The sequence below is a fragment of the Salvelinus fontinalis genome, chromosome 4, assembly GCF_029448725.1.
Source record: "Salvelinus fontinalis isolate EN_2023a chromosome 4, ASM2944872v1, whole genome shotgun sequence".
NCBI lineage: Eukaryota > Metazoa > Chordata > Actinopteri > Salmoniformes > Salmonidae > Salvelinus > Salvelinus fontinalis.
Window position 1 is genome coordinate 63690035 of NC_074668.1, and position 60807 is coordinate 63750841.

The following is a 60807-nucleotide window of genomic DNA, read 5'->3' on the forward strand; positions in this document are numbered from 1 at the left end:
GGACTCTAACCCGGAAACCTATAAGAAATCCCGCTATGCTACGTCTGTAGCCATGAAGTGCTTTGAAAGGCTGGTCATGGCTCACATCAACACCATTATCCCAGAAACCCTAGACCCACTCCAATTTGCATACCACCCCAACAGATCCACAGCTGATGCAAACTGTATTACACTCAACACTGCCATTTCCCACCTGGACAAAAGGAACACCTTTGTGAGAATGCTATTCATTGACTACAGCTCAGCGTTCAACACCATAGTGTCCTCAAAGCTCATCACAAAGCTAAGGACCCTGGGACTAAACACCTCACTCTGCAACTGGATCCTGGACTTCCTGATGGGCCGCCCCCAGGTGGTAAGGGTAGGGAACAACACATCCGCTGATCCTCAACACGGGGGCCCCTCAGGGGTGCGTGCTCAGTCCCCTCCTGTACTCCCTGTTCACTCATGACTGCATGGCCAGGCATGACTCCAACACTATCATCAAGTTTGCCGATGACACAACAGTGGTAGGCCTGATCACCGACAACGATGAGACAGCCTATAGGGAGGGTACTATTTAATGAAGCTGCCAGTTTGCGCTGTTCTGTGAAGGGAGTAGTACACAGCGGTGTACGAGATCTTCAGTTTCGTGGCAATTTCTCGCATGGAATAGCGTTCATTTCTCAGAACAAGAATAGAATGATGAGTTTCAGAAGAAAGTTATTTGTTTCTGGCCATTTTGAGCCTGTAATCGAACCCACAAATGCTGATGCTCCAGATACTCAACAAGTCTAAAAGGCCAGTTTTATTGTACAGCAGTTTTCAGCTGTGCTAACATAATTGCAAAGGGGTTTTCTAATGATAAATTAGCCTTTTAAAATTATAAACTTGGATTAGCTAACACAACGTGCCATTGGAACACAGGAGTGAGGGTTGCTGATAATGGGCCTCTGTACGCCTATGTAGATATTCCTTTAAAAAAATGCAGTTTCTAGCTACAATAGTCCTTTACGACATTAGAAATGTCTACACTGTATGTCTGATCAATTTGATGTTATTTTAATTGACAATTTTTTTTATTTTCTTTCAAAAACAAGGACAAAAACTAGTGACCCCAAACGTTTGAACCGTAGTGTATATTTTTCAGAATTTTCAGCTCAGCACCGCTACTTCACGCGGCTATGACCGTAAGCGTTAATATTAATGTTAATGTTAGTGTTAATGTTCAGACCAAGCATTGGGGTTCTTAACAAAACACCCCCATACAGAAGAGGCCTTCCTCCAATGTATAATGTAATGGAACAAATAGTCATGATCAAGGGCTAGGTTTACGGTATGAACGTCTCAAGGATTACATTTAGCAATAACCATAGCCTCTCGCCGGCCTAAGTCAGTGTTTCAGATGTGCGCCTGCGTACGGTAGTCCCATGTGTTGTGAATACATGCATTGACAAGTTGAGGGCTAGCTAGCTATTTTACAACTGGAGCTGTGGCTTCTATAGACATACTTGCATACCAGGTGAAATATGGAGAGTGAGTATCCTAATCTGTCTTTTTTAAACGAACTATTACTCACATGAATCCATTCGTTGTTCATTATTTAAAGATTAGCTAGCTACACGTTTACGAACGTTAGCATATGTGTTGTTCCTAGCTACATCTCACAACATTAGCTAAAATGCTAACTGATAACATAACATTTGTTCTCTTATCTTCTAGGACTCGTGCAGGCTAGCCTACCTCCTGATCAGGGACGCATTCTGGGTATAGTGGTGGGTATCCTACGGTACTGATGTGATACTGTTGTGTTAACTATCATTATGTAGCCAGGAATTAGGTTGGACACAACCTGAGACAGGCATTTATAGAAAGCCTTCCACTGCAACTAGGTAGTCTGGTGTTAGGATCTAATCACAGACACTCTTTAACATATTCACTATTATAAACTGGGTGGTTCGCAACCGAACTAATAGAATGAACGACCAGCCGGCTTGGGTAGCAGCCCTAGATTTGTGTTGGAACTATATCTTGTGGAAGGATGTATGAGTAAATTCATACAATGTCAGTCATTATTTGAATATTTTGGTAACCCGTTGTATAAAAGTGATAATGCTTTCGAAGCCAGTGTTTGGAGGATATATTGGCATGGTTTGCCGGCCCTCTACTAATATATCATTCAAACACCAGCTTCTCAGGCATTATCACTTAAATATGCTGTCACATAGCCTAACTGTTTTCAGTTGTGCAGACAAGCTAGCAACATAGCCTAACTAGCCTGTTAGTTATAGTTGTCTCGTGATGGGATATGTCTGTTCTGGTGCCCATACAGTCTCAGAGTGACAAGCAGGCGGAGATGTTCACAAATGGCTTTCTGAAGAACAGTTTACCGGGTCTGAGCAAGAAGGAAATCGGCGACTTCATGCTTCGCAAGGCTGTGGTTCTAAAGTATGCGAAAAAGAAAAAGGAGAAGAAAAAGAAAACGAGAGCCAAGGGTCTCACTGCTAAACAAAGGAGAGAGATGAAAGTCTTTCAGCTGAAACCAGAGCATCAAAAGTTTGTACATGCTTTTTCCTCGTAGTAGGACTAAATATGTTGTTTACACTGCTCCGACATGTAAGAGGTTTACATTCTAATAAGGCGTATTTCATTTATTTTTTTTACACGCTTATTATTATTTTTTATCTCTGTAGATATGAGCTTTTCTTGCCCTTGCATGAGCTATGGAAACAGTACATCAGAGATCTGTGCAACGGATTGAAACCAGAGAGGTAAGAATTGCATTGTGTTTGATTCATGTAGGACAAAGCTTTTTGTATGGCTAGAATGTTAAATCCTAATAAAATGACATCTATGTTGAAGCAACCCACAGACAATTCAGCAGAGGCTGTTGAAGGCTGATTTTCATGGTGCCATTCTTACAGGTGAGAGCTTGTTTATTTGGTCAAAACACTTTTGCTGTTACTGTCACTAATCGATGCCAGTCTTGAGGATCTTATTTAGCACATCTATGGCACATTGTATATAATCATGTCTATGTAATGATCACCAACGTTTTTGCATGTGTGAAACAGTGGCCAGGTCCAAATGCCCCTCGTATGTAGGCACCACAGGAATCCTAGTGCAGGAGATGAAACATGTCTTCAAAATAATCACAAAGGAGGACAAACTGAAAGGTTTGTGCGCCACATTTCAGTACCTTTGTTTAGGTACTCATTAAGTCTGCTGTTATTGAACTGTTTTTCAACTGCCAAGCTGACATTCTATTTTCTTTCTTCTCTCTCCTTCTTCTGCAGTCATACCCAAGCGAAACAGTGTGTTTGCCGTGGAGATTGATGGCTTTGTCTCCCATATCTATGGTAGCAAATTTGAACTCCGCTCCAGCGAGCGATCGGCAAAGAAATTTAAAGTCAAAGGAACCATAGATTTGTGATCCTGTTGGAGTGTAGTAATGAGACTGAGCTCAGAGGCTCAAAGGACAGAGAAGTAAACAACTCCTGTCAGGATCTATAATAAGGACTATCACCATCTTCAATTCTTATTTTCAAGTTATACGGGAACCTCAGCATCTGTTTTGGATGCAAGTCCTGTTCTATAGCATTTTGTACTGTGGCAAAGACAGAAGACCTGACAAACTCAAAGCAATCAAAACATAGTTGTGATTTAGAGAGCATTTGTGTTGGTATTTTCTTTTTTTGTAAACGTATCCATTGATTGGTCAATGATTCAATTCTTTTACATAATTGTAAATGCATTATGATCTGTTTTCAGTTGTTTTGAGCAACACTACCTATGTCCACAAGGTGGCACTAAATCAATCTGATTCAATGTATGTACAATAAACATCTATCTCTATACATTTTTGTCAAATGACAGATTACATTTTCTTGATCACCTAGTTTGAAGTAACACAATGAGTTTCAATACAATGATACTACTATGTGGAAACTGAAAATGTGCCTGTCTTTGGTATACAAGATGCTTAATTTCCTGATCATTTGGGAATTTCCTAGTTGGTCAACTTTTTAGGAGGGACCTGTTGTATATTGTTGGTTTGGATGTTGGTTTGTCAATTGAAGTGATGTAGGTACTAGAAACATTGCTGACCTGAAATGTTCATTTGGTAGTTAAGTTGCATTGACAAGTAGGTCTCTCATTGTTGGCTTTTGGATAGCTCATATTTGTTTCTTTATTAACTATGAGTATGATTTTTGTCAACTTTTTATGCTATTACAATAATGAAAATGGAGTAATTGAATTTATATATTTTTTAATCAATTTAATTGACAAAGCATTTGCTGTCTGTTTTGTAAAATATTGTAAAATTTTATTTCCCAGTAAAACGCCTATCCCTGTTCTAAGTAGTGTGCCGACAAATGAGATATTTCGTTGTTTTGGGCAGGGGGGTGTGTATGAGACCGGCTGGAAGGGAACAACTTAATGTCATCACTTCCTTCTTCACTGGGACTTCAAATATGCTTTCTATTCTTTCTTTTCACAGGGTGTAAGGTCTTGGTCAAGAGGGCTGGTGTATCAGTCCGTGCAATGCAACACTATGACCTCATTTGATGCAGCAAAAAAGCATACCATTTATTCAACCTTGTATGTGTAATATTCAAGTCCACTGTTTCTTGCATGCATGTGCTATGTTTATTTTTTCTGCCCTGGTGACTTGGCATTCCATGCTAAACAATAGCCACACTTGGACATATTGTTTTCCCTCATAAAAAAAAACCACAGGATGCACATTAACCAGATTTCACAATTTTTTGGTTCTACTTCTGTATTCTTGTAAAGCGTGGAGCTTGTTAGAAATCTGTCATGTTTGTTATGGTATAATGGCTGGTAAGAGTATTCCTTGAAACAATGTCTTCGTCTTTTTCTCCACCTTTACAGTCTTTGCTCTATTCTGCTCAACCAGACAGACAACTTTGTGGTTGTTTTTTAAATGTTGGTTGTTGGCAGTCAGTTGATGATGGTCTGTTTTAAAAATAGAATGATGCCTTTTTGGTACACATCAGGCACAGTTAAACTGTACTTTCATGTGTTTTTTCTACTGAAAAAAGGCCAACCTTGTTAGCTGTAATAACTCTTGCACCTAGTTCAATGATACACACATTTGAGCTAACACGATTACATTTTTTACTCATTCTTTTGGTGAGATGCAGATAGTTGTGTTTAAAGAAGATATGGCCTCTGAAAATGGCAACGTTTGTGCGTTTGCTTTTTTAATCTGCGTGTTCCATCATAAGGTGGCCTGAGAAGATCACTTATGATTGTTTGATTTGTGATGTCATGACATTTTTCAATGCTTCCCTATCAGAAGTTGGTCTTTGTGTAGGCCTATGTCCTAGTTTATACAACATTCCATAAGAGTGATCCATCAAGAGAACACTTTCTCATACTACCGAATATTTGTGGTTTTCCCCAGAGCGAGAATCTGGTCAGCATGCAGCAAAATCATTTGTGATTTTCCATTCAATGCTGCTTTTCAATTATAGCAAGTTCATTGTTTTGTTTTTCAGTTGCAACTAGCTAGTATCACTAACCATCATTATATTCCTATAATTTATAGCCATGCAATTTTTTTCCTATCATTACATTGTTATTAATATTTCTGCTTAAAGCTGGAATCCCTGGTTGCTACGTACATTTTTGGACCTATAAATGAATGATACACTTTGAACGGGGTATGGTAGTAGGTGCCAGGTGCACCGGTTTAAGTGTATCAAGTACTGCACACTGCTGTGTTTTTCACTTAACAGTTTCCTGTGTTTTATCAAGAATGGCCCATCAAAAGAGGGTGTAACTCAATATTAGGAGTGTGTCCTAATTTTTTGTACACCTCAATTCATCAGAGCATGGACTCTACAAGGTGTCAAGTGTTCCACACGGTGCTGGCCCATGTTGACTCCAATGCTTCCCACAGTTGTGTCAAGTTGGCTGGATGTCCTTTGGGTGGCGGACCATTCTTGATACACACGGAAAACTGTTTAGTCTGAAAAACCCAGCAGCATTGCAGTTCTTGACACAAACCGGTGCGCCTGGCACCTACCATACCCCGTTCAAATGGACTTAAATATTTTGTCTTTCCAAAAGGGCTTGTAAGTAAGTGTTAATTAAAAATATATATCTAAAACTAAAAAAACGAATAGTTAAAGAACAGCAGTAAAATAACAGTAGCGAGGCTATATGCAGGGGTACCAGTACAGAGTCAATGTGTGGGGGTACAGGTTAGTCGAGGTAATTGAGGTAATATGTACATGTAGCTAGATTTAAAGTGACTATGGATAGATAATAACCAGAGAGTAGCAGCAGTGTAAAAGGGGGGAGGTGGACAATGCAAATAAGTCTGGGTAGCCATTTGATTAGCTGTTCAGGAGTCTTATGACTTGGGGGTAGAAGCTGTTAATACTTTTGGACCTAGACTGATTGAAGTGGATTGAACAAGTGACTTCAATAAAGGATCATAGCTTTCACCAAGATGTACCTGGCCAGTCTATGTCATGGAAAGAACAGTTCTTAATGTTTTGTACACTCATACCCATTGATTCTTGAAGAATTATAAATGCTACATGAGCTTAGGTCAACTGTTGTTTTTTACTCCAGTGTTTGTAAGCAATGTAAATGTAAACAAACACTGTATAGCCTCAAAACATGGTTAAAACTGTAATGTTGATATCATGGATGATCAGTCCTTGCATCCATAGCTCTGTCTATGAATTTGAGAGTGTTTACACTTCTCCAAGGCCCACCCCTCAGCTTTTTACCAAAACACTGGCGAGATGACAGCTTTGTTATTGTTTCAATTAAGGATGCTAACTCTAATGCTGTCCAACGTGTTGTCCTGTATTCATAGTCACAATACAACACAATACTTGTATTTACTGTCATTTAAACAGGATCCCTATGCCCCGAGTCACATCCCGTCATGTTTGAGAATCTGGTCTTGCCTGTTTTCCCTTGTTCTAATTGCTCTATTTCTCGCTCTCTTTCTCTCCCTCCCCGTCAAGTTGTTTTGGAACTCCCCACGCCGTGCGACTCAACAGGAAATGTGAGTTTCACATATAAAGGACCTCTCGTGGCAACTCACTCGTCATTACAGAAACGACTACTTGACACTGACAAAACCTACTGTATGGTGGTCAAACGGGAACTAAGCGATTTACTACCGAGACATAGACTGCTGCAGCGTAAACAAGATATTTAGCACAAAACGGAGAGTAAAAGGTACAATCGACGATTTCTCACGATACATTTATTCGATCATTAGTGACATAGGCCTACCATTTCAGCACATGTTTAAATCTTAATGTTATTTAAATTGTATTTACATTTTGTGAATGATTTGTTAATTTCCTGTAGTGCTGTAATCCAGCTCATCATGGTGGACCAGCTGGCTTTCACGCAAGAGAACAGAGAGCGGATCCTGGCGGTGGAGAACTCCTTTGGCCCCTTTGGGAAGTTTCTGTTCAGACCTGGCCGGGTCTTGATAGGCGAGGGGCGGCTGATGAAGCTGTGTCGACGCCGCCCACAGCCCAAAGTATTTTACTTGTTTAATGACATTTTGGTCTACGGTAGCATCATCCTTCATGGACACTGGCACAAGAACCAACAGATAATCTCCCTGGAGGATATCCAGCTAGAGGACCTGGAGGACGGGGTCAGCATGGAGAACCAGTGGCTGATCCGCACCCCAAGGAAGTCATTTTACGTGTCAGCTGCCTCTGCTGAGGAGAAGCAGGCCTGGATGGAGCACATCGAGGACTGCAGGTCCAAGCAGCTGCAGCATGCCGGTTGCCAGCCCGGATGCACCTTCGCCACCACCTGGATCCCTGACCGGGCGTCCGCCATCTGCATGCGCTGCGCTAAAACGTTTGGGGTCAACAAACGTCGCCACCACTGTCGTCGCTGCGGCTTCGTCGTCTGCAACGCCTGCTCCAAGAATCGGGCCGTAATCTGCCACATCTCTACTAAGCCTGTGAGGGTATGTCGACTGTGTCACCTCAGTCTCCAGGACCACGGGGCGCTGACCCAGGACGAGGTGCATTCACGGGGGGACAGCGATGGGAGGAACTGCTCTGATGAATACGAACTGGTCATGCCTGAGTACGAGGCGACTATCGACGATGAGGCAGATGAGCGGGTAGATGAGCACGCACCACACAAGTGGGTTGAGTCTCAGATCAACTCTTGGTCCCCGTATAACTATTTAAAACCGCACCATCAAAGTCCCAATCTCACTGGCTTGTCAAACCACTTGACTTGAATTGGATTGACTTTTGGACAATGTGAGAGGACACTGAAAAGTATTTACTGAATTAGTATGTGGTGAAGAAAAGTGTCAAATCAAGACGTTACATGATCACATGTAATGATAAATATTGTGCAAATATGAACACTACTGGATCAATATATTCCTGTTAATATACCTTTGAGTGTATTGGGGATTTTATTTGTGTTATCCGTTTGATAAATGTTAACCTGTATTATGAATTGTTAACTGTCCATTATACACACACGAAGCATCTTTGTTTACATGAAATATTTTGCACTGAATACTTTTATATTCATCCTATACTTATCTTCTTTAAAAAATGCATGTGGACTAAGATAATGTGCCTATATTGTGTACCTGTAATTATAACTCTAAATGACAATACCTATGCTTCTTTATCACATTCATATCAACCATTTACCGATAAAATAAAATATTTTGATAGCAACCTTTTGTCATCCTTGTCCTGAACACCTGGTAAGACTGCTTGTTGACCTCCAAACAGCTGTAATCAAACTATTCAGTGCTTAGTGTTACAAAGTCCAGCAGACACATGAAACAGTCCTGGGGCAACAGGTGCAGTAAATAAGCCTTTAGAGAAAGTTCTTGCATCACTTGATTTTCCTAACTCTAGTGTTGTCATTGGCAATACTCAGGCCAACTGCCAATTACATTTTGGAAAGAACTTATTCATTCATGTCTATCATTAACACTGTATCTAGAAGTGTTTGCTAGGTAAAGCTCTGCCTTAGCTCACTGGTCACCATAATACCCACCCGTAGGAGAAAAGAAAAGTTGCTGAAGTTGGAGACATATCTCCCTGACTAACTTTAAGCATCACCTATCTGAGCAGTTTACCTATCGCTGCAGTTGTACATAGCCCATTCAACTACCTACCTCATCCCCATATTGTTTTTATTTACTTTTTTTTTGCACACCAGTATTTCTACTTGCACATCATCATCATCATTTGCACATCTATCACTCCTGTGTTAATTTGCTAAATTGTAATTACTTCGCTACTATTGGCCTACTTATTGACTCACCTCCTTACTCCATTTGCACACACTGTATATCGATTTTTCTATTGTGTTACTGACTGTACTTTTGTTTATCCCATGTGTAACTCTGTGTTGTTGTTTTTTTTGTCGCACTGCTTTGCTTTATCTTGGCCAGGTCTTAGTTGGAAATGAGAACTTGTTCTCAACTGGCCTATTTGGTTAAATAAAGGTGAAATTAAATAAAAAATAACACTTCATAGCAATTTCAAACAAAATCAGTTTAAATCGTCTACTGTCTAAAAGGTTTTTCAACGAAGATATAAGACTGCTCTCACATCCCAGACTACCAATAAAGTAGTGATGTAATATGATATCGTGAGACTTCAAACCATTGGAATTTGAAAAAGCTGCGATTAAACTGTTTATTCGTAAGCCATTCCTACAAGACTAACAACCATCTCTCAGAAACGAATGACATAACTTCTTATGAAATTTGTATCTATCTTTCTCTGTATGATGTTATGACAACCTGCCTGACCACATTTTCTTGCAAAGAAGGAACAAGGAAACGTCTAGAAAAAAAATGCACAGAGACGTCATAACAAACAACCTTTGCACATACTTCAAAAAGTGCTTTAATACTGTCACGTTCCTGACCTGTTTTCCTTGTTTTTGTATGTGTTTAGTTGGTCAGGGCGTGAGTTGGGGTGGGCATTCTATGTTATGTGTTTCTATGTTGGGTTAAATGTGTTGCTTGATATGGTTCTCAATTAGAGGCAGGTGTTTGACGTTTCCTCTGATTGAGAACCATATTAAAGTAGGCTGTTCTCACTGTTTGTGTGTGGGTGATTGTTCCTGTGTCTGTTTGCACCACACGGGACTGTTTCGTTTGTTCGCTTAGGTAGTCTGTTCCTGTTTCATGCGTTCTTTGTGTTTATGTAAGTTCTTGTTCAGGTCAGTCTACGTCGTTTGTTATTTTGTAATCAATTCAAGTGTTCTTCGTCTTTCATTTATTAAATTCATTATGTCTACGTACAACGCTGCATTTTGGTCCGACCCTTACTCCTCCTCATCCAAGGAGGAGGCAGTAGACAGCCGTTACAAATACCTTAAGATTCTAGTATTATTCAAAAGTCTACATTTGAAACATTGAAAAAGAGGAACTATGTTACATTGCGTACCATTTCAGAAAACCAGAACAAAAATACTAAGTAATTGCGTCAGATGAGATACCATTCTGTTCCGTGCATGCATCTGTCCAGGAGATTACATTGCGTAGCATTGTCTTCCTTTTCTTACAAATAATGTGTAAGTGGTTGAATTTCCCTTATGAAACTGTCAGTTGATTCACTGAAACATGTTTTCTGGCTTAATGATGTCATACTAAAAGCTTGTGATCATACAAGTCACCATTTACCTTTATTTCATTCATCATGATTTTCATATAAACTCTTTAGTACAGAGCATTACAAAAAGTGTCTAAGATTTTCCCAATTAGTTAATTCTAGGACTAGGTGGGACTTATCACCATTAGGCGCCAGAAGTATCAAGGCCGGTTTCTCAGAAGTACTCATCTCTTACCATGTTCACAATGCATGAGTCGCTTGAGATCCCAGGCACACTTACAAGAGGAGTGATTTTGTCATTGTCTTTGTATTTGTTGCAAATAATGTAAATTATAAATGCACAGCAATATTCAACGTGTACATTTCAGTGCAGAATATTGGCAACAAATGATGCCCTACAGTACAAATAAAGTGCACCATATTGATTAATTGCTGGACTGTTCTTGCAAGAGAAGTTTCAATCATACCGCTACATTCAGAGGCAAAACTTTCTCATCTAAAACAAAACAAATGTGTACATTAAAGGGCAATTCCACCACTTTTCAACCTCATATTCATTATCTCCAGCGCCATACCAGTGTCTACATACACTATGTAAAAACAGCGCGTTTTAATGATCTGTGGTTAAAAAGATAAGAAAGGTCATAAAAAAAATGCTTCTCTGTGACATAACAGGCTAGGATTAAAAGTAACAAAACAGTGATTTTCAACAAAGTTTCGAGCCAGAGGGTATTTTCTTGCTCCTCACGTCACTGCGAGTCTCAAAGTGTTTGAAAATCACTGTTTTTAAATATGTTCTAACTTTTGATGATGTCATTGGGTTTTAACTCCATATTTGTTTCTACAAAACGTAGAAATGTGCCATTTTCACATATGTAGACACTGGTATTGTTCTGGAGGTAATGAAAATCACGTGAGAAAGTGGTGAAATTGTCCATTGCTTTATCAAAGGATATGATCAGATATTGGGTAACATGACTGGTCTGACATGAGCCTCAATGTATTAACTAAATAAGGCCTCTTCCACTGAAGGTTATTTCAGTCTCCAAAAATAAGCTGGAGTTGAATTTGAGTACAAAAAGATGTTTCTTTCAAAAGGCAGCAAATGTGTGTTCTAAGTTCCTCCAGATATTCAGTCTGTGTAGATCAGTCCCCATATCTCACCTCTGCTCTCAGTTCCTTTGTGATATAACTGAGTAGGGCGGCAGTGACCTGCTGCTGGAGAGTAGCATTCCCTATGACCAGGGCGGTCAGCTGGGCCAGGTCTGTCCAGTCCAGTGAGCCCAAAACGGCCATGATATCAGCATAGAGCCTCTGCTGCTGGTGGGGAGGCAGCTCCATGATGATCTGAGGGAGAGGTCTGAACTGTTCACTGGTCATCCACCATCCCAACAGGCCACCTACTGCACCACCTAAAGAGCCACACAAACGAGATCTGTGTAAGAAGATCAAGAGGGGAGAAGAGCTGCAGCCCACAGATGGTTAAACACTCATGGTTTTAAGATCTACAGAGAAGACAGAAATACCAATGGTGGAGGTGTGGCTGTTAATATTCAGAACCACATTCCTGTAAGGTATAGAGAGGATCTCGTGTGAAATACTGCTTAAGTAATATGGCTACAGGTTCATCTGCCTCACCTAAAGCCCATTCTGGTGGGAAGCTGCTACAGACCACCAAGTGCAGTCAGTATCTGGATAACGTGTGAAATGCTTGATTATGTATGTGATATCAACAGAGAGGTATATTTTCTGGGTGATTTAAATATTGACTGGCTTTCATCAGGCTGCCCACTCAAGAGAAAGCTTCAAACTGTAACTAGTGCCTGCAACCTGGTTCAGGTTATAAGTCAACCTAGCTACAAACAGTACAGGAATGAAATCATCAACATGTATTGATTACATCTTTTCTAATGCTGCAGAAATTAGCTTGAAAGCAGTATCCAAATCCATTGGATGTAGCGATCACAATATAGCAGGCATATCTCGGAAAACCAAAGTTCCAAAGGCTGGGCTTAATATAGTGTGTAAGAGGTCATACAGTACGTTTTGTAGTGATTCCTATGTTGTTGATGTGAAGAATATTTGTTGGTACGTGGTGTGTAATGACAAACAACCAGACGCTGCACTTGACACATTTATGAAATTGCTTATCCCAGTTACTAATAAGCATGCACCCATTAGGAAAATGACTGTAAAAATGTTAAATCCCCATGGATTGACGAGGAATTGAAAAAAAATTATATTTGAGAGGGATGAGGCCAAAAAGATGGCAAACATGTCTGCCTGTACAACCAATTGGCAAATGTACTGCAAATTGAGAAATCATGTGACTAAACTGAATAGAAAAGAAGAAGAAACTACACTATAAAACAAAGATAAATGACAAAAAAATTATAGTAAAAATCTTTGGAGCACCTTAAATGATATTTCGGACAAAAAGGAAAACCCCGCTCCATCATTCATTGAATCAGATGGCTCATTCATCATGTAATGATTCATCAACTGATATTGCCAACTGCTTTAATGATTTTTGCATTGGCAAGATTAGCAAACTTAGGTATGACATGCCAGCAACAAATGCTGACACTACACATCTCCAAGTATATCTGACCAAATTATGAAACACAAGTATTGTATTTTTTAATTCCGTAAAGTCAGTGTGGAAGTGGTGGAAAATGTATTGTTGTCTATCAAAAATGACAAGCCACCGGGGTCTGACAACTTGGATGGAAAATTACTGAGGATAACTGGCTCAAATAGCTGACCAATCACCCTGTTACCAAGCCTTAGTAAACTTTTGAAAAAAATGCTATTTGACCAGATACAATGCTATTTTACAGTAAACAAATTGACAATAGAAGGACATTCAACAAGCACAGAACTTACACAAATGACTGATGATTGGCTGAGAGAAATTGATGATAAAAAGTTTGTTGGGGCTGTTTTGTTAAGACTCCAGTGCAGCTTTTGACATTATTGATCATAGTCTGTTGCTGGAAAAACATGTGTTATGGCTTTACACCCCCTGCTATATTGTGGATAAAGAGTTACCTGTCTAACAGAACATAGAGGGTGTTCTTCAATGGAAGCCTCTCCAACAAAATCCAGGTAGAATCAGGAATTCCCCAGGGCATTGAGTAAAGCCAGTGTGTCTATGTATGCGGATGACTCAACACTATACACGTCAGCTACCACAGCGACTGAAATGACAGCAATACTTAACAAAGAACTGCAGTTAGTTTCAGAATGGGTGGCAAGGAATAGGTTAGTCCTAAATATTTCAAAAACTAAAAGTATTGTATTTGGGACAAATCATTCACTCAACCCTAAACCTACACTAAATCTTGTAATGAATAACGTGGAAATTGAGCTAGTTGAGGTGACTAAACTGCTTGGAATAACCCTGGATTGTGAACTGTCACGGTCAAAACATATTGATATTACAGTAGCTAGGATGGGGAGAAGTCTGTCTATAATAAAGCATTCTTAACAGCACTATCAACAAGGCAGGTCCTACAGGCCCAAGTTGTCGCACCTGGACTACTGTTCAGTCATGCGGTCAGGTGCCACAAAGAGGTACTTAGGAAAATGTTGATTGGCTCAGAACAGGGCAGCACGGCTGTCCCTTGGATGCACATAATATTTCTACCCTAATGCTATACTTTATAAGCAGACTGCATAAACCCTGAAAATCTCATAGCTGCACACACACAGAGAGCTAACATAGTCAATCTCTCCTGGCTCAAAGTGGAGGAGAGATTGACTTCATCACTACTTGTATTTGTGAGAGGTATTGACATGATTGTGGACTACAGGAAAAAGAGGACCGAGCACGCCCCAATTCTCATCGACGGGGCTGCAGTGAAGCAGGTTGAGAGCTTTCAAGTTCCTTGGTGTCCACATCACCAACAAACTAACATGGTCCAAGCACACCAAGAGGGCACGTGAAGAGGGCACGACAAAATCTATTCCCCCTTAGGAGACTGAAAAGACTTGGCATGGGTCCTCAGATCCTCAAAAGGTTCTACAGCTGCACCATCGAGAGCATCCTGACTGGTTGCATCACTGCCTGGTATGGCAACTGCTCGCCCTCCGACCGCAAGGCACTACAGAGGGTAGTGTGAACGGCCCAGTACATCACTGGGGCCAAGCTCCCTGTCATCCAGGACTTCTATACCAGGCGGTGCCAGAGGAAGGCCCTAAAAATGGTCAAAGACTCCAGCCACCCTAGTCATAGACTGTTCTCTCTGCTACCGCACGGCAAGCGGTACCGGAGCACCAAGTCTAGGTCCAAGAGACTTCTAAACAGCTTCTACCCCCAAGCCATAAGACTCCTGAACACCTAATCAAATGGCTACCCAGACTATTTGCATTGCCCCCCACCCTCTTTTTACACCGCTGCTACTTGTTGTTATCATCTATGCATAGTCACTTAAATAACTCTACCTACATGTACATACTACCTCAACTGTGCGCACATTGATCCTGTGCCGGTACCCCCCTGTATATAGTCTCGATGTTGTTATTTACTGCTGCTCTTTAATTACTTGTTACTTTTATTTCTTATCTGTATTTTTTAAAACTGCATTGTTGGTTAGGGGCTCGTAAGTAAGCATTTCACTGTAAGGTCGACACCTGTTGTATTCGGCGCATGTGACTAATACAATTTGATGTGATGATTTGATGATGCACCGAGCTGTCTGTTTAAACTACTGGCACACAGCTCGGACTCCCATGCAGTCCAGAACAGACTATTGGAGGCGCACAGTACTACATAGTGCCATGATTACATGGAACTCTATTCCACATCAAGTAACTCATGCCTGCAGTAAAATTAGATTTAAAAAACAGATGAAATACACCTTATGGAACAGCGGGGAAACATAGACACATGCATACAAACACACAATAATATGTACACATGCATTTTGTGTTATAGATATGTGGTAGTAGAGTAGAAGCCTGAGGGCACACACTTAATATGTTGTGAAATCTGTTATGAATGTATTGTAATGTTTTTTAAATGTATAACTGCATTAATTTTGCTGGACCCCAGGAAGAGTAGCTGCTGCCTTAAATAAAAATAAAACACCCGTATTTATCCAAATCTACCTCACCAATCATAAGACAACATTGGCTGAGAATTATTCTACCCTAATGCCATACTTTATAGGCCTACTGCATATACACTGAAAATCTCATAGCTGCACTCAATACAATTGGTTTGAGAAAGGATATGGCTCCACCTTGTGGTTGCAGTAGAGAAATGCAGATTATTATAATTATGGTTACTTAATTGATAGGATCCTTACCAACAGCAATCCCTGGGGGACCACCTAGAAGACCCCCTAAAAATGCAGTCCCTCCTGCCACTGCGGATCCTTTCCCAGAATTCTTCACTGCTGCTTTTATCTGCTGATTTGCAGACAGGTCACAGCATAGTTGCATGACATCATCCATACGTGGAGCCATTGTAGCTGCTCTCCCTGGTGTTATGGCAAGAGGGACACTGAAGATCAACATGCAACCAAGCCAACTCATATGTCTCTAGTATACATTGCGAGTAAAAATAGCCACTACCAATTTAACACTGGAAGAGATGTATGACTTGACTTCTGTGAAATGTCCTTATGACTAGGAGTATGCCATCTTCTGGTAATGAACTGCATAACACTGCTGAGAGTAGCCTATACCAAAAGTAAAATAAACTATTGTTCAAATGAATGGTATAGGCCTTTTTCACTCCAAATGTTGACAAAACCAGACAACTATATTATTGCAATCAATTCAGTTATCACATAGCACAAAGAGACTGGGAAAATAACTGAAACTTAATGCAGACCATTGCCATGAGTCAAAAACTTCTCACACAAGAGATTCGACATGCTTCCCTCGGATTTATGTTATAACCACAATAATAACGACCGCAGATAACAATAATTCTACTTCACTTCTGATATGTATGCCTTTAATAATGGCGTTAAGACGACATATTGTTAGTGTGTGTCATCATGTGGCCATCAGCTTTCTCTCTCCGTTAAAAGTGTGGCAATAACCTTTACATAACGACATAGTTGTCCCCATCACACAGGACGGACTCTGACGTTGGCCTATATGAAAATAGCCTAGAGTACACATTGGTGGTGAATCCCTACCGTCAGATCTCGCACTTCGATGATGTTTAACTGTTTGTGTATAATGAGCGTTGGTAAAAAAAAAATAGTACCGCGGTGAATGACGGGACATTCGTTTAGGACAAGCCCACATCCTGTTAAAACGATTCGCTGTGGTTTGTTAGAAGCACAATACAACACACAGTCAAATAAATAGTTCTCAGTAGGGCAACCTGTCATAATTGTCGTTTACGCGGCAAATATTTGCAACAATGTTGCACGAAAAGTCATTGAAACAATTCCCCCCTTTTCGTCATATTGGTGGGGTTCGTTTTGCGTGTCCCAGTGCTCAAGGATGGTGGAGACTCCTCTTAAGAATCAATGAAATTATCTAAAATTACCAACTCCGTGCTAACAACGGGGCACCGGGCCATGCAAAACGAAGTCGACCACTGTTGCGGACTGTAAACAGCTGTACAAAAAAAAGAAATCTTCCACTCTTATGTATTTTGACTTGTTATTATAGACCACACGCCTAGACTATTTGAAAGATTGGACGTCGGTTGAAACCAATTATCTTGGTATGTTTCAAGGAAGGACACTTTTGTTCACTTGACAGCTAGTTGCCAAAATATGATGACAAAGGTTAGTTAGTGCGCAACCAGCTGAAGCTCCGCCTTCGAGTTGGGATTTTTGTTTACGTTCACCACCCACCAAAGCAAAGGGAAGCAGTTGGTGTTCATAAACAAGTCTGTATCAAAACAATTACAGATCAGTTATAGTTTCGAGCCAGCCGTCGGCCACCGCCCGTTAAATATACATTTGTCAGGTAAGAACAATTACATCGTAGCCTTCAACATTGTGCAAGAGGTTGTATCCGTGTAACAGCCTTTGTTCATGTGTTGTCTAGACACTTTTCTTTAGCCTACTAACTTATCTATCCACTGCATTGTTTGTATTGATTTCTACATCCCCATAGTGTCCTATTAAGCCAGCTTTTTAGTTTGGTAGACTACCATGTAATTGTAACCATGTCATGTGTAATTTTGTATGTAGGTTAGTTTATTTGTTTGAATGTCAGTGAGTGAATTACATATAGTAAATGCAGTTCTTAATTATTTACTTATTTATTGAAAAAGTTTAAAAGCGAATTAATGCCATATGAAGTTCACCCAAACTACTCAATTTTTTTTTTTTTAAATGATTTAATAGTTTCTATCACACATGTATATATCTTGAATAGGGGCTAATGTAAGGATTGTCTTACATGTCTTTAAACTTCCGATGTATGGACTTTTTGATGGCACACCAGAAAAGATATGCAATACATGTTAGCACCTTATGAGTTAATTCTGTCTGGGCACAATTGGATCTTCCCTTGCTGGCAGGCTGGGGTGTAGCTGTTTATTGACAATATAGGTTGACAAGTACAGCAAGGCATTCAAAGACCGTGGCTGTCTGGACAGCCCGACGACTAAAAGTGGATGTTGTGGTATTCTGTCTAGTCTATGACACATCAAGCCTGAAAGACATACACATACTGTTTATACCCGATTATGTTTTTAATAGGCCTATTTTACTATAAATGTAGGCCCTTTTAATCAAATGATATACACTAAAAACACTATACACTAGTTTGGCCAATTGGCTTCATATTCACCACATTAGTTTATTCAGAACATATCTTAAGATTCAGATTCTGGCTTGACATGAGATTGCTGGTCAGAAAGGATGCCATGTCCTCCAGTCTGCAGATAGCTTCCAAGGGGAATGCTGTTCCTCATTCTGCTGTGCTGGCAGGGTCATTAACCCAGGACCCAATGTTAAATACTAAAGGTCATAATGTAAGATGTTGTTCAGCGTCTGCTTCCCGGGAATAGTTTCCAATCTATTTTCTGTCAATGTGGATATTAAACTACACATGCCTTTTCAGGTTGTGCTGTTTTCTTGCATTTGATGCAATGTTTTACCATGATCAGTTTTGCAATTTTACCAGTTTAGCAATAATTGCGTCCGTTATGCAACTGTTTACCTTATGGGGGCGACATACTGTAACACTATGTTAACTCATTTTCTTTGCAGACTGCAATCAGAGGGCCAAGGGAGCAAACATATACACAATGATTGGAAAGATATTTGCACATTTCCTTGGTAGCACAGACAATGATTTTTCCACAGATGACAATGAAACCTATGAGGAGCTCATTGAGTTTGAGGACGGAGGATGGGTCGTTATCAACATTCAAGGTAAGCCGATAATTATGTTCCCTGAAAGTTGAAATCACAAGTTAGTTGTTGAACTGGTATGGGCATTGTTGTCTGCAGTTACTTGTTTTGTAAATGGTAGCATTGTAGTTATTTGGATAGTAGATCTAATGGTCACTATTAGAGGTCTCACTAGTGTTTTTCCTCTGGTCTCGGTTTAGTACATTTGTGGTCTGATGTTTCCAGAGAGCAACTCCCTGACCCCGCCTGAGGAAGACCCTTTGGAGAACCTGCTGATTGAGCATCCCAGTATGTCTGTATACCAGATCAGACACCAGACCAGTGATGAGGAAGACTCAGATGAAGAGGATGCTTCTCCCAGGTCAGTTTTCATCCAGGGGATCCATCTACTTAGTCAGTGTGATAACACAACCATTATCCTAGAGAAGGGAGCGCCACATTTTACAGTTATTCTGTGTGCCCCCCCCCCCCCCCGCCCCCGCAGGCCTGTGCCAGTCAAACAGCATGTGTCCTGGAGGTTAGCTGCCTGGGGCAGCCCGCTTCCATGCAACGTCCAACTGCTTGCCATACAGCAAGCCAGGACTCACGTGGAGTGCAAGAAGCTGACCAGGAGTGCTTTCCAGAGACAGAACCTTGCCAAGATGCGATTCTCCCCCTCGGACAGACGCTTTGGTCACTTCAAACAACCCTGCCAGCGTCTGTACAACTACTGAGTGTCTACTGAGGAACCACGTCACTGTCTGAAGCCACTTAACATACAGACCGTAGACATATTACCTTGTCAATTTCTTTACCCTGATTAAGGGAATCCCCTTTGCTGAGTATGTTATTAACATGCTGAGCCCAGTTTGAGAGTGAAATAGCCTTGAGTAGATGTGTGTGCGCATGTGAAAAGTATTATAACTGGCTTGTTACTGTTAAGTCTTATAGCTCTGATAAACTGTTATTTAGTGTATGAAATGCAAAAGGTTTTAGCACTTGCAAATATGAATTTTATTGAATATGGTATACATTTTGCTATTACTTTGTGTGCCTTAGATTTAGATACGTTGTGGGTATATTGCTTTCAGGAAAAGTTGTTAATTCAGTTTCATAGCTATGAAAAGCTATTTTGTATATGATATGTGACGACAAAAAACATCACTTGAGTAATTGGACCTCTGAACAAATACAATGTATGTAAGGATTACCAAATAATGATGAACACTGTTTTCTAATGTATGTTTTCTAATTGTGTGATTCACTTTGTTTTCATACATTTATTCCCAGTGTGTTCGTATGTTTGCTATACTGCTACAAGACCTGTTTGTAAATATATTCAGATTTTTTTGTTGCTATTTTGGTGTATATTTAAATGTGAAAAATTGTTAAACAAGTCTGTTTTGTTTGGGTATTATTTGTGTTTTATTAAATAGCATGAGACAACTTCAGTAATTACATGTATTATTACCACCAAATGTATTTCATTGTTCTGCATTTAAAATATGTTAGTAGCACATTTAGTGGATTTCATTTTCTTCCCCAAGAACTTCTTAACGCTTTCTGGATCAACAGCATTTCCCCAAACACCTCCCCTCTTGAAATGAGAGCCAATTATCATTGCAATAGCATCAAGGTAGTGTTCCATGTTGTAATGGGTTACTCCTGAGCCAATAAAAACTGGGAGTCTTACAGACTGCAACATCTGCAAATTGAAAATAAAAGATTGTTGAGTAAATATTTTGAGATGTTACATTATGTTTACTGAGCTCATTATATTGGAAAGCTGTGCAAGAGCTTATATGAAACAAATACCTAAATGGTTGGATTTAGGAATGCATTGCAAGTGTCATGCATCATCTCTGATAAATAAATGGTAAAAGTATGTTCAGAGATGATATGAGAAAAACACATGAGGAAAGAGATCAATCCAGACTCTGGCAGCTCCATATACCAATCTGACGACAGTGCCAGCCCAATGAAATCATACTGGGAGACTGTAGGAGCACCTCCAAACTAGGCAGCAGGGTTGTGCGGCAGTCTGGCCAGAGCCTGCCTGTGTTTACAGCCTTCTATCTAAGTCAGCCATCTGTAGGCTGTGCTTAAAAATAGCAGACGATGTTGGTGTCTATATTAGCCAAGCAGGGCTGTGGCAGGCAAGGGCAGGACCTGGCTCTGTGCCCATGGTCAGCATGATCCAGACTGGGGGGGACTGTGAGGCTGCCATCCTCTCCCCAGACGAGGCTGCTCTTTATAAGGCCAGCAGCGAGGCCCAGAGGCTCCATGGGCTTTAGGGAAGCTTAACCTCTGGGCCACATGAAAAACTAACGCCAGGAACTATCTGCCCTTTCAAATGTAGGAAGTATGCCATAGACTCGTATGCAGTGGGAGTGGTATGGAATTGAGTGAGGTGACTGAACATACTTTTGTTAGGGTGTGTGTTATGGTTAGGGAGAATGTATGACATTTAGAAAAAGGGCACTCCCTTATTAACCAAGACTACAGGCATGTTTGAGAGAAAATGAAAAAGGGAAAGTAAACTATGTTTGTACTAAGATGCACGCTGAGCATTCCTAAAATGATACACCTAGCATTATGCCTCAGATATATAATGTATGTGCTGAGTGTCGGCTGCCCTTTGATCCAAGTGGTAAAATAGTGATTACACAGTAATAGCCTATGACTTATTTGTTTTTTTTTGGTATTCATTTAAACGAGTTGGGGGTCTTTTTATATTACTGTATGTGTCAGTATGTTTGTGCGTCATACCATACATGTGTGTGTGTGTCATACCGTACATACATGTCTGTATGTGTCAGAACATTCAGAGACAGGACACACCTCTGAGTTCCACTAGATCTGCCTGAACCCCTGTGGCTGTTCCAGTGATAATGAGCCCGTCAGAGAGGAAAAAACGCAGCTGCTCTGGCCGTCGACTCCACTATGCTCACATCTGAAGTCAGGGCATGGGAGCTAGAAACACAAACCCACAAATCACAAAACATCCAATTACACTTACTACAAAAGTCAGAAATTGTACCTTTCATCTCCTTGCTGTACCGTTTACGGATAATATTAGCCGCAATACTTGCATGTTGAAAACCTTCTGAAATGCCATATCAGGACATCTAGGCTAGCCAGTGGGGTTGTCTGACTGGAATGTTTTTTGAACGATTGCGCACCTGTGCTTCTTTTTTATATCAGTGAAGATCTGTACATGTTCAGCCTTTATTTGCTTGCCGTATCGCAAAAGGACTCCGACACATGCATTCAAAAGGCCTTCATCAGCAACATGTGAGAAGACATATCCCTCTGCCCTGATAAAATCCATACCTTGGAAATAGACAACAACGAAAAATAGGTAGCTAAACATTTGCTTTTCCCAACCTCTTAACACGGATCTTTCTATTAAACTCAAATTCCAGCCTAGCCTGAAGCACTCTTGCATGCATGTATTAATCACTAATAAGCAAAGCCAGCTATATCAACCTGAAGCCAGTGCAACAGCAAGAGCTGTTTGCTGCAGACAGGATCTGAACTCCAAAAGGCAGAGATGGACTGATCCCCCTCTCCGCTGCACACACTGCTGTCATAGAGGCACACACCTCTGGTCCAATTGAGAATGTGTACTGAACGTCATGCATGTCCTCAATGATCAGCCCCTCCTGTTCAAAAGATCAACAGACAATTCATTTCCAGTCATCCTTGAGGATGAATATTGTGGTTTACATAGGCTACAATATTAGTAACATCAAAAAGTAAGGAGTTATTCTGTCTGCTTATACTTACAAGTCCTGCATTGTGATAGATTCGTGGCGTGCTTCCTCAATAATTTGAGGCCATGCTTCCAAAAGGTGTGCCTGAAAAACATCAAATCAAAGTTTTTAAAAAAGAGAGTAAAAAACGACATGCGTCTCAATAATCTTTACCTGGTAAGGCTTGAACATGAATCATTCCAATAACCACAAATTTGGCACGTCCAACGAGTTTCAGAAACTGTTTTAAACCAGTTGCAAAGTGGAGGCACAGTGGCTTTGAAATGAGACTCGTCCCCATGTAGCTGCTAGCTTGATCACGTGCCTGGTCAAAGTGTACGTTAATGCAGGTTTCGAGATCTATGAGTGATTGTCACCCAATTCCAGTGTTTTCTTCGTGTGGCTCATGAAACATATTAAAATAACAGTTATGCCTGAGAAAAGGCACAAAGGGTGCAGATTAGCCTCCTCATCTTCTGATAAGAAAACGCAAATGTATGAATTATATATGAAAGCATAAGATGGTGTCTAAAATGTATTTGACTAAACCTGCACTGTTATTTTCCAACAAATCATTAGTGTAGACAAGAGGAAGCCACTAAACGTAGCTAATGCACTAGTGCAGGGCGCCATCACCATTCTCGTTGAGCAAATTGCGCGGCATTAATTTGATCTTAAAATAATGACATAAGTTACCTCTTGCATTATGGACAGCGAAAGTCTATTCTGTCGGCTTGACAGAAAAACATTTTTAAAAATGTCAGGGGAAATCAGCATAACGTCCGGATTTGCAGGTTTTTGAGAAGGACACAGTCTTTGTTTACATCCGTCTTCCCTAGCCACGCGGTACTTTGTGGTTCCGGATTCTAAGTACCGCCCCTGAGTTGTCGCTGCACCAGGCACACCTCCCTTTTGCTGGATAAATGCAATATTTGGAACACCATTATAATGTACATTTCTCACACAACATAAGATTTCAGGTGATTTCACTCTTCACTTCTGAACAATTAATGACTAATAATAATGTTCGTTAAAATGTAACTGCAAAGGGTTACTGAACAGCGCCAAGTATTTAAATCACCCGCTCGGACCGCCCCTTATAATATGTAGACAGCAAGCAGTTTATAAGCCAAGGCGCAAAACTCACCGCACAAGAACAAGTAGCTAGCAAAGTTCACAGCTACCTTTTGATGACAGAGGTCACGAATCGAACGATAATTGAATAGCTAGCTAAGAACTGTAGCTATATTGTGTCTGATCCTTTCAGCCAAGTGTGGACATCTTCGCAGGGGAATATATTTAGGTAAGCTGGCAAAGAATTGAAATATCTCTTGTTAGCTAGTCGTCTTACAACTTTTCAATCAAACTCCCTCAACGTGATTCGAAATGAGTGTTAATATTGTAAATATCCTGAATTTGAAAGGCGATGGACAACATTGGATGGATAGTGTTTTTGTGAGAGCTTGTTAGAGCGGGTGAATGGAAAATGGCATACTTGATGGCTCGGCCATTTTCTGTCCAGCTTCTCTCTCTCATTTAGAATAAATGAACTCGTTTCCATCGACTGTAAGTCAAACTGTTAGGTTTAGCTGATAGTGTGGAATCTGGTGTCGATGTATTCGTGTTTTTGTGACAATTGTTGCAGTATTTCATATTGTTTGTCCTTTAACATTGTCCCACTTCCATTTGCCCGCGCCAAGAGCTTTTGACGAGTTGGCTTTGTGAGTCTTACGTGGGGGGTTGGGTTGTGGTGTTATTACCTAAAATCTGAACAAATAAAATATTTTATGTTTGCAGGTTCTCTATATTGGAGGGATACACGTGGGCTATAATGCCAAGAAAGGGGTAAGTTTCAGTTTTGCAGTTTGACCTAGTTTTGTCAATGTAACTAGGTGACGAAAAAAGTTCACGCTAGGTAGCTGGCTTGCTAACTAACTAGCCGCGGCGTAGCTAGTTAGTGAGCAATAACTAAAACGTTTCTTAGCATTTCAGCAGGATGCATATTATAATATAATTCAATATTTACTGTGTCATTTCAGGAGAAATGTGGAATCCAAGTCTATTGATAACGAGATGCCCAAGGAAACTACAGTGCGATCCAGGAAAAGAAAAGCTGACGTTGCCATTGTAAGTTATTGCTATCTGGGTATTGCTACTTTAGCGAGATGGTTACCTGGCTATGTCTTTGTAATATGGTTTATCAAAATGAACACTTTCCTTATTCAATCCTCAGTATTTGCAAGACCCAGATGAAGTGGCAGAGATGATAAAAAAGAAACAGTGTGGAACTCAGGTAACTACATGCATTGTACTATTCCAACGCATTCCCTTGCAGACCATGCATTTGTTGGATTTAGCTAGCAACACATACCAGTCAGGTTAACCTACACAGGTTAATCAGGACTGTTCAATAAATGACACAATTGTGTTTGACACCAATAGCAACTGATTAGTCTCAGAAACAAACAGCATGGAGAGGATTCTATCAGTCAGACTTTCTTCTCTTTTCTTATCCCTCCTGTGCAGGTGTGCTGGAATCCTGAGTCAGTTTTCACAAGCCCGTGCAGGCGGATCCCCACGCCTGACAATGAAGTCGATCAACCAGTTGCCTTGAATACCACTGGGTTTTCTGCTCAGTACACCTTCAAAAACATATTTGTCACCCCCACCAGGTCTTCCCCTCTTCCTGTGCTATGGTGAGTCACTTCTGGTATCTGGGACAACATGGGCAAGATGCAGTGACGCAGCTAAAGAGCAGGAGTGGTTACTTGACATGTTTGATAAGTAATGTATGATTTTCATTAGGAGATTGCATGACCTCATACCTTAAACTCTGCACTTACACTGTCCAAGGCCAAGCATTATGATAACCAATGTGTTCACCTGTTTCATTTGAATGTAACAGACCATGTAGTCCTCTCACTACTATTGTCTTTCTAAGAGTGTACAGTCTGCTGTTATAAGAACAGATCCCTCTTTGGCACTCATTATGTGTACCTGTATACTATTTAATATTACAGTTCTGTGTTTGCACTCAGAATCAAGTTGAGGGATTCTTCGTTGATCTCTTAATTTGAAAACTACACATTTGAAATGGACGCTAACCCTCTGGGATGTGTTGCTCTTTGTAGCTGGGCAAGCAGAGATGACGTATGGAACAACCTGTTGAAGAAAGATGAGACGTATTCTCGAGACATCCACATCATGATGAAACACCCACACCTCCAACCCAAGATGAGGGCTATTCTTCTGGACTGGCTAATAGAGGTTTGTAGCTCTTTCTGTATCAAACTCCTACATTTGTCTCCCACAGTGTATCTACTACTTTGATCAATGTTACTTGATCAGTGTCATCAATGTTTATCTTAAGGTGGTGAGTGTATTAGTTTTACCAATAGATGTATGGCCCCAGTTTAACTAAGTCAACTGGGGCTAGACAGAAGAGATGGCTGTCAGGTGATGAGTATTAGCTAAGCTCTAACATATTCTAAGGGGAAGCCTAGTCAGCTGCACAACTGAATGCATTAAACCAAAATGTCTTCCGCCTTTAACCCAATTCTTCTGAATCAGCATTGATCTTTAAAGTTGGGTCGTGTCAGACCTATGGTATAGAGAACCATGATCAATACTATTAGGTGGGGATCTCTTCCTTAGCTGCTCTGTGACTTTGCCTACAACTTGTATTCTCAACCTTGTTTTCTCTCTCAGGTGTGCGAGTTGTACAAGCTGCACAGAGAAACCTTCTACCTGGCTCAGGATTACTTTGATAGGTTCATGGCCACGCAGACCAATGTTTTCAAGTCAACACTACAGCTCATCGGCATCTCTTCTCTGTTTATAGCTGCCAAAATGGAGGTAGGAAGATGCCTCTTCTACAACCTGTGTTAAGTAATTTTCTCCATTTTGTATATCAGAGGGAGATTTTTAATGTGTTCACTACCCTTTTCAGGAAATCTACCCTCCAAAGCTGCATCAATTTGCCTATGTTACTGATGGTGCCTGTACTGAGGATGATATCTTATGTATGGAGCTAATCATTATGAAGGTATGCCTCTCAAACGCTTTACGTCCCAGTGTTTCTCAGTACGGATGGGTCACATCCTTATTGTTGTCTAAAGCTTGCTGAGACATGATCGTTTAGCCATTTACTGTTAAAAATGACTACGTGTGTTCCTAATGATGCTCTGTCACTAATGGTAGTTCCTGTTTAACTTGATGGTAGGAGACTCAGAAGAAACATGTGTACTGAGCTAGGGAACTCTTCTCTGTGGAATGAAATCATCATGTGGCTCTTCCTACTGTGTCCCCCTTTGCTCAGGAGCTGAAGTGGCGTTTGAGTCCCCAGACATCTGTGTCCTGGCTAAACATCTACATGCAGATTGCCTACCTGAAAGAGTCCGAGGAGGTTCTCATCCCACAGTACCCGCAAACTACGTTTGTACAGATTGCCGAGGTAAGGTTACAACTGAGATTTCCCGGCGCCGCACGTGATTCATGGTATCTTACAACAAAATATACCTAAGACGATCAAGGCAAAATATGGTCTCACAGACGACAGTGCTTTTGCTTATACACGATGGCGTTGTAAGACAATGGTTTCACATTTCCTCAGAATGGCTCATTGCCTCAGGTCGGTGTTGTGCACATGCGGTGTTATTGTGCTCGCGTTTTTCCTTTACATTTTGTTTTCTCTCTCTAGCTCCTGGACCTGTGTGTGTTGGATGTGAAATCTCTGGAGTTCTGCTATGGAGTCCTGGCTGCCTCTGCCTTGTTCCATTTCTCCTCGCTGGAGCTGGTGGAGAAAGTCTCAGGTAGGGTTTCATTCTGAGGCTGTTCAGGTCAATCAACATCTTCAATCCAACCACTGAGTTGTAGATGTTTGGTGGACTTGTCAAGGGTGTTTTAGCCCTAACCAGACCCCTTTTGTCTTGATCTGTGCAGCGCTGAAGTGGTTAGACGTTGAGGCTTGTGTGAGGTGGATGGTCCCCTTTGCCATGTCCATCAGAGAAGTGGGCAGCTCAGCCCTGAGGCCCTTCAAAGGAATCCCAGCAGACGACATGCATAACATTCAGACCCATGCTGCCTATCTGGACTGGATGGTGAGGGCATCGTTTGTGATTTGTATGGTTTTCAACCACAATGTCAAACATTGGCATAGGGCATTGTATCAGGCTGTTCAGAGCGAATATTTTTTTCCCTCCGATTGTTTCTTGTGTTCAGTGGTACACAGCTGAGTTGCAGCCTGTATTGAGAGTTCTGTTGGTTTCTTCTTTAGGCGAAGGCATGCTCCTACCCACAAGTGGACGTAGATCGCAGCCAGAGTTCCCCAATACCGTCCGGAGTGCTCACTCCACCCCCCAGCAGCGAGAAACCAGAGGGCATCGTCTCTTGATTTCCGTTGGGTTAGTATGGGCTGAGGAAGTCTCAAGATTGGGACCAAGATATTGTAGGACTGGGAGAAATCCATTGCATTACACCAACATGTGCTCAAATGCTTTTTCTATATGCGTGCAGGTGTTTTGGTGCTAAGGTGAATGGATGTCTGTTTTTGAGTGATTGACAGTTTTTAATTGGAGTGTTGCCAAGCTGGACCACCTGCCAAAAACCCAGAGCTGTCACTGGCTCTGGGTGCTGCTAAAGAAGGTGGACTTGGATTGATGGAACAGTGGATGAATGTGTGTGTGTAGCTCACGCTTGCCATTTTGAGAAAGATAATACTGCCAGGTTTGGGGACCAGTAGCTCTGCTGCCAAAATGGACAAGTGGAACAGCCTGCTTCAGAAGCAGAAATATGGATTGTATTAAGATTTTAACTCTGCAACTTTCTCTCTTGCATTTGAGTTTTTACCAAAATGTATGATATTTGTTTTGAAATGAGATGCTGCTACTTATTTTTTAAATAAAGTCACTGTCGCAGACAGCTTTTATGTTTTACAATATTGTGGGTCTTTGCCTTGTCCAGGGACTAGGATTGTAGCCTGGTTGAACCAGCCTGCTGTGTTCACTATTCTGTTTTACTGTGTGTGAAATGGCTTGGTGAACTCAATGATCAGGCTGCTTCTACCAGGCCGGTACAGAGTCGATGTGCAGGGGCACCAGTTAGTCCAGGTTTAATGTACATGTAGGTACTAGATTTAAAGTGACTATGCATAGATAATAAACAGTAGCAGCAGTGTAAAGGGGGAGGGCAATGCAACTAGTCTGGGTAGCCATTTGATTAGCTGATCAGGAGTCTTATGGCTTGGGGGTAGAAGTTAAGAAGCCTTTTGAACCTAGACTTGGCGCTCCGGTACCGCTTGCCATGCGGTAGCAGAACAGTTTATTACTAGGGTGGCTGGAGTCATTGATTTTTTAGGGCCTTCCTCTGACACCGCCTGGTATATAGGTCAGGCGACGCTGGAGTGATGTACTGGGCAGTACGCACTACCCTCTAGTGCCTTGCGGTCGGAGGACGAGCAGTTGCCTTACCAGTCGGTTCTCGATGGTGCAGCTGTAGAAGTTTTTGAGGATTTCAGGACCCATGTCAAATCTTCAGTCTCGGGGGATGGGGGGGGGTTAGGCTTTGTGCCCTCTTCACGGCTGTCTTTGTGTGTTTGGACTAAGATAGTTTGATGTGGACAAAGGTACTTGATTCTCTCAACCGGCGCCACTACAGCCCCGTCGTTGAGAATGTGAGGGTGCTCGGTCCTCTTCCTGTAGTTGATGATCCTCGGTCTTGATCACGTTGAGGAGGAGGTTGTCCTTGCACCACACGGCCAGGTCTCTGACCACCCTATAGGCTGTCTTGTCGGTGATCAGGCCTACCACTGTTGTCATCGGCAAACTTAATGATGGTGGAGTCGTGCCTGGCCATGCCAGGGATGGGTCTTAAGGACAAGACAGACCGACATGCATGTCGGCTGTGCACAGCTCATTGGCTGGTTGGCTACTGTGTTGGTCTGCCTTGTACTTTAGGGTGTGGCCACATTTGAGATTTGTGTCTGAATATTCTGTATGGAGCCAATGGTTATTCAATGACTCATCATCCTGGAGAGGCCAATGATGACAGCTTTTAAGCCAACAGCATCACCATCTAATTCAGTTTAGGAGCCTGAGCTTGCTGATCTACTGAGGAAGTCCTGCTGTAGCCTACGATGACGCTGTCCTATCATTTTTGATGTGTGTTATGGTGTATGTGTAACCCAAGTATGCCTAGTAGGCGCAATCTACTGTAGCATAGGCCTACGATGTCGTCTAGTTTTATTACCATTTTAATAGGACCACAATGGAAGTCAACTTGTCATCAGTTTTAAATTCCTTATCCACGTGTGATTATATTTAGAAATTGGCAAATCATCTTTGGGTTAATGACAAACGTACAATATGATAGCTTTTGTAGTTATGTCACTCATCAAAAAAATATATAGAGCAGAGTTGAACGTGTCACTGGCAATGATGTACAGTACCAGTCAGAAGTTTGTACTCCTACTAATTCCAGGGTTTTTAATTTTTTTAACTATTTTCCATGTAAAATTAGTCAACATGAACTATGGAATAATGTAACCAAAAAAGTGTTAAACTGATATTTGTGATTCTTCAAAATAGCAACCCTTTGCCTAGACATATTTGTATGCTCTCAGCCAGTTTCATGAGGTAGTCACCTGGAATGCATTTCAATTAAAAGGTGTGCCTTAATTTGTGGAATTTCTTTCCTCAATTTGTTTGAGCTTATCAGTTGTGTTGTTACAATGTCGGGTTGGTATACAGAGGATAGCCCTATTTGGTGAAAGACCAAGTCCATTTTATGGCAAGAACGGCTCAAATAAGCAAAGAGAAATTACAGTCCGTTACTTTAAGACTGGAAGGTCAGTCAAAATTGTAAAAAACTTTGACATTTTCTTCAAGTGCAGTTGCAAAAACCATCAAGCGCTATGATGAAACTGTCTCTTGTGAGGACTGCCACAGGAGAGGAAGACCCAGAGTTATCAGCCTCAGAAGTTGAATTGCCAAATAAATGCTTCACAGAGTTCAAGTAACAGACACATCTCAACATCAACTGTTCAGTGGAGACTGTGAATAAGGCCTTCATGGTCAAATTGCTACAAAAAACACTCCTAAAGGACACCAACAAGAAGAGACTTGCTTGGGCCAAGAAACACAAGCAGTGAACATTAGACAGGTGGAAATCTGTCCTTTGGTCTGATTAATCCAAATATGAGATTTTTTAGTTCCAACCACCGTGTCTTGTGAGACGCAGAGTAGGTGAACAGATGATCTCCGCATGTGTGGGCCACACCATGAAGCATGGAGATGGTATGGGGGTGCTTTTCTGGTGACACTGTCAGTGATTTATTTAGAAGTCAAGGCACACTTAACCAGCATGGCTAACAGAATTCTGCAGCGATATGACATCCCGTCTGGTTTGCGCTTAGTGTGACTCGTTTTTCAACAGGACAATGACCCAAGACAACTCCAGGTTGTGTAAGGCCTATTTGACCAATATTGAGAGTGATGGAGTGCTGCATCAGATGACCTGGCCTCCACAATCACCTGACCTCAACCCAATTGAGATGATTTGGGATGAGTTGGACCGCAGAGTGAAGGAAAATCAGCCAACAAGTGCTCAGCATATGTGGGAACTCATTCAAGACTTTTGGGAAAGTATTCCAGGTGAAGCTGGTTGAGAGAATGCCAAGTGTGCAAAGCTGCCATCAAGGAAAAGGGTGGCTACATTGAAGAATTTAAAATATACTTTGAACACTTTTTTGGTTTCTACATGATTCCATGTGTGTTATTTCATAGTTTTGATCTCTTCACTATTATTCTACAATGTAAAAAGAAAAGAAAAAAGAAAGAAAAACCCCTGAATGAGTAGGTGTGTCCAAACTTTTGACTGGAACTATACGTCTACCATTTTATTAGTGTTCATGCTTCTCAATGTGGCGTACCCTTAGATGCTCCTCTTAAAGCCTTACCATTTTTATGTGTGCCTCTTGCTAAACTAAAGTTTATGCTGAAAGTTATTGAAGTTCATGACATAAGATTTAAACTGTTTAAGAGGAGAGTGAGATAAAAGCACGTTTCTGTAAAATATAAACCACTAGAATCATCTGCGTTTCTTTAAACTCACAGAATATTGTAGAAAGTTAATGGATTGGCCACAAAGATGACATCTGAGGTGGTGCACTGGGCTAGTGTAAAGTACAGAAAGCAGGAGGTATGTGAAAGGTGTAGATGTAAACATCTTCCGTGTCATTTTGTTTGTTTTCTTATTCACTGTAACTTGCCATGATTTGGAATCAAAGGGGACAAAAAGGAAAGTCATCTGAACGAAAACAAAATGGAGCATAAGGATGGCCTCTATAATGGCTGTCTCTTTCATGCGTTCACTGACAGACAGTGCCCTCTGCTTGCAGTCAAGGAGTGTGTGCTTAAAGATACACAGGACTAATCCACTAGATGTCAGTATGACGCTTTCACTGTCAAAGCTGCTCTCTTGTAAGACTTGCCGGGGACTACTCGACAGATGCTGCTGGGAGTAATTCGTGTACTTGTCTAATGCTCTGGTCCTTCACTTTGTCACAAACCAGATTGGATCACCTAAGGGTTTGTTTTTCTTTGGCCAGCTGAATTTATCAGATGCATTTATCAAATGGATTGATAGTATTGTCTTACTAAATCATTTGGATATTCAGTCTACATCAATTCCTCACTCTTTTTTACTAATGGCAGGAATGTGAGTGAACCATGCCATCTGAAGTTATCCCCTAAATAATCTTTCAACCATTTCAAATGATTGTTGGAAAAAAATATGGACTGTTCCTTTTCTGCTCTGGTGCTCTTCACACCCATCGACTGTTCTGCATCAATGTTCAGTGATTAACGCTGCATTAAGGCAGCAGCGGCCCTTGCTGTCTCTTTAAAGATAGGGGGGTGGCTTCACCCATCAGACAGGCTCTTGGGGCATGGGGCCCTCAGGCAGCCAGGCAGGAAACAGCACAACAGCTGTTATGCGCTCAATGGCCCCTTTGTTCTCGCAGCTCAGACGCTTGTGGCAGCAGCAGGTGCCCATTGGCTCAGCCACCAGCCGCACAAGAGTTCACACCTAGATAGGGGGTACAGTAGACACCAATCACTGAAAATGCTAAAGGGAATCCACCGACATATAGTAACAGTCTTTGGCCAGCGTTTGTGTTTTATATCATTCATACATTGCAATTCAAATGGCACCATGTGTCAACATTGGAATGACCAAATTGATGTAATCCTGCTTTGATCGAGAAAAAGGTGCATGTATTCTTAATTAAAACTCGGTCAAAGGTGCAAGGGAAAACATTTGTGGCTACATATTTTTCAATTGGGAGGCTGCCTCTGTGACACTTTAGGGTCAATAGAAATGTCTTTTGTCATGTCAAATAAGCCACTTGGTGACACATTTTATCCCTGAGGCAAGGCAGAGGGAGGGTAGCAGTGAAATAGCACTGATATTCATCGTGTATTCAGGTTTCCCATAGTCCCACATGCAGTATTACATTTTTGAAATGATTAATATCAATCAACATATTCAATATTAGTATTAGTTGAGCTCTATTGGTTTGCAATACATGCCTATACCAATAACCTCTATCTACCTAGGTTGTTTAGTCAGTGTTTGGCCCCTAACTAGACCCTCTTGATCTGTGCAGCTCTGAAGTGGTCCAACGTTGAGGAGTGTGTGAGGTGGATGGTTCCCCTTGCTATGTCCATCAGAGAAGTGGGCAGTTCAGCAATGAAGACCTTCAAAGGACTCACACAGACTCCCACAGACTACAAACATCCATACCAATGTTGCCTATCTGGACTGGATGGGAAGTTTCCGTTCTTCAAGGAGCTTGAGAGAATGGAGGGAATAAACAAAAATATGCAACAAATGATAGTCCCACTAAACAAATGATAGTCCCACTAAACGCAAACCAGATGTGATGGCGTATTGCTGCAGAATGCTGTGGTAGCCATGCTGGTTAAGTGTGCCTTGAATTCTAAATAATCCCTGACAGTGTCACCAGCAAAACACCCTCACACCTCCTCCTCCATGCTTCACGGTGGGAACCACACATGCAGAGATAATCTGTTCACCTACACTGCGTCTCACAAAGACACGGTGGTTGGAACCAAAAATCTAAAATTTGGACTCATCAGACCAAAGGACAGATTTCCACCAGTCTAATGTCCATTGCTTGTTTTTCTTGGCCCAAGCAAGTCTCTTCTTATTATTGATGTCCTATAGTGGTGTTTTTTTGTTGTTGCAGCAATTCAACCATAAAGGCCTGATTCAGTCTCCACTGGACAGTTGATGTTGATGTGTCTGTTACTTGAACTCTGAATCATTTATTTGGTCTGCAATTTCTGAGGCTGGTAACTCTAATGAACTTATCCACTGCAGAAGAGGTAACTCTGAGTCTTACTCTCCTGTGGCGGTCCTCACGAGAGACAGTGTTATCATAGCGCTTGAGGACTTTTGCGACTGCACTTGAAGAAACTTTCAAAGTTCTTGAAGTTTTCCGGATTGACTGACCTTCATGTCTAAGGATGGACTGTCATATCTCTTTGCTTATTTGAGCTGTTCTTGTCATAATATGGACTTGGTCTTTTACCAAATAGGGCTATCTTCTGTATACCAACCCTACTGTGTCACAACACAACTGATTGGCTCAAACGCATTAAGAAGGAAAGAAATTCCACAAATTAACTTTTAACAAGGCACACCTGTTAATTTAAATGCATTCCAGGTGACTATCTCATGATGCTGGTTGAGAGAATGCCAAGAGTGTGCAAAGCTCTCATCAAGGCAAACGGTGGCCACTTTGAAGAATCTCAAATATAAAATATATTTAGATTTCCTTAACACTTTTTTGATTACTACATGATTCCATATGTGTTATTTCATTGTTTTGATGTTTTCACTATTATTCTACAATGTAGAAAATAGTACAAATAAAGAAAAACCCTGGAATGAGTAGGTGTGTCCAAACTTTTGACTGGTACTTTAAGTCAATATAGGTGCACTGTGCGGTTGAGAGAGAGGGAAACATGAAGAGAAAGATATGGAAGTATTCTATCTATGTGCACTCAATTATTTTTGCGGTTGTTTTTAGAAAGTTAACAGCACAGAAGGGTGAGGGGAAGATTGATTTATACAGTAGGTCCACTTCGTTGTACCCTATAGGGTATGCCCTAAGATCAGGCTGTAGTTTGTAGGCCAACCTCACCAAAGCCCCCTTGCTGTCTTTTTAGGAGGGGGCGCTAATGAACCACATTCCACAGGAACTTTCATTCAGTCAGAGCACTGGGGAGTTTCAGGCTCCCTTCCATGACCCTTTAGTGAACACTGAAATAAAGTGCTGTGAGCGGTCTCTGGGGGTGACCTGTCAAGCTGTTCAAATAGGCCTATACACAATGTGTTGTCCTACTCTTATGCAAATGAAACACAAATGATATTGTTATTACGGTAATGTTGTGCAATGTTATACTAATTTGGGACAAAATGTAATAGGCTATAGAAGGGCTTAGATGCAAATGTTTATGATGTATTCAAATCCAGGCGTCGAGGTTTGCAGCACTGCTGATTTTCCTCCTTCCCCTCTAGGACTGATTGGGTCCTGGGACCCCATTGGCCAATCAGTAATATTAGCCAATCAATTAACTACAAAGACAAGAGCTACAATTCTGACCTCAAGGCCAGTATTTACATTTCAGCCTATAATAGTATATTAATTCACTAGATAAGTATATTCTAAGATACCACAGTTTAAAGCATATGACTCCTTAGTTGCTACGTAAATGTTTTGCCATATGAATTAATCATATATACCCATTGATTCTTGAAGAATATAACTTAGAAATAGCTGATGAGTTTAGTTCAACTGTTGTACCCCCATCAGAACCCCAAATATAAGCTCCAATGTTTGTAGACAACATAAATGGAAACAAACACCGTATAGACTCAAAACATACATTTGATATCATGGATGGTCAGTCCTTGCATTCATAGCTCTGTCTATGCATTTGAGAGTCGTTACGTTTCAGGTATAAAGCTTTGTTATTGTTTCAATAAAGGATTATAGCTTTAAATAATCAACTCCCACAAAAAATATGAAAAGAGAAGAACGTATGGAAACGACATAATGGCAAAAAGCGACTTAAAAAGCCGCACAATCAAACAAAATAAATAGATGAGGGAGACCTGCAGTATCTGTCACTGTCAAAGGAGCTGTCAATGAGGGACCACGTGGCTTTGACACGGCATGCCAGTGTTTACATATGAAACACGCCCTCTATTTCTCCTCACGCCCACAAAGGGAGGTGGGGGGGAAACTGTATTTATATAAACCATGCCCCAACTTTGAATGAGCAACATGTACCTGAGGACTGAGCAGAACGAAAGCTTGGGTTGACACTGTCCTTGTCCATTTAATTTAGAAATGGTGTGGTGTCCAGTAGTCGATTACAATTTCAGATAGAGTTGTGTCACGCCTTAAATGTAAAGTCAATGCATTTGCAACCTTTTATTATACTGAACGGCAAAGGTGCCATTTCCAGAACGGCAGAAGTTGAGAGAGGAAAGTGGAGTCATTTTTGAGACAGCATAGCGAGAAGGAAGTTATTTGCCAAGGTAGTGCCGCAGAATGAACTTTACATTTAAAAAAAAAAGTATTCATCAAGTCCAACACGTATGTTGTTCCTTTGTACCCGTTATGTATGTATGTATGTATGTATGTATGTATGTACTGTATGTACTGTATGTATGTATGTATGTACTGTATGTACTGTATGTACCAAGACGGTACATACAGTCGGTTTATAAGTTGTTGGCTGCACTGCAAGTGACAAATAAACACAGTCAGAGCCTATGTAGGCCTACAAACAGTATACCGGTAGACTGCTGACCAACACATAATTTCAATCTTGTTCAAACTAGATATAGTTTGTAGATCTATAGATATACATACATCCACACTCTCCTACATATTTATTTGGACGGTGGAGCTAAAACGTTTAATTTGTCTCTACTTGAGCATCTTGGATTTGAGATCAAATGTGTCTTATGAGGCAACAGTACAGAATGTCACCTTTTATTTGAGGGTGTTTTCGTACATTTCCGTTTTACCGTTTACAAATTAAAGCACTTTATGTATCTAGTATACTCTTTTGAAGGTGTCAAATATTTGGACAAATTCACTTATACTGTATGTGTATTAAAGTAGTCAAAAGTTTAATTGGGGGACTAGATACATAAAGTGCTTTAATTTCTAAAAGGTAAAACAGATTTGTATGAAAATACCCTAAAATAAAATGTGGTATTCTGTACTGCACCATTTACATGTTAGTCATTTAGCAGACGCCCTTATCCACAGAGACTTACAGTTAGTGCATCCATCTTTATATAGCTAGGTGAGACAACCACAAATCACAGTCATAGGAAGTACTTTTTTCCTAAATAAAGAAGGTATCAGCCAAGATAGTGCTATAAGTAAAAGACAATTGCTATTATTTTGTTGGGGGGGTGGTGGACTGACTGAGACTTCTTATATAACATACTCTTTGAAGAGGTGGGGTTTGTATGAAACATTTGAAACGTTGAAAATGCTGAAGTTTGCAGCCAAATTAAAAGTTTTAGCTTCACTGTCCAATTAAATACGTAGGGAAGTGTATTTTTATCTACATATAAATGTGCAAACTATCTATTTATAAACCACTTTATAATTCAAATTAGCCTATATTCCTACAGACCGGTTTTTGTTTAACTTACAATATGTTGTGGATGATTAAAAATATATAATTTAAATTGTCTAATTGTAGGCCCGTGGGCCTATGACGTAGAAGTACTGTCAACAAAAGTTGTTGTCGTATTTCCAGCACATGCAAAGACAGTGACCTAAACTTGTGTTTGGTCTGTGAATACAGGTGACCTTGAAGCATTCATCAAAGACACCTGATGAAGCCCTACCCATCGGATAAGAGGTTAGTGATATACTCCACTGTGAAAATATTAGCATTTGAAGATATTCTACTATACATTTACATGCTATGTTAGGATGGGAATACAGGTAAAACTGATCATGGAAAACCAACAGATTTCAGATACAGTGTTATTGTGACTGTGCCAATGATATCCCCTCAAAATATTCTGAGCATAATCTTATGACACTTATTTACCTAAACTGGCTTCAGTATCCCTCATAACTCAATGCATTTTTACCATATAGTCTTTATTCGTCTTCCACCATCTGAATGGCAACTACAAGTGTCTACAACCTTTTTTCTTCTACTATGTTACATGTTGCCCGGATCTGTCAGATGTAGGTTGAGGGTGGAGGTGGCTATGATACGTCCTAGAAAACACCGCCGTTCTCTCTGCTGGTATTTCATACTTCCCACAGCGAGAGGCTGTTCACAGCACTTGTTTTTGTTTCCTAATAACCAGGCTATTCCCTTCAGGGACACATTAGCTCTTGTAAACAAGTTGCTACAGTGTGTATATATGCTTTGATGTCACTGATTTAGTATCTTCTCTTACGCTTCAATATTTTATTAACTATATTCATCATTATGATATAAAGCAATGCTCATGAAGATATTTTCAATAAATGTAACGGCCTCAGCTAGCCAACAGTTCAGCTTATATTTAGGCTATGGAAGTGGAACCATGGTCTTAGCCATGCATTGCTACTACTACTTGAACACAAGCTTTTTCAACAAGCTCCCTGTGTGCTATTTTCATCAAAGCCGTGGCAGCTTATTGCAACTAAATTACAGTAGAATACACTTCATTGTTTCTAATTTGTTCATTTGGTTCATTATACTCAGTTTACTTCACTTCTCCCTCAAATACAGTAGTCAGACTAAGATAGGGTTTGAACATCAGCATAATACAGAATGGCGTCAACATAATGCTTGTCAGGACACACGTCGTGATTTGATTATGATGCTGCTATACGTCCTGTGAAGGCTTATCTCGCTGTAATATTGAGGAAACATTAAGGATCGTGGCATGGTAAAATGAACCTTATCATAGTGGTAATTGTTATTAATGGTAATAACAACTGAGTTGATAAAGGAGATTAACGCAGAGTGATATGTCAGCGAGGGCTCAGTATTATAATACAATAGTAGGATTGCAGTGCTGCAACTGTATCAGTTTGAGTGTATACATCTATTGTGTTGCTCCCTATTAATTTGGTTTTCTAGAGTAAGACAATATGGATTAATATGGACTATATTCAGGAACAAATCTGATGTTTTGCATTTGGTACATGTAGTTCTGAATATCCTTATGGCCACAATTAAGCTCTCATGGTGTGATCAACAGCTGTGAGCACTAGAAATCTGATCTAGTTCATCTAGTGCTCTTCCATTACGTGAAATGTCTGTTGAACAGACAGTGGAGCAGAGAGATTGAACATCGCTCAGGTTTTGTTATGCTGTTTTAGTGTGCATCTGCCACCCCCTTGTGGCCGCTCACAGTAACTGCAGGGTCAGTGAAGCTATGGCTTTCTACAAATTGTGACTATTTTGGCTATTCTTTGCTCCAGCTGCAGTATTCTGCCTCCATGGTGTTTGGACGATAATAGCTCTCAGAACTGCCGGTAGTGTGATTTGTGATTTGAAAAGGTTGCTTTGATGTGTAACCTAACGAAGTGTTGATTCAATGTCAGAACAAAAACCCTCCCACGACCCTTTGATTCTTATTTGCTGTCATTGCTCAAACAAACCAGCAGGGTTATCAATTGCATCATCCTTGTTAATAATGAAAAATAAACATTTAATTTGTCTTATTTTAACATCATATCTGTAGTTGCCACAGTACCAGTCTTTGGCCTAGTGTTTTCAATTGAAAAAGACAGATATGATCAAATCTCAAACTAGACTGTGCAGTGCTGTGTATAATAAAGCATGAGGGAATTATAGGCTTATTTGAAAAGGGCAACACAAAGGCCCTCTTGTTCCTTTAAGTCTTTAGGTTTTTGGAGGGAGTGTGTGTCGAACACGAGGGCCGCTTCCTGTCAATTCTGTTCCACATATTCCCGGTTCCTTTCCATATTAATTCCTTTAATTAAAGTGATTTTATTCACAGGCACACAGCTGGCACCGGCTACTTTCCATTAGGCATCTGAGTAGCCGCCTCGTTGGTTGGAGGACCCGCACTGGGGCTGCTTCCTAGGGAGCACAATACTATTTTCTTCTCCCCTCTGAGTTTGTTGTGTGTTTTGAATTTATTAATCATTGATTTTAATGCACGCCTCTTGACAGTGGCAGATACCCGCGCATTAATTAATTCCAGTGTCCCTGTTTAACAAAATGGCATTTAGAAACAATGTGAGGTCGGCTGGTGTTCCCTCTGACCTATAAATGAAGGCGTTGAATGCAAAATGTCAAAATGAGCTTTTATTTGTTCTTCACTATTTGTTCTTTGTACTATTCATTTGATGGCGTAGATATAAACGAGGCCATTTCTGCCCTATTGAAGTATCTGTAAACACAGTTCGTTTTTTAATATTCATCATTATTTTGGTAGATCATAAAACACAATAATGTCTCTTTTGTTTGGCATCCTTCTTCAATACTCCTGCTTTGCATGCCGCTTCTGTCGGTCGCTGAATGGCATATTCTCAAAGGAATTGTCGGTCTTAAATTGAGAATAAAGGTGCTGTGCCGTCAACAATAGGTGGGCTATGTTTATCCTTTGAGGTCTTAAGTAAGTATGTTAAAAGATTGCCTTCAGTGAATTTCCGAGGAATAAAAAGAAAGATTAGATCACACATTAGGCATATGGTGTTGGAATTTGAATTGGGTTAGGATTTGAATGTATTTATGTGAGTATTTGAAGAGAACTAAACTATTCATCCATTTAAATGAGTGACTGGTCTGTGTGGTTGAATAGATAAAAGCTTGCTCATAATCCTTATTGACAAGAGGGATGCGTAAAGACAGCTATTCCTAAGTCCCAGCCGTGCCCTGCCCTGTGGATGGGCCTTATCCTTATTCAAGGAGGGTTTCTTAATGCTAAAGATTTCCTGACAGATTGCTTTCACCAGATTGATTAGCACATGTTGTTAGTAAGTGAACTGTGTCTCTGCGTGTGTGTGTGTCTGTGTGTGTGCCTGTGTGTGTGCACGAGCGCCTCTGAGGGAGGGGGGGGGGGGGGGGACATGGAGTGCTTATAATTCTGAAAATTAAAAGAAGCAAACAGCCACAGCCGTAACATGATGGCATTTAGCTGGCACCCTGCTGGGGTTTAGCACAACACTCTAACTGTGCTGACATCTGCAAAAGATAATGCAGAAAAGAGACACAAGGCACACCTCACTCAAACTCAAAAGTGCAGTAACTACACGGTAGTATACAGTATGTTTGCATAATATTCTTTTTTCCCGTAGTCAAAGCAGCAGGATGATTGCCGAATGTGAAATAGCAGGAAGCCTCCTCGCAGGTCGTCCAGTCCAGTTTTGTTGACATGCTGTTCTCTAGCCATTGTATGAAGTAATGGTGTGAAATTGCTTGTATGCAAATACCCTGTATAGCATGTTCAATTGGACCCTTGTGAGGAAACAATTAGGGCTTTGAAGAAGGTTCCCACTATTCCTGCTGCACCTATGAAGCCTAAAGCAGGTTGGCCTTTCCCTCCCTCCCTCCTGCCTCCTTCCTCCCCCTCTCCTCCCTCCTCTCTGAAGGGGGGATAACAGAGAGGAGAGGATCCATCGATCAGTGCCGATCGTTCAGCGCCCTGCCTGCACCCTGCCTCATTGTTTTTTATCTTGTCTCTCAAGCAGGGCGAACCCTGTTGCCATGGCATCCCCCCACACATTGGAGATGGCACTTCAACCCTTTTGCTTAATGATCTCCTGGATGATAGCCTACTTGTCAGGCGTTCGTGTTCTGTTGAAACGCGAGGGTTTCTGAACGTTCTATCGCAACGTTACTGTTCCCGAACAGGGGTCCATTCTCTGCTTTCGCAAATCAAAGTGAGCTTCTTCCCCTTTGAATTATCTCGAGTGCTATGATTTGTTTCCACTGGGTATGTCCTCAAAGACGGACGTTCTAAATGGAGAGAAACCGATTTGCATTCATTTAGTGCCTTTTTTGTTTTTAGGCATTACTTTAAACCATCACTCTTTTGGCAGTTCAGTGCTGGGTGAGGGATTATTGCTCATATAAATAGCTGCCATTGATTTGACAAAAAAGAGACTACTCTATGTCATTATGAAGGCAGAAAATCCTAATTTAGAAATGTGAACAAAAAAAGCGGAGCGTTCAATTCAATTCCATAATCCTCCATATTGCATGAAATCAGGGGTGTCGTGTTACAATACACCGTTTTAGTCAATGCTGGGATGGAGACAAAGGTGGCGCCTGCAGCCATCATAATGTACTGAGCGAGGAAATGTGTTCAGAAACGGTTTCATTTTATTATTCTATATCTGTCAACTCCCATGCAGTGTATTCTCCAGTTCTATATGTATCTGGTGTGCCTGCATGTGTTATGTGCTTTAAATGTTTCATAAGACATGCAGTGCAATGGTTAGAGCCCCTGTTAATTAGTTGAATGTATTTCCCCCCTCTGCTCGGCAGTGGATGAAACCGTCGTGTCTAATCGTATATGACTTTGGGGACGTGATACGTGCCACAATGCCATCACGTTTCCTGTTATTTAAATATGGAATCAAGCGTCTCAGACATTATTGACCGGTGTTGATTGTGAATCCGGGAAGAGCTGTCTGGTGTAAACGCTAGTCAGTTCGATCACATCTGACCTATTATTCATGTGGTAAAAGAAGGGGGGGGGGGGGAGTGGAGAGGGGAGAGTAGTTTGAACATAATCGGGAGAAGGACAGAGTTGTTGCTTTAGTCGTGTTAAGATTCGTCTCGAGTCTCACGGATCACTCGTCAACAGTCTCCAAACAACACCATGGGAAGCGGGTGAATGATTTTTCAAGACTTGCTTTTTTGTGATCTTAGAATGGAGAGAAGACTACTGGTTTATTGGTTGAGGAACTTCCATTTGGAACGTTTAGCCTAGTGTTTCTTCCGTCCGTTGTTTTCTTCTGTTAAAGGGCCTGTTGAGGCAAAGCAAGCATCTGTGTCTGTCGGAAAGGAGCACAGTTGATATCAGAGACAGTGATCCTGCATGGCTAACATATAAAGTTTGAGGGAATTAGAGAATGGATATTTTAGCACTATGCAGGATGACTCTGATTCATAGCTCCATATGCTCCGCCAAACACTACCAGTGGGTGGCCATGTCTCTTTGTTTTATTGCTCTGTCTCAAAGGCAGGAGAAATATGTTACCAGTGTCTGTTCCAAAATGATTTCTCTCCCTTTATTAGTCTTTTGTTTAACCTGTTGTTACCCATAATGTGTTGTAGAAAAGTTGTATTTCTTGTGAGCTAGACACTCCAACCCACACCGTTCTAAGAAATGGCTTAAGTAAATGAGGCTCATCGCGGTGTGGGCCAACGGCCCACGCTTTCTGGCCCATGGTATTTACTTCCAGGTCAATGTCATAATTTGCCTTATTGTCTCCACAGACATATTTTGCTATCATTCCCAAGGTTTCTGTGGACTTACAGACTTGTAGATAATGTAGTCTCTCAATATTTGCGGTGGGCTTTCTCCGTAAATGAGAACACAGAACTCTCCTACTAGGCTAAGTTCAGTTCTGTCTGGAGTTGCTTGCAAATCTTTTATCTATAAGATTGTCTCCAAGACGCACAAGGCTGGCAAGCAAGACTAAGTAACGTCTATCTGGTGTATTCAGTAGCTGGGAGTGACCTCTCAGACAGTGTTGAGAGTCGTTTGAATCACTCAGAAATGATCATCTTCACTACTCCACACTTAAAGAACAAGATGGAAAATGAACCTTCTTTTTTTACGTGCATAAAAGCATACTAGAGCCTACAGAATCAGCCTGATGTCTTTCCACTCTCATAATGCGATATGGGGAAGACTTCCTGCATGTCATAAGGTATTGGAAGGTAAAATTGAATTAAACTAAAGGGCTTTGAAGAATGGGACTGGGAAGTACTCACTTTCCCTCTATTTGACGATGAGGATTGCTGTAAATTGACACTGAAATGGTTCGTCTCGCACCCTCTCAAATGACCTCTCAAACGGATAACATGCATATTAACTGGCTCATCGCAAATTGTGTTGAAATGGGACAGAATGCAGTAAATGAGATATCCATCGTCTCCATGATGAGCACTTCCCCTCATCAGTGTTGCTTTATTTCCCCACTACCGTTGATTGGTTATGACGTAGGCCAATTAGCTGACCTTGTTGCACTGTCCTCTCGGACTAGCCTACGTTGTGTTGTTGGTCCAAAGTATGGGTTTAATGTGGGTTTGCCAGCATTTTCTGTACTTAGGCGCATTGTTTGAACCACATAGACCCTCATTCCTGTGAAATGATGTTGTAAGTAGGTACGTTTTCTAGAAGTATTTAAAAAAATATATATATATTATTTAACAAGGCAAGTCAGTTAAGAAGAAATTCTTATTTATAAAGACGGCCTACCCCTAACCCGGACGACGCTGGGCCAATTGTGCTCGACCCTATGGGGACTCCCAATCACGGTCGGTTGTGATACAGCCTGGAATCGAACCAGGGTCTGTAGTGACGCCTCTAGCACTGAGATGCAGTGCCTTAGACCGCAGCTCCACTCAGTACTTAGTTAACATCCTTCCTTGGGTTTAGTGTAAGGGGGATACTTTCTCTTCCTCGAGTGGCAACTGTCTGGAATTATTTTTGTGCATCTGAAAAAAGAGATGCCTTGAATATACATATTATTAATAATTAACTCCATACTTTATTTCCCTTTGAAAGTTATTATGCAGAATTAATATTTCATATGGGTACAAGCCTTACATGACAACTGTACTAAGACAAAGGATAGTAATGGCACAAAGTTTGACAAGTCTGTGTAGGCTTGCTCTAAAATCATTGGCCTTCATCATAAATTTTGCATTCAAGAGACGTCAATGGCGAATCTCTATTTTTGTTCATTTTCTATTTATGTATTCTGTTTTTGTTTTCTGACTTTCATGCAAACATATAAATGTCCTTACATTCTGAAATCTAGCCTTTCCAGTGCTCGACTGCTCGTTCCTACATTTGGAGTGGATAGCAGTTTGTGGCCTATTTAGATCTGAGACCCATCTCTTTTATTTCTGTTTCGACTGTGTCTAAACTGAGTCCACCTGCAGGGGGAAGTAACAGGCCAGATAACTCAGTCCTCTTGTCAGTCAAGGTTGCAGGATCCCTGTCTGGTGTGCGTTTGTCCAATGACATCACTGTCCCCCTCACACTCTGTTTCTCTTTGGTCTGTGTCTCTTTCTCCCACTTTCTCTTGTCTCCCAATATGCCGCAGAGGGATACAATTATCCACTTCATTTGAGTCGTCGTGGTAATGGTTCGCCCACCCCTCTCGGGGAAATAGGTAGCTGTAATTGTAAATTGTGTAATGAATGTGGAATCGCGACCGTGCCCGGGCGACGCCATTATAACCGACCCGCTCATGACCCCCGCCCCAACAACAAGTGAGACCCCCGGCCTTTAGTGTTCATGAGCCACAGCGGAAATATTTAGGCTCTGAGGCAATTAATCCTAAGTGATGTGCTTTTTACCTCTTTCATTTCTTTCCCTCCATTTACTTCTCTTTATTTCCTCGATTCTCCCCTTCTCTGACACCTTTTAGGGTGTCATTATGATGGTATATAACACTGTTATACTGTTTGAGGATGTTCTTCTTCCTCTTCCTCCTGGCCCCGCAGCAGCTGTTCTTTGCTCAGAGGGTAGGAGTGAAAGACTAGATATCCTGCTCCTCCAGCGATGACACCTTCTGCACCTGCCTGTGCGGAGACAGGTGAGTGAGCTCAGTGACGCGCCCCAATTATCAGAAGTGACATTGTGTCAGTGAATTATCTTGGTTAAGAAGTCTGGAGTGCTGGGGAGCAGCGGGAGGCCACAGAACCTGAGGCACTATTAATCTGAGAGTGTTGGCGGTGAAACCCCTTCTCCTTGTGTGTGTGATGAGCCGCTTATCATGGATTCCTGCTGTTTCCGAGTGGGGAAGCGGTGGGTTTGCTTTAAAATGCTTTGTATTAATTAACCCCCCCCCCACCCCCACTAGCTCCCTGTTGTACACGGTGTCACTTTACTTTGTTGTTCTTGAATCATGCATCCTTAGTCCTGTAATGTTCCAGTTCAGCAGTTTTAGTTCTTACAGACGTTTGACTTTATTATGTCTGCCCCATGGGCACTCCTTATGGCTTTCTACATCCACAATGTTACAAGGGCCAAAAGCCTGGTGAATTTAAGGTGTAAATTTCCCTCTTACTCCATGAAGGTAGATGGTGTTAGATCCAGGGGTTTGGCCACAGACAGGAGAGGAAAACAGGAGGTCAGAGGAGCAGGAGGCACTCATAGAGGGAGACTGTTAGTGAGGGCCCACACCTCTATTTCATATATAGCACATCATAAGTCCTTCACTTAACTAAGTTAAGAATCCGGCCTTCAAAGATGGGGTCAGTGAGAGAGACTTTGACTGTGTCATTAACAGAGACTTAGGGGGCAGATCACTGAGGCAGTCTGAGATGGAGAGGGTATAGGAGACTAGAAGGTAGGCGTCTGCTGTCCAGCTGAGCCTTGTCTACTCCCCTTCAGCCCCCAGCACACCCCCTCATTGTCATACAGTAACTCCCAAGAGGCATTGCGTCTTCAGTGTCTCTCTGCTGAAGGGGAGAAGCAGAAAGCCTGTCTATCACACTCACTGTCATACTCTCACACTTTCCCACGGGGCTACATTACTGATAATGTCTCATATGGCGGAGAGGACTTGTCAGTGTCCCTCCTATCAGAACGATTCCTGTTTTGTCCAGCAGGGGGTGGTGTTGCAACTGGTTTACCAAGCACCTGTGGGATAGAGAGTTGAAATGCCAATACAGTCTAGAGAAGGGGGAAAGAAGGCACACACAAAAAACACATCAGATATTTGGTATTAACGGAGTGAAGAAAGATTATTGTTGTTCAAAGTTGTGATGTCAAGTTCATTAGTGAGTCAAACTATGAGATTTAATTGTGTTGCCATTGTAACTGGGTGACAGGTAGCCTAGTGGTTAGAGCATTGGGCCATTAACCGAAAGGTTGCTGGATCGAATCCCCGAGCTGACAAGGTAAAAATCTGCAGTTCTGCCCCTGAACAAGGCAGTTAACCCACTCTTCCCCGGTAGACTGTCATTGTAAATAAAAAATTGTTTTTAACTGACTTGCCTAGTTAAATAAAGGTAAAAAACATTTAAGACATGATTAGACGTTCATCTCAATTCCCTGAACATACTGTACGTGTTTGATCAGGGGGTAAGGCATCATCTACATGAATAATTGTGGTCTCAAAACACTGCCATTCCTTTCAGTCGATTGTTGTGTAATGAATATGTATTTTAGCATGTGTGTATTAAATTACCCTTACTTAAAAATATTATATAGGCTAATCCAGATTTGTTCAACCAAAAGACCCACCCCCCATTGATCTGAGTAAAAAATATGCCCTTAAAAATGCTATTCCACCGGATTTAAACTCAGTCAGCCACATTATCAGGCTGGGCTCAGTGAAGCAAAAACATTCCATAACCTCAACCTTCTCCCTGACCCCTCCCTGCTTTTAACAACTGCCGACATAGTTTTGCACTGTTATGTGATCATGCTTGGATGAAATCTGTCAAACAGCTCCCTGAGTTATTAGGCTGTCTGCATCTGACCTTTCCGCAATCAAAGATATATGACTTAAGGGCTCAGATTTGCCATGGCAACGGGTCCAATTTGCCGCCGTGAGAAAAGGTCTAATTGTTGCAGAAATTTAATGATCTAGCGCGACATCAGGGGCTGTGAGATTTTATGAACTGTTTACGCTATAATTTTCTTTTGTTAATGCATTCCGGCTTAACCCTTTCCCTGCTGGATGCCTGAAGGGAGGAGAGGGGGCTCTCTGCTGCTGCTGCTGTCTGTGCGAGCAATCTGCCTCAACCTGTTTGCATATCTGGCGCCTTTAAAAAAAGGGCACTTCTGTCTTTAAGAAAAACCAGCAACATTATCGCCTCAGCGATGTAGACATCAGTAATATATTCTACAAGGTCAAAGACAACTGAGATTAAAATGTCTAATCAGTTAATTTGTTTTATTGAGAAGGACTGGTGTGTGATTGGACAGAGCGGGAGAGAGAGAGAGGGGGATAGAGATGGAGGGGGCGTTGGAGCTGCTTAGATTTGCACATTGGTATTTTGACTGTGCGTGATGCTGGAAAATATGGCTGTGGCATTCTGTTATAGAATGTTGATGAACCTCAGACACCCTGTGTTTTTTTCCACTCCTCCCTCCCTTGCCCTTCTTCTCTCTTCCGCTCACCATTCATTTTCAATCTATGCCACATTCATACAAGACTGATTTTATTATTTGCCTAAATAGACTTATATTTTATATCTCATTAAATATTCAAAATAAATTCGGCATATTTGAGATGTTCATACATATTCAGATTTGGTAACAAGGATCAGAATATTTTGATTGAGCCCATACAGCGAAGACATTTTGAATTTTCTTTTTGTGTGAAGATAATTCCATTCAGAGGAATGAGTTGAATCACAATTGATCTCATTGTTTTCTTTTTTCTCTCACAATCAAATGTGAAAGAACATATTTTGCATGGCAAGGCTGTTATAGGTTTATACAGTATGTACATATTTGATAACTGTTTGATTCACTTGAAAATGTAATCAATCTCAAGTTTGTGTTTATGCACACATCACATCCTCATATACATCAATCAGAATTTTCCAAATATAGTCAGACGGTCCTAAAACGTATTATGTTCTCTCCTGATCCATATCTGTCTTTGAACAAAAGAGAAGGGTTTTGCCCCTTTTCCTGCCTGAGAATATTCAATCATGTGTGTGTGTGTTGGGTAAATGAGTCTCTCTGAATGTGACCCCCATTAGGTCCAGGGAAAGTAGAGCCGTCCAGCTCTGTTTGTTTTGCGTTAAGTTGCTGGAGTAGTGGCCAGGCCTTGATTTATTAGCGCCGTGTGCCAAATGACCATGATGAAGTGCATTTCCATTTTAAAAGACTTTACAGCTCTATCTGGAAAAGGTAAGAAGCAGAAAACAACTCAGCCAGAGGAGGGGAGGGGGCGCAACCAAAGCTAGAGCAGAGGAGACCCAGACTGACATAGATGAGTTGTGAAATAGGCCAGGTGCAGAGAAGAGAGAGAGAAGAGCGAGAGAGACTGTGTTTGTAGAAGGGACATTGATGTTTAATATTTAATCCTGGGTGCAGTTCTTAACATACAGTATGTAAGATGGCAGATTTAAGGGGGGAAAACATTTGGAGCACTCAAGGCCAAACTGCAATCACGCGAGGGTTTTCTGAGGAAAATGTTTTTTTGCTAGTGTACACGAGCAATACAACCTCCCTTTGACGTGGTCATGTTGCCATGTTTCTCAGCCAACGAGTTCAGACATTATGTTACACAAGTGATTTGGTAACAAAGTGAAACATTTTGGGTGACCCAAGGTTGCTATAAGGTTTGACATTGAAAGTAGACCCACCAAAATGCACCTGTGTGCATCTGTAGTGTGTGCAACAAACAGGCTTACATCCAGAAAAGCGATGAAGTGATTGTTGAATGAAAATACACCCGTCTTTCCGGACAAATATGTGGCACTAATTACTTGTCTAACCTAAATCTCCCTGCGCCAGATGTTGCTAAAATATAGTGAGACGGAGACAAATTGCACAATGTTGTTTTAGTCCTCACAGAAATATAGACGTTTAAATCATAGTTTCCTTGACCCTGTTAAGGAGTTGTTCAATGTGAATGTGAAGTGCGCCGGCAGAAACTAATTGTAAAGATATGGTAGGTATCGCGTAATCTTGCCCTCTAAAGCATGTCCCTAAGAAGGATTACGTTTGGATCTTTTCCTCTTTTAATTCAGATTTCTATTTCAGTTACAGTATGTTGACTTCACCCCCGCCTCCCTCTGTATCCTTCTGCTCCCTCCTCTCTACTGGTCTTGGCTCGCAGATGTTAAAAAAAACACAAAAAAAACGTACTTGATGACTTGTACAAAGTGGTGAAGAATTTCGAAGCCAGAGTCGGATTCGCAGAAGACCTTGAAAAACTTTCAGGTGTAAGTTACAGTAACTCAATAATAACCCTTTCATAAGAAGCCCCAGCCCCACCTCCGCCTGACTGCCTGCTATAGCAGCCGATAGAGCAATCAACTCTATTCCTTTCTCTCCTTCTCTCCGTCTCTCTATTGCCTGACTGTCCATATTTGAATTATAAGTGAAGGGGAAATTATGCGCGGGCACCACAAGCACCTTGCCTCTCCCTTTCGTTAAAAGACAGGATAATGAGACGGAATATCTATTTGCACAGCGTAATGTGTGTGTTCCAGCCAGCGCTAAGAGACTCAAACGTCTTCTAGTAGACATTCTCCTCCAGCAGGATAAAGTCTGAACAGGAGAGGGGGGGAAAGACTGGATTTGCATTACAGTGCTCAAAGGTAGATGGGAGAGCTGTGCAGGTATATCAGCCTTAATGTACTGTATCTATCTTCAGCCTGTTATATCAGTCTTATACAAACACATTCGTAGCCTTCCCTCAGTGCTGTCTAGTTATTTCTCAGATAAAGGTAGACATCAGGGAGTGTTGGTATACGGATAATAGGTGCACTGTGATTGGTCCGTCGGCCTGCCAGTCTTAATCAGGGCTAACTGGAATGGAACAGAGGTAAATATGTCCATTAGTGGCCGCAGAGGGAGGGATTAACCAGCGAACGGCCTCTTAAATGCAAATTGTTCTATTCGGAATGCCGTACACAGTGTCCTGTGTGATATCAGTCATGAGCGTTCATTCTAATTATTTGGGCAAATGTACTAATTAGCTAGCAGGTGCCGCCCTTATCATCCTCCCCAACATCTTTTGTATTCAAAATAGGTTCCGCAGCATGGGAATTTTTCAGGCCATCAGCAAATATTTACCAGTTCCATCTCATTACTTTTTGAGCGCCGGTTTGTGTTTAAAAAGTGGCCGTGAATATCTTATGGCCCTGCACATGTGCTCTAAACTTTGCCTTGACCTTTTCCCACTGGCCGGGTCTGCTAGCATGATGCTGTGTGTTCATTTGTAGATACACACCGTGTCCTCACGCCTGTCTGACTGCTCGGCTCTGGAGTTAACACTTAAGCAAACTGAGGATTAGGCATAGAGAAACTCACCCACCTTTCCCCGATAACTAGTCAGTTAATGTCCCCATCACTGGGCCTGGGTTTGATCTATCCATTAACAGACATCCCATATATTTCAGCTTTAGTACGATCAGGGGAAATGCTGACCGTTTTCATTTCTTTGGCTTAGTGATTAGCAAGTTGGGACTTGTCAATACAATAGTAATGAATGATTCAGATAAACATGAATTGGGGCCATCATCTTTTTTTTCCCGTGTGATAGTATGATATTGCTGGTCTGCATTTTTGCTTGAAAAGAAAGGGATTAATCAATAATTAATTTGAAGCCAGCACATTGATAGAAGCGATGCGATGTAAACATTCCCTATAAATCTGTGCTTTATTACCAGTGCAATTGAAAGATGCGTTACAGAGGCTCATGTGTCACGTTAAGTATGTTGTGAACATTCTGTATGGTTGGAAAAAGCCCATGCCATTTCGAAATCTCAATGTGTCTTGTTTTGCTGCTGTCTTTGTGCTTATTAATTGCATTTGGAACTTGGAAGTTCATCTCTTCCATTGACAAATCTCAAGAAGGGTGGTTTGCACACTTAACTTTTGAAGAGTCTTTGTTGCGGAGACGGTGAGCTTCTCTGGCGTTGTTCCTCAGTAGAGCACCATCATCATGACTGGTGGATATGCTGATGGATTGATCTACAGCAGGGGCTTGGTCATTTCCCTTGAGATGATCCTGAATCTAGCAGTTTACCAGTCAGCAGTAAAACGTTACTATACACAGAGAGTAGGTCAACTTTACTAGGATGATCTTTGTTGCAATCATTACATTTCCGTCCTATTTGGCCCTGTATCACAATGGCTTCTGTTCAATGGCTACTCATTCATCCTCAAGTCAGACTAGAAGGACTGATTACATTTCAGTGGACATTAATAGGAAACTCTAATTCACTTTTGACATTTTACCCAATATCTAGATAAAGCAGATCGACAGGGCTGTCTGCGTCAATGCTTCACCAGCAGTGTCTGAAGTCTAAGTGATAAAACAAAAAGTTTTAACTCAAAATATCCAGCTTCATCATCTGGTCCGACGTATTGAGGCATATGTGTTGTGTTTAAAGACAATGCTGTGAATTTAAAGACAATGCTGTGTACGTGCCAGAGCTTTGATGCTGAAGCCAAGTCCTCTCTCCCAGGCAGTATTTACCCGAAGCTCTTCCTACAGCATTGTTGAAGCCTACTGCCGTACATTTTTATAGCCACATTGTTGCGCTGAATGACTTTTTATGTTCATTTACTTTCGGCTATGTGGTGTTTGCTCTGTGTTTTCACCTGGAAATGTCTAGGTTATTATTTTTAGCCATTCAGCGTGCAGACATGACTGTAAAGACACAACATCCTCTTCCTCCGACGAAGAGAAAGATCATGGTGACCGCATGGATGTCTAGCTGCATGACCCCCTGTCCACCCAGGGTCTGCCAGGACGTGTGTGTTTGTGTGTTTTGAGGTGTTGTCTGAAGTCTCAGTGTGACCATGATAGAGACCCAGAGGAGGCGGAGGAGAAAGGCAGTTGTGCTCCAGCCATCTGCTTGCCTCACACAGTGAAGCAGAAGAAGGTGAGGTCTGTCCACATCCCCTCTGGCCCCACATCAGAAAGCCTCCGTTGGCCCTGCCGCGTCCAGCCCGACCCGAGCTGCTCTGTTTGATTTAATGAGTAGAGCTGGGGTGCCATGGCCAGAGACTGCAGAGAGTCCCTCACACGCCCAGCCTATTCAGCGCTGCCATCACACCCATCCAAACCCAGCCAACCTTACAAGGATGTGTGGAAAGTCACATGACCCCGGAAAAGTCGCAGCTGAAAATTGAAAATGGAAAAGAGTATACCCTTGTGGTTTTCTCACCTTTTTGGATTTTCACATATTTGTAGAATTTGTAACTGTTTATAGGGGGGATGCAAATAGCGGGGAGTGTGAAAGCCTGCCTCGTCTCTCGCCCAGCCAGCAAGTATGGCAGTGTTTTAATGATGCATCTGCTCATGTCAAATGATTCTGGACACATGGCAAACTCTGGGCTGCCGGGCTCTTTGATGTCATTGAACACACACAAACACATGCACACAGACACACACTCATATGCAGCTATGTACCGGGCACTGGTTCACTTGGGCCCCCTCTGATGCTGTGGTGGCTGGTTTTAATGTCCCTGCCTAATGATCTGGCACGCCTCGAAAGGTAAATGATAATTTGCTTTAAGTGGAGCCTTTAGGCGGAAAAGCCTTGTAGGGCTTAACTCTTTCTCAAAATGACAGTGTTTACGACAAGCAACCGACAGATTTTTATTTCAAATGGGATTTTTTTTGGTGTGAAAATGCGTCACATCGCAACACCACACTGCTGACTGTCATTTGAACAGACCGATGGTCTGTATGACGATTCTGTGAGATCCTCCATGAAGGCAGCTAGGCTGTGATTGAACAGGCTTCAGTTGGAGCCTAACTGGTGGACACAGCAGTAAGAATTACAGAGAAGAAAAGACTAATTCTGAGAATGATGGAGAGGATACTGTGAAAGCACATTCTGCAGAGACTGCAAGGACATGCAGCCTAGTGTAGTCTTTGTAGAGGAAATCTGGGCGATTTCAAATGAGTTCTCATCACTGAAAAGGACTCATTATCACTTTTTGTATACTCTCTCCATTTCATACTTCATCAGGCCTTTGTAAGCATAAAAAGTGCTAAAACAGTTTTTGCCCAATTCTTTCTACTTGCAAATCATTTGAAATTCAGCACACGTGATGATGAGTGAAGGACTTCATAACGGATGTATTATAAACACGTTAATGACTGTATTCTTTCTCTGGCATTAGGCCCATAATCAATATTCAATGCCCAAATCCCCCTGCCCCTGCCTGTCCATTCCCTATCCCCCTTTCATTACATCAGCTCCTCTCCTCTTTAGTCAAGAAGTGTTTAATTAATACACTTTTTCTCCAAACTGTGCCAGATGCTAATGCAAGTGTATATTTGAACTTGAGTCTCCAAAGAGCTGTACTTGTGCTCTCAAAGTCGCTACCTCACTTTCTAAGTTGAACAGGTGTCAAATGAGTGAGGAGTTTGTCTGTCATCAGTCAAAACCCTGGACTGTGCCGAACCTCCTGTCCGAGAGCTGTGATATCATGAGATCTCAACATCCGTTGTTGGGTTGAGCTGACAGGGGAAGATGTCAGCCGTGGCAGTACTAGCAATAATAGCAGCAGTAGCAGCAGTACCCACAATACCAGAGCAGTACCAGCAGAACAAGTAGTACCAGAGGAGTACAAAGCAGTACTAGCAGTACCAGTCAGTAGTACCAGAGCAGTACTAGCAGTAAAAGCAGTACCATTAATAAAAGCAGTACTAGTAGTAAAAGCAGTACCAGCAGTAAAATCAGTACCGGTAGTAAAATCAGTACCAGTCAGTAGTACCAGAGCAGTACTATCAGTACCAGTAGTATTAGCAGTTAAAGTAGTACTAGTAGTAAAAGCAGTACCAGCAGTAAAATAAGTACCAATAGGAAAAGCAGTACCAGTAGTAAAAGCAGTACCAGTAGTAAAAGCAGTACCAGCAGTACCATTAATAAAAGCAGTATCATTAATAAAAGCAGTACCGGTAGTAAAAGCAGTACCGGTAGTACCATTAATAAAAGCAGTACCAGTAGTACCAGTAGTAAAAGCAGTACCAGTAGTAAAAGCAGTACCAGCAGTAAAATCAGTATCAGTAGTAAAAGCAGTACCAGTCAGTAGTACCAGAGCAGTACCAGTGCAGTACTATCAGTACCAGCAGTACTAGTAGTAAAATCAGTACTAGTAGTAAAAGCAGTACCAGTAGTAAAAGCAGTACCAGTAGTAAAAGCAGTACCAGTAGTAAAAGCAGTACTAGTAGTAAAAGCAGTACCAGTAGTAAAAGCAGTACTAGTAGTAAAATCAGTATCAGTAGTAAAAGCAGTACCAGTCAGTAGTACCAGAGCAGTACCAGTGCAGTACTATCAGTACCAGCAGTGCTAGCAGTAAAAGCAGTACCAGTAGTAAAAGCAGTACTAGTAGTAAAAGCAGTACCAGTAGTAAAAGCAGTACCAGAGCCCGTACTATTAGTACCAGCAGTAAAAGCACTACCAGCAGTAAAAGCAGTAAAAACAGTACTAGTAGTAAAATCAGTACCAGTAATAAAAGCAGTACTAGCAGTAAAACAGTACTAGTAGTAAAATCAGTACCAGTAATAAAAGCAGTACCAGCAGTAGAAGCAGTACCAGTAGTAAAAACAGTACCAGCAATAAAAGCAGTACCAGTAATAAAAGCAGTACTAGCAGTAAAAACAGTACTAGCAGTAAAAGCAGTACCAGTAATAAAAGCAGTACTAGCAGTAAAAACAGTACCAGTAGTAAAAGCAGTACCAGTAATAAAAGCAGTACTAGCAGTAAAAACAGTACCAGTAATAAAAGCAGTACCAGTAATAAAAACAGTACTAGCAGTAAAATCAGTACCAGCAGTAAAAGCAGTACCAGTAGTAAAAACAGTACTAGTCAGTAGTACCAGCAGTACTATCAGTACATGCAGTAAAAGCAGTACTAGTATTAAAAGCCGTAGTACCAGCAAAAGCAGTACCAGCAATAAAATAAGTCCCAGTAGTAAAAGCAATACCAGCAATAACATCAGTACCAGTAGTAAAAGCAGTACCAATCAGTAGTGTTAGCAGTAACAGAGCAGTACTATCAGTACCAGTAGTAAAAGCATACTAGCAGTAAAAGCAGTTCTAGCGGTAAAATGAGAACCAGTAGTACAAGTAGTACAAGCAGTACCAGTAGTAAATGCAGCAGTAGCAGCAGCAGTGAAATCAGTACCAGTAGCACCAGCAGTAAAAGCAGTACCAGCAGAAAAAGCAGTACCGGCAGTAAACGCAGTATCAGTAGTACCAGCAGTGAAAGCAGTACCAGCAGTAAAAGCAGTACCAGTAGTACAAACAGTAAAAGTAGTAAAAGCAGTACCAGCAGTACCAGTAGTAACCACAGTACCATTAGTAAAAGCAGCACCATTAGTTAAAGCAGTACCAGTAGTACCAGCAGTAAAAGCAGTACCAGTAGTAAAAACAGTACCAGCAGTAAAATTCAGTACCAGCAGTATCAGTTGTAAAAGCAGTACCAGCAGTGCCATTGGTAAAAGCAGAAAAAGCAGTAAAATACAGTACCAGCAGTAAACGCAGTACCATTAGTAAAAGCAGAACCAGCAGTAAACACAGTATCAGTAGTACAAGCAGTAAAAGCTGTACCAGCAGTGAAAGCAGTACCATCAGTGAAAGCAGTACCATCAGTGAAAGCAGTACCAGCAGTAAAAGCACTATCAGTAGTACAAGCAGTATCAGTAGTACAAGCAGTAAACACAGTACCATTAGTAAAATGCAGTACCAGCAGTGAAAGCAGTACCAGCAGTAAAAGCAGTACCAGCAGTTAAAGCACTATCAGTAGTACAAGCAGTATCAGTAGTACAAGCAGTAAACACAGTACCATTAGTAAAATACAGTACCAGCAGTATCAGTAGTACAAGCAATAAACGCAGTACCAGTGTTAAAAGCAGTACCAGTAGTAAAAGCAGTATGCAGTACCAGTAGTGAGTGGAAGTAGCATCAGGAGTTTCTTCATTCTCCTCCTACACCACCACGTCACAGAGGAGTGAGATAAAACGAGTCAGAGTGTCGGGGACGACTGAGAGCGGATCCCCAGGGCCCAGTAATTGGTGGGGTGGAGGGGAGTTGAGGACTCCTTTTGTCCTGTGGTAAAAGGAGATGAGAGCCGAGGTGCTGCCCTGGCCCCTGTGGCGACGGCCTGTTGCAGGCTGATCAGAGAGGGGTGCTGCGGCGTGCCATGGCCTGGGCGTCATCTCCCCTCACCCTGTCCCCTCAGAGGGCAGACAGATGCTCTGATAACTGCCATCCCTCCCTTCTCTCTACTGGTTTTGGAGGCCAAACTCTTCCCCAGTGTGTGAGACAGACACACTGAGGCACATACACACTAACTTTGCCTCAGTACCTATTTCTACCACTTGCCTCATACGGACATGGGCAAACAGAGGTAGATGATTGTATTTCTTTTCCCAGGATGGAGCACTATAAGGAGTCTTGACTAAATGATTTCATTATTTTCCCCATTGTCTTTATCTTTTTATTTCTCTTAAAGTTGGTGAAAAAATGCTTTTAACAATTGATGGTGTAAAGTGATGGAGGAAATGCGATTCCCAGGCAATAGGCATGTATTGTCTGGGTAGCTGGGGGGAAAGAGAATGGTGATATCTTGGCTGTTGATTCCTGCATGATAGGGAGAGGGAAGCCCTAGGGGTGAAGCCTCAGGAAATGTCTGGATTGCTCTTAAGAGGCCTCTCCCTCCTGCAGTAATGGAGTTGTAGAACACAGAACACTGCATTGTTTGCTGCTCGAAGTACTCTTTTACGTTCAGTTTACTTTAGTGGATTGGTTCTGTAGTAGAGGCAGAGATTGAGAGGCGATTGGATGAAGACCCGCAGCCATTTTCTCATGGCCACGGTAGAAAGCAGCTCTTTCTCATTTAACCTTCAATTCTGTATATTTTTAGTACCAATTTTCTCCAGTAAAATACGATAGTCCATGAACAGGAAAACATTACATCAGTCTCAAAGCTTACTTCGCCCAATTGCAAGTCCATTTATTTATGTGCATTTGAAATTATTTGAAATGTACAAACAATGTTTGTCTTGGAATTAATGAGAAAACATTTAAGTCGTGGTTACATTGGCAAAAATGGTAATGTCTACACTCTTCACGGCCTCCACCCAAGCTAATTTATTTAAAGACATTGAGTAACTCAAATTACGTAGCACCCTTCTTTGATATGCTATTTTCCTTTCTTCGTCGGCCATCTTTGATTCCTCGGGTGATCCGCCTCTCTTGCACACAGCTGCTTTCTTGCTTGTTGTTTTTGGCACCGCATTCAAACTCGCCCGCCCGCTCTCAGCTTTCTGTGGTGTACTCAAAAGACATGGAACATCAAAAAGCTTTGAGGCGCTGGCGACATTAACATCGCTGAACTCTTTCTGAGAGGGGCTGCGAGCACAGACCCTTGGCTCTTTGTGTGTAAATGTGTGAGAGTAGCTGAGTGCCCTCTCTCTCCAATACAAAGACCCCAAGGTTACCAGGGAGTCACTGATCCCCTTCCAGGAGCTGCATTCCTCTCGGTTCCATCTCATTCCATGCCATGCCATTCCTCGCCTGCATGCCTGAAACAGGTGCTGTTTTTCTGACCTTGGCTGTTTGTGGAGATTATATATTTACCAGCTCCTCTGGATAAGCACTGTCTTGTCTCTCTCTCTCTCTTCCACTACAAAGCACCATTATTCAGTCTCTCTCTGTTCCTCTCCTCTACTGGATTACACTGTGGATGGATGAGCCAGAGGCTGTGAACAGCTTTGACTAACACACACCCATAGTTTTTGGTGTGTGCGTGTGACTGTTTATACCATTGCAGGGTCAGTAGGTTTCAATCACTGGGCTTTGATGGGATGAACTTGCAGAGGGTTTGAATAGATTCAACTTCTGCGATAGTTCAGCGTGATATGAATATGTTCAGTCGACTATTGACAGAGACATTTGGTGTTAAGTATCATTGGATAGGCAGAGTATGAGTATGATGGAATTTAAAATTCTAGTTTATCTATGTCAAGTAAAGGTAGTTACATATGGAACATTTCTAAGTTGTTACGAGATGTTATTAAGTGTGGCCGGTTAGCTAGTATTAGCTATAGATGTCTTACCTGTGAGAGTGGTGTGGTTAGCTTTGTGCTGTTGTGGTACAGCCCCTGTAGCGTGATAATAAGGCTGGCAAATGGGCGAGGAGGAGGGGGGCAGTTTGGGGGTTAGATGGGATAGTGTGTGGGGGGGCTACACGGTTACCACGGAAATGGATGTGTTGGCCTCATCAGCAGGCTCCCAGCTGGTGAGGGCTCGGAAGCGCGTCTTGGCAAGCGTTTGGTCAGGGGGGAGTTTGCATCTGTGCTGCCTTGGCTCTCAGCTGGAGGGGGGTAGGAGATGTTCACTCCCCCCCGCACCCCTCTCCAACACTCCTTCTCGTCAGGTCTTAAAGGGGACCCACCCACTGTCAAGGCAAAGCCTCATCACACAGCTCACTGGGAAACTGCCTCCGAGTTGCTCTCTCTCTTCCTCTCTTCCCCTTCCCTCAGTCCCTCTTCTCCTCCTCTTTTCACCCCATTCTCTCCCTTTCACACCATTATTTACTCGTCTGCTCACCCTCATTTCTCCACTGTCTTTCTCTCTCCTCTTTCTCCTCTGTCAGTTTCATTTCCCTTCTGTCTCCTTCGTCTTCCTCTCCCTGCACCACCCACTTTTCTGTTTTTCTACTCTCTGTTTTTCTACTCTCTGTTTTTCTACTCTGTTATTCTACTCTCTGTTTTTCTACTCTGTTATTCTACTCTCTTTTTCTACTCTCTGTTTTTCTATTCTCTGTTTTTCTACTCTCTGTTTTTCTACTCTCCCTCTTTCTCTCACTCTCTTTCTCCCCCCTCAGAGTAGCCGATTATATCAGTCCTGTACCGCCCACCCTGTAGAGACTTGCTTGTCCTACAGATGCTTCCTCTGTAGTGTCTTTATTTGATTTATTTTTCATTTTCTTCACAGGATATTTGTTAAAGGGTGAGATTTGAACAGTTTTACAGGATGCCCTTTTCCACTAAATGTGCTAGGGATTAAAGTTCCTTCTCATTCCAGGGAAAGCTTTTAAACAGACTATTTAGCCTGTCTAAACCACAGTGGTGTGGATGGGTGACATATCAAAGGAGAGGGTGAAACTCAAGCACTCAGGAAATGAGCTGGAACATGATTTGGTGACCTCTGAATTCTCTACCTCGTTCCCATGGTGTGTGTGTAGTTGGGGGGGATTGTGGGTATGTGTAGGATTTGATGTTCTGGGTCGTGGAGTTACCACCGTGTGGCTACTGTACAGGGGGAGGAGTCTGCAGCACTAGGGCAGCCCTTGACCAGGGAGGAATGGCCATGGTGACATCATCGGTGACATAGGAGGTAGTCTGTCCTGGCTTTGCCTCCATACACCTGCCCATCCTCTGAAGGGCGAATGTTCTATCCCCCAAATCACTCGCATGCTCCAGAACTAAGATTAATGTTGCGTTCTTTGTGTTTTCATCTGTCCGGTTCTGTTTCAAGCCTTAACTTGAGCTTAATGAGAGACAGACGGCCATAAATTGATTTTACAAAACGCCCTCGAGTCCCGCTGATAACCATCATCGGAAAGAGTGAACGCATGGGGAGAGTGACTGGACCGGGACCAAGAGCGACGATACACTCTGTCCATCTGTATCAGGCTTTAGTCTGTAAAATGGCATGTGTAACGCCCTCGTCATATCTGCCTGGGTGAAGCATGGTTATTATGAAGGCAGGCGGTGCGATGTGGTGGTGCCGCTACACCGTCAGGGACAAGGCCAGCTTTTGTTCATTTTCTGGTCCCATGCATCTGCTTGTAATAGACAAGACCTCAACTGTGTCGTCATGTTTTGGCTTCGATATCCCTTTCAGATCCAGTTAGGCTGGGGGGGGGGGAAATGGTGACATATGGAACACGCCAGAGATCACTTGCTTTGTCTAATTGTGCGGTGCATTTGTCCCATAGGCCTATAATGCTATGTTGTCCTTTACATGTCCTAGTGTACCGCATTGTTCATGTCCTTTATGACGAGTGGTCACAACAGGGGGGCACATTATAGGAAGGTGGACCTTGTTGGCATGAGAGCTACACAAGGTAGTGCTTCAGAGAAGACGGTGTCCGATACTGAGTAAAGGAACCAAGGAGA

The 60807-nt window shown here is 41.7% G+C and overlaps 5 protein-coding genes and 1 long non-coding RNA gene across 9 annotated transcripts; 4 read left to right on the plus strand and 2 right to left on the minus strand.

Moving 5' to 3' along the window:
* The first annotated feature begins 1151 nt into the window (after positions 1–1151).
* On the plus strand, positions 1152–3836 carry pop4 (POP4 homolog, ribonuclease P/MRP subunit). Of its 2 annotated transcripts, XM_055920936.1 has the most exons (7): positions 1152–1515; positions 1702–1754; positions 2312–2535; positions 2673–2750; positions 2842–2903; positions 3054–3155; positions 3276–3836. In XM_055920936.1, exons 1-7 carry the CDS (start codon positions 1509–1511, stop codon positions 3410–3412), a joined length of 663 nt encoding a protein of 220 aa, XP_055776911.1. In that variant the 5' UTR covers positions 1152–1508; the 3' UTR covers positions 3413–3836. The 2 variants fall into 2 exon arrangements, with proteins under 2 accessions (XP_055776911.1, XP_055776912.1); XM_055920937.1 differs by lacking the exon at positions 1152–1515 and having other exon boundaries at positions 1702–1768.
* Positions 3837–3938: 102 nt separating this feature from the next.
* On the plus strand, positions 3939–8705 carry plekhf1 (pleckstrin homology domain containing, family F (with FYVE domain) member 1). The gene is made up of 2 exons (XM_055920935.1): positions 3939–7209; positions 7345–8705. The coding sequence occupies exon 2, from the start codon at positions 7364–7366 to the stop codon at positions 8246–8248; it is 885 nt and encodes a 294-aa protein (XP_055776910.1). The 5' UTR covers positions 3939–7209; positions 7345–7363; the 3' UTR covers positions 8249–8705.
* Positions 8706–10251: 1546 nt separating this feature from the next.
* On the minus strand, positions 10252–17347 carry LOC129854169 (protein C19orf12 homolog). The gene is made up of 3 exons (XM_055920938.1): positions 16760–17347; positions 15917–16090; positions 10252–12016 (listed from the first exon to the last, which is right to left on the minus strand). The coding sequence occupies exons 1-3, from the start codon at positions 16869–16871 to the stop codon at positions 11751–11753; spliced, it is 552 nt and encodes a 183-aa protein (XP_055776913.1). The 5' UTR covers positions 16872–17347; the 3' UTR covers positions 10252–11750.
* An 81-nt stretch (positions 17348–17428) lies between these two features.
* Positions 17429–20660, plus strand: LOC129854170 (tumor protein p53-inducible nuclear protein 2-like). The gene is made up of 4 exons (XM_055920939.1): positions 17429–17546; positions 18800–18964; positions 19169–19304; positions 19428–20660. Exons 2-4 carry the CDS (start codon positions 18838–18840, stop codon positions 19654–19656), a joined length of 492 nt encoding a protein of 163 aa, XP_055776914.1. The 5' UTR covers positions 17429–17546; positions 18800–18837; the 3' UTR covers positions 19657–20660.
* A 101-nt stretch (positions 20661–20761) lies between these two features.
* Positions 20762–23528, minus strand: LOC129854171 (uncharacterized). 2 transcript variants are annotated; one of them, XR_008759246.1, is made up of 4 exons: positions 23374–23528; positions 22712–22782; positions 22412–22587; positions 20762–21895 (listed from the first exon to the last, which is right to left on the minus strand). It is a non-coding gene; the product is annotated as an uncharacterized LOC129854171 (long non-coding RNA). The 2 variants fall into 2 exon arrangements; XR_008759245.1 differs by having other exon boundaries at positions 20762–22587.
* A 246-nt stretch (positions 23529–23774) lies between these two features.
* LOC129854165 (G1/S-specific cyclin-E1-like) lies at positions 23775–28613 on the plus strand. 2 transcript variants are annotated; one of them, XM_055920933.1, is made up of 12 exons: positions 23775–23980; positions 24475–24522; positions 24717–24804; positions 24911–24970; positions 25204–25373; positions 25809–25944; positions 26386–26532; positions 26627–26722; positions 26996–27130; positions 27377–27488; positions 27619–27776; positions 27953–28613. In XM_055920933.1, the coding sequence occupies exons 2-12, from the start codon at positions 24509–24511 to the stop codon at positions 28067–28069; spliced, it is 1233 nt and encodes a 410-aa protein (XP_055776908.1). In that variant the 5' UTR covers positions 23775–23980; positions 24475–24508; the 3' UTR covers positions 28070–28613. The 2 variants fall into 2 exon arrangements, with proteins under 2 accessions (XP_055776908.1, XP_055776909.1); XM_055920934.1 differs by lacking the exon at positions 23775–23980 and adding an exon at positions 24017–24243.
* The last annotated feature ends 32194 nt before the right edge of the window (positions 28614–60807 follow it).

Bases quoted from the DNA above. Each gene is read 5' to 3' on its own strand.
- pop4 (XM_055920936.1), top strand. The intron at 1,755-2,311 runs GTGGGTATCCTA...GTGCCCATACAG, and splicing joins GACGCATTCTGGGTATAGTG to TCTCAGAGTGACAAGCAGGC. The intron at 2,536-2,672 runs GTTTGTACATGC...TTATCTCTGTAG, and splicing joins CTGAAACCAGAGCATCAAAA to ATATGAGCTTTTCTTGCCCT.
- plekhf1 (XM_055920935.1), top strand. From the start codon at position 7,364: ATGGTGGACCAGCTGGCTTTCACGCAAGAGAACAGAGAGCGGATCCTG.
- LOC129854165 (XM_055920933.1), top strand. The intron at 25,374-25,808 runs GTGAGTCACTTC...TGCTCTTTGTAG, and splicing joins TCCCCTCTTCCTGTGCTATG to CTGGGCAAGCAGAGATGACG. The intron at 27,131-27,376 runs GTAAGGTTACAA...TTCTCTCTCTAG, and splicing joins CGTTTGTACAGATTGCCGAG to CTCCTGGACCTGTGTGTGTT.
- LOC129854170 (XM_055920939.1), top strand. From the start codon at position 18,838: ATGATTGGAAAGATATTTGCACATTTCCTTGGTAGCACAGACAATGAT. The intron at 18,965-19,168 runs GTAAGCCGATAA...TGATGTTTCCAG, and splicing joins GGTCGTTATCAACATTCAAG to AGAGCAACTCCCTGACCCCG. The intron at 19,305-19,427 runs GTCAGTTTTCAT...CCGCCCCCGCAG, and splicing joins GAAGAGGATGCTTCTCCCAG to GCCTGTGCCAGTCAAACAGC.
- LOC129854169 (XM_055920938.1), bottom strand. From the start codon at position 16,871: ATGTGGGCTTGTCCTAAACGAATGTCCCGTCATTCACCGCGGTACTAT. The intron at 16,091-16,759 runs GTAGGGATTCAC...CCATAACACCAG, and splicing joins TCGAAGTGCGAGATCTGACG to GGAGAGCAGCTACAATGGCT. The intron at 12,017-15,916 runs GTAAGGATCCTA...GTGGCTCTTTAG, and splicing joins TCCCCCAGGGATTGCTGTTG to GTGGTGCAGTAGGTGGCCTG.